The following is a 72,089-nucleotide window of genomic DNA, read 5'->3' as shown; positions in this document are numbered from 1 at the left end:
TATCTTCCCGTGAAGTGGGTTGTTGCTGCAGGCTCTTTTGAGCTTACATCCTTTTAGTGTTGTGACGGGTGCTGATAGGATTGGTTTAGCTCTTTCAATACTGTTTAAAGAATATCAAGGAAAGAATCTACATAACCCAGCTTGGGTCCTGCTATGGTTTAGACATAGTTTGTTTGGCCCCAACAAGTCTTATGTTGAAATCTGATCCTCCAGCATTGGAGTGGAGGACCAGGTGGGAGGTGTTTGGGTTGTGAGAAGGGATCCCTCATGAATGGGTTTTGTTGTCCTCCTAGGAGTGAGTGAGTTCTCACTCAATTCCCGGAAGAACTGGTTATTGAAAAGAGCCTGACCTCCTCCCCTCTCTCTTCTCCTTCCTCTCTCATCACTCTGACATCACTTCCCTTCCCTTTCTGCCATAAGTGGAAGCAGTCTTAGGCCTTCATCAAAAACAGATGCTGGTGCCATGCTTCTTGTATAGTCTGCAGAACTGTGAGCCAGGTAAATCTCTTTTCTTTATTAATTACTCAACATTAGGCATTCCTTTATAGCAACATAAATGGACTAAAACAGGTCCTGTGTCCATTCTTTAGGTCAAACACACTGAGGAGGGGGTGGTATGAGGTTCTGAGATTACCCAATATGGGTTATGTTATTTGTCCAAAACACAGAGGATTTTGCTATGTTACCATAATCACAGACATGGCCGCTTAACAATCTGTAATCTAGGTGGTCATACTAATTTGTGCCTACCACAATAACAGGGTAAATTCTACCAGTAATTGGTTGCTACTGAGTACCTTGCTACATACATTCTGGTAACTGTTAAAAAATAAACCTTCTGGTTTTTCTGATAACTTTTATTTTTTCACCAAATTCATCTTTATTCTGCCTCAAATACTGCTATATATTTCTCATTTAATTTACTAAATGCTTAAGTACTATTAAGTAATACTTCCTGTGACATTAGTAAGAATGCTTTATGAGCAATTTCTAATGTGCTTTAAAGCTTAGGACTCTCTTCTCTGCCATATTCCAAATTCGCATCCTTAAAGGGGAAGCGTTCTTGAATACACAAGAAGAATCAATTTCTAAATATTATAGTGAACATTTTTATCGGTCCGGCATTGATTCCACTTTCTTTTGATAATAGTTTTCCATCCTCAGTCAGATAAAAACCTACTTTCAATGATGTCAATCCAGAGGAAGGAGAACCAAGAGACAGAAGAAATCCAAGACCCAGAGATACTTTTGAGATCTTAAAAAGCCATACTTGGTCTTCAGAGCTTCTTGGACTGTGCATTCCCATTTGCTAAATATAATTTTGTCTGTGTTTTCTGTCACTTTCAACTAAAATAATTCTAACTGAAATACAGAATTACTCAGTAGTATTAATATATTTAGGGAGCATCATTTTCAAAATAAGTCATGAATTGAGTTCACTGAAATCTCAAAGCATGTCAGTTTTAAAACAGTGAACCCAGTATGAAGTACTGAAATTTACAGGCTATACTAAAAGTGGTTTTAACTAAGTTCATAAACAGCCTATCTTAATATAGGACGAAAATCTTCAGAATGAAAATACCATCCTAAGAGAAAACAAAATTCTGTATACAATGTTAGAAACTGACAAACTAGAGAAGCATCCTGAAATATATCAAAGCAACTTTCACATATATAAAGATTCTATATCAAACAGTGCTTGCTTCTAAGCAAAGATATTTACTGTAAAATGATCTGTCAATATTATTAGGATGGAAATGTTCTATGAGCGCTCCAGTTTGTACAGATCAGCTTATCTAAAGGTAGTCAAGGGACTGAGGTAATGCCAAGCACAGGGCCTGGGCTATTTGGGTAATCGTTTTTAAACATTCCTTTGGCTATACTAATTAATTATTCAGTGACATTCGCATCATTTTCCCTGGCTTGCCATCAGTTAAAATACAACATTTGCCAAGCATACCACTCAAGAAGATGAAGAACACTACGTTTTCCTACACCTTCCCAACATAATGTTGGAACAATTTCATTAGGTCTTAGACTTTCATTTTAAGAAACTCCACCTTCAAGGTTTCACAGCCATTGCCTCTTTGTAGCTTCACAGAGAGAGGCGAGTATTGCAATGCATTACAATAGGAAAGCCTAAGAAGGATAAATGGATTGAGTTCTACTGCCAGTTAATCACTTTGAGAAAATGGCCTTCACCTATAGCAGGAATAAACGAGGTTGGCAAAAAGTTATTTCTGACTAATGCAGTCTGAAGACTTGTGGCCAAGACAACTACAGGGCAACCTTTATATTTGATAAATAAAATCCCTCAATTTCAGATAAAGTGTAATTCACAGTTATTTGCTCAAAATCTCTCACATTGCCTTTTCGCGTGTCAAATTTGAATTTCCAGTTGGAGTGATAAGAAAAAAAAATGTCTGCATATTATTTGAATTAGTTACAAAGCTAGCAACTGCTGCTATACTATTTTAGATTGAAGAAAGATGAAATTTCTCCTTAGGACATCTTCACTTAAATGCACAGTTGAGGCCTATCAGAGTCCCCACAAGCCCTGAAGAAGTTTTGGGTAACTTTATCATCCCACCCCTGCCACACACATACACACACACAAATACACACTCACACACAGTAATATGCACACACTACTCCTAAAGCAAGCTGGCTAGGAAGTATTTTTAAATATTTATGTTAAATTTATATTATTATACTTTATTTTCTGAAAACTTCTAATGAATCCAAATATCAACCTGAATTTTAGATAAAATTTGAGGACCAGGCACAGTGGCTAATGCCTATAATCCCAGCACTTTGGGAGGCTGAGGCGGGCAGATCACTTGAGGTCAGGAGTTCAAGACCAGCCTGGCCAACATGGCAAAACCCCATCTCTACTAAAAATACAAAAATTAGCCGGCATGGTGGTGGGTGCCTGTAGTCCCAGCTACTCAGGAGGCTGAGGCACGAGAATCGCTTCAACCCGGGAGGCGGAGGTTATAGTGAGCCGAGATAGTGCCACTGCACTCCAATCTGGGTGACAGAATGAGACTCCATCTCAAAAAAAAAAAGATTTGGGGTTAGGTATAATATTAGTAAGGATAATAATAATTTGTAACCTCTACTGAATCTTTCTATGTGTAGAAAACTTTCTGAGCTAACTTATATATACATATATATGTATATGTGCACATATATGTATACATGCACATATATATCCATATATAATATACATATATATGTGTATATATGTGGTTGTGTGTATGTATGTAGAGGTGTGTGTATTATATATAAATAGTATACATACATATATACATATAAATATATATGTATATATACACATACATACATATACACAACCACATATACTACATGTATATGTCAAGCACTTTTCTGAGTACTTTACATGTATTAATTCATTTATTTTTCATGACAACCCTTCATAAAATACAATAGTGTATGTGTATCAGTGTTTTATGGATAAGGTAGCTAAGGCACAGAGTTTAAGTATATTGTCCAAGTTTGCACAGCTAGAAAGTAGAAGATTTGAAATACCAGACCAGGCAGCTTGCCCCGGGGCGTTTAGTCACTTTCATTTCTTTACTTTTTATTTTATGGGAATATAGTACATGTATGTATTCATGGGGTTAATCACCCTTTAATCACCCACCATAGCCCACACATTTCCAAACTTTTACAAATATGGATGATTATCAGAATCAAATTAATTATTGGTTTAGTGAATTGGAATAGCATAGTAGTTAAAAGCATGGGTATTTATGTCAGACATACTTTCCCACTTATTATGTTAAGTGACATTTGGCAAGCTAACTTTCTTATGCCTCAGTTTAACAGTTTAATTTTCTGTAAAACTAGAATACAGACCTGTCATTATTAAGAGATTAAAGGAAGTGTGAAAGTGTATATGAGTGTAACTTGTTACATTTCAAAAATAAATACTGATAGACGGTATTTATTTTACTTATTGTACCCCCTCTGCCTATTTGTAGTAAAAATAAAATTCATATTGGTCAATAATATTAATTTTGTGGGCTTTTTCTGCCTAGACAAAATTAGAAAATCAAAATACTAGAAAACTAGGGCCTAAAGGTTGAATAGAAGCTGGAGAAATAGACTGCATCACCTCTGCCAATGAGAGATAGAGAGCCCAGCAGTAGTTAGTACCTCTGAAAAATCTATAAAGAAGTGCACACTGACTTTCTCATGTTCATGTTCAGAGAGCATGAAGCCATTGTACAATAATGTCAGTCAGGAGAGAACTTTCCTATTTCCCTCACTGTTCGTCTCTCCCAATGCTTTGACATTGGCAGGGATTCAGGAATCCGAAGGTGGAGTAGAAATGTTAGGCAGGGAGAGAAAATGATGCCACCCATATTCCCCTTTTTCAATTACAGGTTTCCACTTGCAGCAGGCCGCGGTTGTAGAAAGGTCAAAGAAGATTTATCTACAATTGAGATGAAAGGATTGAACAGTATTTTGGATCGGGTAGTCTCAATTCAGAATTGAGGCTTTATTTGTGACTTAGTGTGAACATAGGACTTTCGGCTTTTTAAGAGTAAGCTGAGAAATCAAGGGACCTGCCCTTTTTAACATCCAATGGAAAGTGAACTACACTCACTTATAGTTACTGAAGAGAACAGAAATGGAATTGCTTTTATGAATATTCCATGTGATTCTTCCTTGTTCCAAGTAATTTTTTTATCATTTAAAGTCAAACTCTAAAAATGTGAAATTTGGAATCCAGACCTGAAAAAGAGTAATATTTTAGTAAATGTAATAGTTAGGTTTAGAAGACACAGAAGAATTGGAATATCCAAAACACTCTCTAAAATTCCATTATATCACCTTTGCCTCCATAAACTGTCTCCCATCTCTTAGTTGAGGAAGATAACATGTCCCTTTTTGTCACAATGGTTGCTTGACTGGGAATCAACATCCAAATTCAACATGACCTGGTGGGGAGAGATACTGAAGTATAGAGCAAAAATAGTTAAAAGAAGCATTCAAGCAAAACTATTTGAAGGAGTTTACTAAAAACATTGTAAAAATTTTGGCAAATAATCATGAAAACAGATTGTGAAAATGTCAGACAAGGGAAGGTGTAATGTATTTCTAAACCAGACTGATTATTTTACATGTATTAATTTAGTAGAAGGTATGTATCCAATGTGCTAGTTGGTTAGCTGGCTGAAACTTTTAATGGTTTTCTAGTTGACTAGTGCAAACTTGGATGTCATTATGTTAAGCAATTTGAATCATATTGACATAGTATAGAAGGTAGTTAAATTCTTCAAGAGTAAGAATGCTGTGTGACTCACATAGCCACTCTCAAACCTAAAGAGTCTTGCTTCACCAAGGCCTTGAGAAAGACATAGGTGATGACAACACATAAAGATTTAAAGAGTGCTTTATTGGCTTTAGGCCAGGGATGCTGGTAGGATGAAATGCAATTTGACTGTCTTCTGAGCTTCGTGGGATCATAAGGTTGTAGAGCACAGTAAACCACTAGAAACAAAGTGGACATAGTTATCACAGCAGGTAGCACAGAAAGCAGAGTAATCCGCTGCCACGGGAGGCTGTGACTTGCAAAGATCTCTGGCGATGCTTAATTAATCATAAAGTACCTTAAGTTCTGGTTTAATTTGCATAATTAAATGTAGAGCAAAAGAAAACAAAACTTTAGTCCTGCCTTAAGCCAACATGAAAGAGAGTCACAGTTTATCACCCCATTTCTAATCTTGAGTCAGTTGCCAAGCCCAGAGCAATCAGTTCTCAATTCCACTAAAGTCTCCCCTGTAACACCACAATTGAGTACTCTGTATCTCTTTGTAGGCTTCTCATAGTAACTTATACTTACTCACCTGAGTCACTAGGTGCTGAGGCAGGGAAATCCAAATATTTCAGGTACAATCGTAAAAGGCATTGATTAATACTAATTTTTGAAGACACATATGTCACTATAGTCTTGAATAGCAATTTAAAGTGCTGAAATTTCAAAGGAAGTTTCAACATGAATTTACATGGTCTGATATGGAATTTATGTAAGTATTTGTGTATGTATATATGTATGTATGAATAAGCGCATGTCTACTTATACAATATTAGAATCTTAACAATGGAACTGTGTTACCTTACGAAATTTCGAATAAAAGCCTTTAACCTCATGTTTTCTGCCAAAATAGTGAATAAGACATCCCTGGAGGAAGGGCAGAGATTAGAACCACCTAGAAAGAGTCCAAATAAGTAGGAGTGGTCATTGTCAGCACAGTTTGGTCAGCACAGAATGTTTATGGGACTTGAAGAAAGGCAGTAGATTACCATAACATTAATGAGGCAATGACTGTAACTGTTGCTGCTGTTGCAGATGTGTTTTCTTAACTGGAGAAAATTATTGTAGCTCTTGGCATTCAGTATTCATCTATCGATTTTGTGCATGCATTTTTCTCTATTTCAACAAATTGAGACAACTAGAAGTAGTTTGCATCCCCCCGGGACAAGTTTGCCTAGACTGGCTCTCTTTACCAGCTCTCTCCAAACTTTTCTTTGCTTATCTTAATTTGCTTAAACAAATGCTGTCTTCTTCCTCCAGGAAAAAGGAGAGCCAACTACTCTACAAAGGAAAAGGGATGTAGTTTGTAGGATTTTCCTTGTTATGAGAGGAGCAGAAACCTCACTGTTGACAAGGGTATGCTCATGGCTAATTCGAAAGACCTTGTTGAAACTGAAATTATGGTGTTCTGTTCAGCGCTAAATATGCCAGATGCTGGAGATGCCAAGGTGAATAAGTCAATGGCTAGCTCTTCTCTGATAAAGGCAGTTGAATTCTGGTGAGGAACACAGAGACATAAACAGATTCATTCCTTCATCCCACAAACACTGAATATTCATTCACTCTGCGCCAGGAACGATTCTACCTGTTAGACATATAAAAGTTTGAAAAAGTATACATGGTTGATGCACTCCTGATGATTATTTTCTAATAGGAAAAATATATTTTAATCAAAACCCCAAACAATAAAATGTAGAAATGTCTCTATGTTAAGCTAAGAAAAAGAGAAATGTGGCCGGGCGCGGTGGCTCAAGCCTGTAATCCCAGCACTTTGGGAGGCCGAGACGGGCGGATCACGAGGTCAGGAGATCAAGACCATCCTGGCTAACACAGTGAAACCCCGTCTCTACTAAAAATACAAAAACTAGCTGGGCGAGGTGGCGGGCGCCTGTAGTCCCAGCTACTCGGGAGGCTGAGGCAGGAGAATGGCGTAAACCCGGGAGGCGGAGCTTGCAGTGAGCTGAGATCTGGCCACTGCACTCCAGAGCGAGACTCCACCTCAAAAAAAAAAAAGAAAAAGAGAAATGTATTGAGAGCCTGTGAGAGGAGTTTCACCTGATCTTAGAAGTAAAGGATAGCGTCCATGTGGTGATGAGGAATGGAGGATAGTTTCCCAGTTGGAAAGAATATTGTTCACTGTGGTCCTGTTTGAAGTAGGAAATAATTAATTGAAAACCCAAGGAAGCTTAGTATGATGGGAGATCAGAAAATGAGGCAGGGGTTCGTGAGAAATAAAGCTTAGGAAAAGAAGGAAAAGCGGAAAAAGTGGAGGCCATATCATGCAGGACCTTGCAGGCCAGATTAAGAATCGTGCTCTTTATCCTAACATTATTAAACTATTGAACATTTTCAGCAGGTGGGTAACAGAATATTTACTGGACTTGAAGAACAGTAGATTACCATAACCTTAATGAGACACTGACTCTAACTGTTGCTGCTGTTGCAGATGTGTTTTCTTAACTGAAGAAAATCATATCACATGTGAACTTTCTGACCATACTGTGGAGTGGTGCTAATAAGGAGGTAAGAGTGGATGTAGACAAATCTGTTAGGAGGTTGTTAAAATAATCAGATGAACCATAATGAGGTTTATTTCTAGACAAATGATGATAGAGATAGAAATAAATAAATTCAAAAATATTTCAGAGTTAAAACTGGCAAGATGATGATATGAAAGGTGAGAAAGAGGGTTATATCAAAAGTGACTTCTTATTTTCTGGTTTGCTTATCTGCCTGCTTGGCAGTGCCATTCTCCAAGAGAACACTAATGAAAGACTATGTTTTAGAGGAAAGACAAAACATTTTATTTTATTTTATTTTATTTTATTTAAGTGTCTATGTCACTTTCAAATATAAGGGGCATGTAAATATATCAAAAGTATATGATATGGAAGTTCCTTAAAAAATTAAACATAGAATTACCATATGATCCAGAAATTTCACTTCTGAATATATAACCAAAGGAATTGAAAGCAGGGACGCAAGGACTCAAACATATAATTGTATACTAATGCTCACAGCAGCATTATTCGCAGTAGCCAAAAAGGTGGAAACAACAAAAATGTCTATCAACAGATAAATGGATAAACAAAATGTGGTATATATAGAATTGAATATTATCCATCCTTAAAAAGGAATGATTCTGATTCTTGCTACAACATGGAAGAACCTTAAAAACATTGTGCTTTGTGAAATAAGCTAGATACTAAAGAGAAATATTGTATGATTCCACTTATCTGAAGAACCTAGAACAGGCAAATTTGTAGAGGCAGAAAGTAGGATGGTGGTTGTTAGGGGCTGGAAGGGCGTTATTTCATGGGTATGGAGTTTCAGTTTGGGAAGATTTTTTAAAGTGCTGGAGATGGATGTTGCTGATGGTTGCACAACAATGTAAATGTGCTTAATGCCACTGAACTATATGCTTCAAAGTGGTGAAAATGGTAAATTTTATGTTATATGTATTTTTCCATAATGAAAAATGTATGTAGATCTGGAGCTCAGAGTCCTAGGCTAAAGATATAAATGAAAGTGTCATCATTGTGTTTATGACAAGTGAAGTCATGTAAAATTGTCTAGTTTGAATGTATGTGGATGGAAATGTATGATGGAAGGAAAAGAGAATTTAGAACTAAAGCTGATGAACTCAATAATGGCTATGGGGAGGAGGACTGGTCTTCAGAAAGGACAGGGATGGGATGGCTAGAAATGTGAGAGGAAGACAAAAAGAGAAAGGAGAAAAGTGTCAGATAAGTTAAAGGGAGTAAATATTTCTAGGAGCCAAAGATCAGTAGTGTTCCTTGCTACTTGAATCCCTCTTGGTGGAAGGATTCTATTTCTCATTTATCTTGAAGAGTCCTCCTTGGGACTGTAATGCTATAGTAGTTCATTTTTGCTGTAAGGCAAAGCTCTCTGTAATTCCAGTTTGAGCTTTTTTTCTTTTCCCCCTATTTAATTTGTCATAGGAAATTACCCATCAAGCCACAGATGTGGTTTGAAGAAGGGGAAGTAATTTGGCAGGAGTAAGGCACTCTGGATGTATGAGCTATCTGCCTATGCAAATTACTAATGCCTTTAGAACCTGCTTGGGCTCAGTGCTGTTTTCACTTGATATTTAAGAGCTTCTGAGTATACCACATTTTACGGCTAGGAGAAATAGATTGTATCCAGTTCATGACAAGCAGCTGGGGTCAGATATCCCAGGACATTGTTCCCCGGGCCTGAGATTCAGCCTCTGTGAGCTGATCCAGAGCTCCTTCTCAAGAAGAAAATAAACTTGGTAAAGCAGGCGTGACTTTGCTACAGAAGTCTTGGGTCCTCATCCGCTATTCTTCTTTCACGGTTTACAGTAGGCTTGATTGCACATTGCCACCTGCCTCTGACACTTCAAGCAACACAGCATATGCTGTTTTATAAGGATCAGTTGGCAAAGATATTTGTCCTGTACCTTAGACCAGCTAGAGAGGCATTCTGTGCTCTGAGCCCCACTAAAATGAACAGGCTTTTGCTTTATCCAGCAAATAGATCTAGCTAGAACAACATTAAATGGCACATTTCTCAAATACCTCAAGGGGTCCCCCAAGAATGTTAAGTGGGTAAGGAAATCAAGATGTGTAAATATATCCTTTATTTTGTATCAGATCAACAAGACTCCAGAAAAAAATTTCTGGGGTAGTAAAAAACTATCTATCCATCCCTGGCACCACAGTCAAACATTTAGGGTACCACTTCTTTCTTTCTTCCTAGATCCTATAGCAAAAATTCATCACTTTAAAGGTTCATCAGAATGACCTATAAGAATGTGACTTTGTTAGGGTCCCTATGGACTAAACAGTGGCACAGAGCCTAAGAGTTGTCATATCTCTGTGGCAGGATTGTGAAAGTTTGCTCCTGCCCTGCAAGTCCCAAGGTAATAAAACCATTCTACAATGCATTTGAGTTAGAAAAAAAAGACTTCATAAAGCATGTCAACCACTGTTGGCAGTCATGCAGGATCATAATAGCATTGTTAAAGTAAGCATGAGTATGAATGTGTATGAGAAAAAACAATAAAAACACTCTGTAAATCACTTCTCTCCTTTTGCACAAAGTTAGAAGTAAAGAATAATAATTTTTAAAAATATCTTAAGTACTGAAAATTGTATTCACTGAGTCTTGGCCTTCCCTTTCTACATTTTTTTTCTATACTTCACAGGTTATCTGTCCCTATCTCTATTTTTTTGTTTGCCCATCCAATGCCAGTGTCCAGTTTTTCTCTGAAACTGGAAAGTATCAAAACTCAAGCCTTTAGAATAGTTGAACGACTGACTAATTGACCTCCTTGCATTACCTCAGCCAAGATTTGGCACTTTAATACTTTCAATTGTTATTTGAAAAGCTGTGTCCTGTAATATAGGAATTTCAGGCATTGCCAAGCAAGTGGAGATACATTTGAGATCCTGATATGTTTGAAAACTCTTTGTCTATGAAAAGAAACTTGATTTAGTCAGTTTCAGGTGATTGGATAGCTGGATCCAGAAGGTTAAATCTGCATTCTTGTTCAGTCAGAAGCATACTCTGGGGAGATGAAGTCATTCAGGAATAACTTTGCTGAGGGTTGGACTGAAGATAATGCTAGAGAAAAATCAAGAGGTTCTCTGGCCAATGATTACTGAACAAAGGTGGAGTACTGTTTTAGAGGTAGATATCTATAGGTTGGCTCATGCCTTTGAGCTGGGCTAATGGAGAAGCCTTTTACTCAGCAGTGAATAAAAGAAGCAATCAAGTCTTCTGTGTAAGTTTGGGCTTGACACAGCAGTTTATAGCAAAGGCAAAGGCAGAAATTAAATACACACAAACACACCACATGTTAAGTAAGCAGACACCCTGAGTCATTATAGACTGTACAATAAAGTTAAGTGTAGAAAGAGGGTAAAGTAGTGGCAAAAGTAGAAACAATAAGTAGAAGTAGAGACAGGGAATAGGTCTGACGTAATATTGTATCTCTAGATTGTGAGATATTAGGCCTCTTCTCTCGAATGGGTGACAAAGTAACCAGGTCATTAGAGCTGCACTGCCCTAAATGTAATTCATGTTCTTTGGGAAATCCACTCTAAAGTGATATCTCACTAATTAAAACAAACTAAAGCAACAAAAACATACAGTACATCTATTTCAGTCAGGTCAATCATTTATTGTATATTTCATTACATAAAATATATCAGTCAGTAGTAATACATTTTATTAAGAGCTCTATATTTACCTTATGTGATTGGATTAAAATTATATTGTAGCTGAAGTAATATATCAATTCTATGAACAATTGCTATTAAAATAATTTTCAGAAATAGTCAACATTTTAAGCATTTACTCTCTGAATCTTTCTGGACCCCAGATTTCTTATTATAAGTGATCTAAACTATGTGATTGCTCAGATACTACATATTTTCTAACCCAAAATTCCCAGAGCCTATTTTTACGCTACAAAAATTAATTTTATTATATGATTAACATGTAGAAATTCAGAGAATTATTTGTAGTCACAGAATATCAAAATAAAATGGAGTCGTGTTTCTTGGTTTTTTGTTGTTGGTGGTGTTGTTTTTTGAGACAAGGTCTCACTCTGTCACCCAGTCTGGAGTGCAGTAGTGTGATCATAGCTCAATGCAGCCTTATACCCCTGGGCTTGAACAATCCTCCCACCTCAGCCTCCCAAGAAGCTGGGACTACAGGCACGCACCTCCAGGCCAAACTAATTTATTTCATTTTTTGTAGAGACAGGGGCTTACTATATTGCTCAGGTTGGCCTCAAATTTCTGACATCCAGTGATCCTCCTGCCTCATCCTCCCAAAGTGTTGGGATTACAGTCATGAACTACTGTGCCCAGCTGGTTTTAATTTTAAAATGAGACTCTCCAGACACGTAAAATCGGTTTTTAAGGTCAAATTGATGATGTATTTAGTAAATGAATTTTAAGAATGGTCTCTGAATGTAGGAATTGCTTATGAAATTAAGGAAGGAAACACAAATATTGTAAAGGATATACGATAAAACAAAATACAATAATTTGTTTTAAACAGTATCCAATAATGACAGATTATTCCCTTTTACTTTAGAGTAATTTATTTTATCTGGTTTAGACCTTCTTGATAAAACTCTTCTGTCTATTTAATGAGTAAACACCTCACATTTGTCAATAAATTTCATTTATGTAATGGAATTATATTGTTTGTAGTTGTAGATTAATAGAGATTAAATTTCCATATGACAAAAGATTATGGGTCATTGTGATTCAAGTCAATGCAAGTTCACGATGTTGGCAAAATGAGTATTTTTATATGTTGTTTAAGCTGCCAAGAGTCTTCCCAGAGTCCTTTATTTAAAGGAAGAAGACTGTATTTCTCAAGAAAAAAAAATTCTGTAAAATTTTATGTGCTTTATATTGACTCTTTGTCTTCCTGACACATTTGATAGTTCCTGTTAGAGCTACAAGATATTGAATTGGAGGTTCTGAGTTGGGTCACTGCTCCATTTGAATAATCCTTTAAAACTTTAGTCCTCACAAACAAGCAGTAGCTGGCAACTGTTACAATGATACCCAGCCACACTTCACATAAACATGTAACAGTTTGTCCAGAGATCATTATAAACACATACTAGGCTTCTTTGAAACTAGTATCTTCAGAAAGGACTAATTAGTAGCTGAACATTGAGTACTTCTATAAAGTTTTGTCCTCCTAGCTTTGAGCATTCCTAATCTAAATTTCAGTTTCTTACTGGCAAATCTTTCTTTTTATGACATGAAACAAAAGGAAAAATAATTGGCTTTATCTGTGCTGATTTACCAGTGGTCACTGTTGACAGCTTCAAACGCCCTTCCCACTGTCAGTCTCTGCCCTTCACCCTTCTGCTTCATATTATTCATTCAAGTGGCATGAAGAGGGGTATGGTGGCTCTGGGATTTGAACCATCATTGAACAAGATATGGGAAGTGAATAGTATTTGCTCACCATGACTTTAGTTTTAGTTTCACCTTCCAAATTAGACTTCTATACACTTCTTAAAGCTTTATTTAAGTTGTACTTTCATCAGCATACACAGTAGTAACAAAGCCCTTTCTAATAGTCATTGTATTAGCTACCTTGTGGCTGTTAATGTTCATGCTCCTGCAAGATCCTTTCAAATCCCTTTTTGTACCATCTACTTCCCTTTCCCTTCCAAGCATCAGTACTAATGTACAGCTCTTTAGTCCTCAAGCTGCTGAAGGGGCTTTTGCCCACAGGTGAAGAGATTGTAAAGCATCTGGGACATCTGGGAGTTGATATGCTCATCCCTCCCAGTGTGGCCTTTAACCAATGACTGAACAGTGTAGGAGTATGAAAGTTCACTCCCTTGCCTGGTGTAAGGATAACTCAGACGTAACTTACTCTCCAGAGTTCCCCAGGAGGATCGCGCTGAAGCTATCCTCTGAAGGGTGTTCACCTGAGATTGCACTGTTCCTTGGCTTCCACTACCTCCCTTTGGATCATTTTCTTAAATTAATCAAACATACATCCTCATCTCAGAGCCTATGTTTAACTTAGGATACACCTATAGTAGAGACCTCATTGTCATGTCAAAATATCGCCGCCTAGTGGCAAGACTAAGAATATCATAGTTCTTTGCATTAACTGCATGACCTTTCACTGAGTACCTTTTTTCATTGAATACCTTGCATTGAATACCAACTGAAAGTAGTGAGAGGTACCCAAAGAAGACAGTGCCATTATCTCTACCCTCAAAGAGCTAACGATGTCTGGAACCAAAAGAGAAGAAGTGACAGCAAACATGACCACAGGTAGGATTTGCACAGCTGTGTCATTAGGAAACAAAGAAGAAGCAGTATGGGAAGGAGGGCCATTTTCTGAGCATCAGAGACACAGGATCTCATCATCTGAGATACATTAGACACTTATACATCCTATCCCAGGATATCCTATCCTATCTATTTTCATCAGAAAAGACTAAAGCAGAATTTTACATGTATTAAAACTCATTAAGTTGTTGCAGGTTTAAATTGCAAAGACTAGCTTATGCCCAGTGAAAGTAGGCCTCATAGTGGCACAAATAGGTAAAATATACAGGTGGATGATAAAAAAGAGGTTGAGACTAGTCCAGAGACTAATAGCAAATACAACTTCTCTAGTGAATGTCAGAACCATAAATATGCTGCATTTAGGGCATTCAGAATGTACGGTGAATCCTATTACAGTAGATGGAACCATGTATCATGAATGTATGTCAAAAATGACTCCACTTAATATGTTCTACATGGTAGGACATCTTTGATGTGAACTAAATATATACAACTGCATAGGCCATCAAGTCCAAGCTATCCATCTACATAGATATGAGCTCTTACATATGATTCTGCAGACTTGTTTTTAGCATTTTAGTAACCCAATGCTCACTCACTCATATTACTGATCTTTTGTAGGCCAGCTCAATTACAAACATTGTGACTTTCCTCCATTAATCTCATATCTATCTTTACCTTTTTATCTTCTTAGAATGTCAACTCATGTTTACTTTCACATTCTGTTTATGATGAGACCCTTTTGGCTAATATTCTTGGGAATCACTGCAGCCAATCGGTTTAAGAACAGGATGCAGTGTCCTCTCATCAGCATTGTGCACTAAGCTGAGACTCCACGGCATATCCCCTCCAATTTAGAGTATTATAAAGAAACTTCTTGCTTTGAAATGGATACCTCATGAATAAATCAAGAAGAGTTTTTGTTTTCCAATTCTATCTGAAAGAGATATGTAAAAAAAAATCGAGGCGGGAAAAATTTAAGTGACAAGATAAAGAAGTTTGTTATTGCCTCTATCATTCTTAAGAAAGGAGAAAACACTAGGGGCAGGCCCTTAGATAACATCTGTCAATAGTTTAATAATAATTTGGGGTAAAGAAATAATTTGTGGGTGACAAGACTTTGTACCATAAGGCAATTTCATTCAATTACTGTATCAATAACTGTATAAATTCATGCATTTACAACCAACTTATTTTTGATAAAGATGCCAAGAGCCTACATTGGGGAAAGATAGCCTCTGTCATAGATGGTTCTGGGAAAACTAGATATTCGTAGTCAGAGGAATAAAACTAGATCCCTATCGCTCACTACACACCAAAAATGAACTCTAAATTGATTAAAAACTTAAATGTAAGACCTGAAACTTTGAAAGTGTTAGAAGAAAACATTGGTGTAACACTTCAGGACATTAGTCTGGGCAAATATATTTTTGTGTAAAACCTCAAAAGCATAGGCAACAAAAGCAAAAATAGACAAATCAGATTACAGCAAGCTAAAAACCTGCAGAGCAAAGGAAACAATCAGCAGAGTGAAAAGACAACCTACAGGATGAGAGAAAATATTTGCAAACTATCCATCTGACAATGGATTAATACCAAGAATATATAAGGAACTCAAATAACTCAATAGCAAAAAAAAAAAAAAAAAAAAATCAAATAATCTGATTTCAAAATGGGCAGAAGAACTGAATAGACATTTTTCAAAAGAAGACATATAAATGTCCAACAAACATATAAAAATGCTCAACACTAGTAATCATCGGGGAAATGCAAATCAAAACCACAATGAGATATCATCTCACATCAGTTAGAATGGCTAGTATTAAAAAGACAGAAACAAGACAAAAGCAAAATAGATGCAGGTGAGGATGCAGACAAAGGGAAACTTTAGTACACTGCGAGTGGGAATGCAGTGTAGTAAAGCCATCATGAAAAACAGCATGATGGTTCCTCAAAAAATTAAAATAGATGTATCGTATGATCCAGAAATTCCACTACTAGTTATATATCCAAAAGAAAGACAATAAGTACATCGAAGAGATATTTGCATACCCATGTTTATTGCAGCACTATTCACAATAGATAAGATATGAAATCAACCTGTGTCCATAAATAGATGAATGGATGAAGAAAATGTGATATATATGTATAGACAACAGAATCCTATTTGACTATAAAAAATAAAATCCTTTCATTTGCAGCAACATGGAACTGGGGGTCATTATATTAAGTAAAATAATCCAGGCAAAAAGAACAAATATTACACATTTTCACTCATATATATGAGGAGCTGGAAAAAAAAGTGTATCTCATGAAGATGGAGAATGGAATGGTGGTTACCAGAGGCTGGGAAGGGGTAGGGGATGAAGATAGGTTAGTTAATGGCCATAAATGTACACTTAAATAAAAGGAATATGTTCTAGTGTTCAAAAGCAGATTAGGGGTCCTATTGTTAATGACAATGTATTGTATTTTTCCACATATCTAGAAGAAAAGTCTTCAAATGTTCCCAACAGATAGAAATGATAAATGCTCTGGGTCAGTGGTCCCCAACATTTTTGGCACCAGAGACCGGTTTTGTGGAAAACAATTTTCCTACGGACTGGGTTGAGGGGTGGTTTCAGGATGAAACTGTTCCATCTCTGATCATCAGGCATTAAATTCTCATAAGGAGCACACAACCTACATCCTTTGCATGCGCGGTTCACGATAGGGTTCGCGCTCCTATGAGAATCTAATGCTGCCGCTGATCTGACAGAAGGCGGAGCTCAGGCATTAATGCTCGCTGGTCACTCACTTTCTGCTGTATGGCCTGGTTCCTAATAGGCCACGGACAGGTACCAGTATGTGACCCAGAGATTGAGGACTCCTGCTGTAGGTGATGGACACCCCCAAATACCCTGACTTGATCATTACACAGTCTCTGCATATAACAAAATATCTTGTGTAACCTATAAATATGTATCAATTATTATGTGCCCATGAAAATAAAATAAAATCTTTGCACAGAGGGAAAATGACTGTATAAATGAAGTAAAATATATTTATCAAAGTTCTTGATCACGTTGTTATTTTTAGAATAAAATGTACTTGAGCAACAGGGGGGAAAACCTGTTCAGTGAATAAAGTTGAATGAAGAAAAATACAAACAGATATTCAAAACTTCAAAATAAGGTAGCAAGAGAAACTAATATCAATAACTAGTTGCAAGTACTGAAATTCTTTTTAAATAGCAAAAGGCAACTAAAAGTCATCCTTAAACTATATCAGCAATATAATAATAAAATCCACATGAATCTGGGAAGTGTTAAAAACACAATGATACTAAGGCATTAAGAAATCAGGGCTGGGAAGAGTGGCTCACGCCTGTAAACTCGACACTTTGGGAGGCTGAGGTGGGAGGATTGCTTGAAGCCAGGAGTTCAAGACCAGCCTGGAAAACATAACAAGATCCCCTCTACAAACAATTTTTAAAAATAGTTGGTCCTGGTCATGCATGTGTGTAGTCGCAGCTACTTGGGAGGCTGAGGCAGGAGGATAGCCTGATCCCAGAAGATGCTACACTCTGGCCTGGGTGACAGACTGAGACTCTGTCTCTGAAAGGAATAAGAGATCCTTCTGTCTTTATAAAGGTACTCATCTTTATAAAGGTATCTGTCTTTAGTTCCCTAGCTGAAACTGTTATTAGAGTTTTAGATTTAATTTGAGCCTATATTTTCATTAAAATATGAAGAATTTAATTGTATGCCCAAGAATTTTTTTAAATACTGAAAGGAGAAATCTGGTTGTATTAAATGACTAAATAAAGTTTTTGCCTCTTCAAAAAATAGAATAAAAAGAGTGAATTAATTATTGTTTTTGAGTGGAAAACTGTTCTGTACGTAGAGTATCAGATAAAAAGAAATGGGCTTAGATAAAATAGAGAAAGATTTCAGTCACATATGAAAAACTGGTTAATTATCTAATTAATAAAAAATAGAATGGGCCCATCATGATGAAGTTTAGCATCTTTTTTTACAGCGATAACATTTATAAATATTAGAATTGCAAGAAAACATATATGACCATCCAATCTCTCCTCTTCATTTTTGAGACCATAAAATATGAACACAGAAATTAAATTGCTTAATTCACCTAAGCAAGTCAAGGCAAATGTAGGACTTGAGCTCACAGTTCTTAACTTCAAGGCTAGGTCTGTGGCCTTGGATAGCTATTTAAAGCTTTTGTGCATTGCTTTGTTTTATTTTATATTCATACAATGGAAATAATAATGTACAACCCAAAAGGACAACTATGAGTATCAAATAAATATTTGCAAAACATTTAATATGATGACCATCTATGATAATTATTCAAAAATAGTAGCTTTTTTGTTGTTTTATTATTATTGCCTAGTGCTTTTTCTTCTAAAACATGTTGTCTAACAATAACAAAAAAAGGATATTCTAGAAGTATCTCTTGTGAGCCATATTTGGTGTAAAAGTCCAGTTAGAAAACTTTAAAATGTTAAAAGTATATTTTCCCCATGAGAGAAAATGTACAGTCTCTAATGATGACAATGAGAAAATTATGACTAAATTATTAATATATAAGTATATTTGATGAGTAACTACATGGAGGTCTTTTTTTTTTTTTTTTTTTTTTTTTTTTTGGTTTTCATTTGCTATTTTTTTAACCCAAAAATAAGTTCCTCTTTTTGAAATCACACTCAGGGTAGGTTTTATTATCACCCCACTTTCTAGATAAGAAACTCAAATCTCCAAAAGACGAAATATCTTGTTAACGTTTTCCCTGATGTGTTCAGTCTATTCCTGGCATCAGAGCCCCAGACTGATGATTCAAAAGTATATGGGAAAAGTATTTTGCTATGATTCTAAATCATTCCCTCTTTTTATCAGTACAATTTGACCATATCTACAAAATTTGAAAGCACACATACCTTGATTTATCAATTTTCCATTAGCATTTTATTGAATGAATGTATGCAAAATGCATATATAACAATGCACTCACATATACACCACAAGGTAGGTAGGTAGGTAGGTAGGTAGATAGATAGATAGATAGATAGATAGACTTTTTGAGATGGAGTCTCACTCAGTCGCTCAGGCTAGAGTGCAATGGTGCCATCTTGGCTCACTGCCAACCTCTGCTTCCCAGGTTCAAGTGATTCTCCTGCTTCAGCCTCCCAAGTAGCTGGGACTACAGGTGCACACCACCACACCCAGATAATTTTTTGTGTTTTCAGTAGAGATGGGTTTCATCATGTTGGTCAGGCTGGTCTCAAACTCCTGACCTCAGGTGATTCATCTGCTTCGGCCTTCCAATGTACTGGGATTACAGGTGTGAGCCACCGTGCCCAGACCACCATAAGATATACATACAAGAATACATTGCCACATTATAGCCTTTATAACTAGCAATTGAAAGATGGTTGTATGAATTACTGTTACTTGTCGAATGGAAGGCCATGTAGCCATTAGGAAGAATAGGATACAGGCTGACAGCAGACAATATAAATGATTCATTCATTCATACATTCAGCAAATATATGAGTTCATACTACATTCCAAGCATTATTGATGCAGCCATGAACAAGACAATGTTCTGCCTTTATGGATTTCAAAATGTAGTGAGACAAGCAGACATTAACCAGAAAAACAAAACACATAATGAATGTCATATAATGCAATGTAGTGATTAAGCACCATAAAGAAAAATAAGAAAATAGGAACAAAAGTATATATTGCTCAGTAAAAATAAAGAAATAGAGTTAGGCTATTATAGTCCTATTCATGTTAAAAGTAAAGAAAATGTATATATTCCATATAATTATATATGCATATATTCAAGAGACTTTTTTGGAGGATACATAAGACCCTGTCTGTCAGTAGGGGATACTTCTGAAGAGAGATTGAGGGACTAAATCATGACAGAAAATAATCTTAAGATACTAATATTGTTAATTATGACTTTCTGTGATGTAAATTTTGTACATTTTTACTTTTTTTTACCCCACACATTATTTTTTAAATAATAAAAGAAGATAAACTAGAGGAGGTCAAGAGCTTGGATGCATGCAATTTATGAGCAGTAGCATAGTCTTTGCTAGTTTGAATGTTTATTTGGGTTGCAACCTCAAATGCCATCCATAGCCATTTCAATAACAAAAATGTGTAAATCAGGCTGGCTAAAAAAAGTACGGGGAATTAAAGAGCATGTGATGATCTACAGAATGCATGTCTTGACTATGGCTCTTAATTTTTTCTCAGACAAATACATTTCAAAGTGTAGAAAGAGATAAAATTTTTCATTTCTCTGGCCTTATCTTACCAGAGTTAGGCACTCTTGCCCACCAAGGGCTGACCACCAGATCTTTTTAAGGTGATCTTGCTGACATATGAATTACATGAAATTGTTCACCACTAAAAGGAGAAAAAGAAATAGCCTTTTACTATAAGCACAATAAAATGCCAGATTGTTATAATGGCTTACAAATCCTCTAATCTGGCCTTTCCCTCCTCTTTTCTCATTGTTTCTACCGTGCCCTTCACTGGCTATGGCATGCCAGACTGAGTTTTGCTCTTTTTCTCTTTTGTACCTACACATTTAGTAGTCACTCTGGTATAAACTATTTACAACTCAATTGAATTGACACAAAAAGTCATTTTTTTAGAACAACTAATATCCCTAAATTAGAAATAATTTGAAGCTTCTCTTGACTGAGATGAGAACTACAAATTGAGAGCATAAAGGCTCATGTCTATTAATATTCCCGTGTGTCATCAAATACCACTGAAATAAGCATTTTTTAAAATGAAGGACGAAAATGCATTTCCCTGTGCCAAGCAATTTTTCTGTATTTCTCTGCACATTTACCTGAAACTTCTTTAGATATATGCACATTTATCATTCTATCAGAATGACATTTAATATATTGAGGAAAAAAGCTGACAAAATATCACACTTAAGATCTAAATCAAATTGCAGCAATTCATTAACATATGAATCTAACAAGGTTATAACTCTTCATAAAATAGCTGATTTTATACTATAAATCATTTTTTATGTTAAATAGATGTGGGTTTTTGTCTCACTTATTTCTGAAAAGTTGTTTTAGGAGAAATATAGATGAGAGATAATGTTGTTTCCTAAGCATTTATACAGCAAATTTAAATCTATGTCAAGATGATAAAAAATAGATATAATTGCAATTCATTAAGAAATAAAACACAGTTTTAAAATTCTACCTAAATCATTTATATGTGCCACTGGTAAACTATTGGCTATTTGCTGGAAAGACATGGTTGTATGTAAGAGAAGTACCAAAAAATTAATGATGATAGCTAATTTTCATTGAAACATCTATTTCTGTTTTTCTGTCCTCTTTTCATTAAAAGTGTGGATGTTATTATGAAGATATTGAGCGACGGAATATCCAAAGATTTGCATGTAATGAAAATCATCAGAATTAGCTTATGATATATGTACTATTATTTCCGTTTTATAAACAAGGGATGTCTCAGAATGCTGTGTCCATAATTGGCCAAAAATTGCATACCAGCAAGTGGCAGAGATTGAATTCATACTAAGATTGTCAAAATTTAAAACTCATCTTATTATGTGGACAGCCTGAATGAGGATAGGTGGTGCCTAGTGAGAAACAGGGAGCGGAATTCTCTTTTCAGATTTGAAGCCTAGGAGACTGAAAATATGAAGATGTCATTCGTAGAAATAAGAAGAAGGATTTAGATTTGAGTTTCGAAAAATGCTAGTTCTATTTTGAAGAGATTGATCATAACGTGCTTCTGTTGAACATACAGTCATATATTTGATATGGTTGAATATATTGTTAAGCAGCTAGGAACATAAGAGTAGTGATGTAGAATATTATTCTGGGGGAAAGAGGTGTAGTTTATTCAAACAGTGACTGGCATCTTCCAAATATCTTCCAAATAACATAGCTCTCCTTTTCACTTTATGTGTATGGACATACCTACATTTACTACAAAATTGCTTGTCATTGAAGGTGTTACATTCAGATTTCTGGCTTCTTGGAGATATGTACTTAAAGTTAAACATTAACTTAATATGAATGTCAAGGGAAAAATAATAGCCTGACATGGACTTTTCATAGTATCGTGAGAAAAACAGAATTTACTCACTTACAGACATACAGGATATGATAAGATTGGCAGTTGAAATGAATTCTTGGTGTCCCAATGGGTTTTGTAAAAGAATTTAATGTATTAAGTGCCTAAACAATGTGTTTTCTCTAATCTTCACAATTTATTCTTTATTTTCATTCAAATCTATTGTTCATAAATATTATCTAGAGAAGACTTTTAAACAAAAGAGCATGGATGGGTTTAAAAGGTCCTTATCACCAAGATTAATAAGCACAATGTTGCTTCTCTGTGGAATTTTTCTGAAAGAGTTTGATTCTCAAAGGTTTCATGACTCTAAACAGTGAAGAATTAGAGACTTAGAGAAAATTGTTTATCTATTTTGGTGAGATATTTTATATCCTTAACCTAGTAGTTTTCAACTGTGGTGACTATGTCACCCAGGGGACAGCTGGAAAGTTTCTGGAGACATTCTTGATTATCATAACAAAGGGAGAAGAAGTTCTACTACCATTTAGTGGGTAGAGAATAGGAAGTCTGCTAAACATCCTACAGTGCACTGGATAGTCCCCCACCAGCAGAGTTATACGGCCCCAAATGTCAATAGTGCTGAAACCGAGAAAGCTTGCCTTCATCCCTGCAGAGTTCCAGGATAGTATAAAAGAAAAAGACTTCGATATCTTGTTATGCAACATACGTGCCAGTGTATAAAACAATTATTTTAACCAGGTCACTGATTGATATAATTTGCATGTGAATTATATTATAAGCCAAGAAAAGTCTGTATCATTTTAATAGAATATTCTAACAGTAAGTGACTCTGTCTCTTAAAAATACAAAAAATAAGCACACATGGATATTTGAAAGGATATTTTTGAAGCTGCTTAAAATTAATGGACATTAAACTCCCATGTGCTTTGTTTCATCAGTAAAACTGTGGAGCTCATTAACAAAAAACCAGAAACTTAGCTATATAAATCAGAAATTTATAAAGTGTAGCCACTAGTGCATGTCTATCAGTTTCTGAGTTAACTAAAAATTAAATATTATTGAAAAAAATAAAGGCAAGTTCTTCATAAATTATTAATTTATACTTTTACTAGTCTTCATATTAGAATCATTCAGTTTTCTCACCTTATATATAACTTCTATTCCCTCCTATTTTACCCTAAATGGTTTAATTTTAAAATAAGTATTTTCCTTTGTTTATTATGTTCCTGTACATATAGAAACCTGTTCTATAATTTTATCATATTTTTAATAATTTCCTTTTTCAGATGTGTTTATGTCCTTTGCTCATTTTTTTAATGAGGTCATTAATAATCTGAGAAATGCAAATCAAAACCACAATGACATATTATCTCACATCTGTCAGAATAGCTATTATTCAAAAGTCAAAAAATAACAGATACTGGCAAGACTGTAGAGAAAAAGGAACGTTCATACACTGATGATGAGAATGTAAATTAGTTCAACAGCTTTGGAAAGCAGTTTGGATATTTCTCAAATAACTCAAAACAGAACTACCATTCAATCCAGAAATCCCATTACTGGGTATGTAGCCAAAGGAGGATAAATCAAACTACCAAAAATATATACACTCATATGTTCATCACAGCACTATTCACAATAGCAAAGACATGGAATCAACCTAGATGCCTATCAATGGTGGACTGGATTAAGAAAATGTGGTACATATACACCATGGAATACTATGCAGCCACAAAAAAGAATGAAATCATGTCCTTTGCAGCAAAGTGGGTGCAGCTGGAGGCCATTATTCCAAACTAATTAATGTAGGAACAGAAAATCAAATACTACATGTTCTCAACTATAAGTGGGAGCTAAACATTGAGTACACATGGACATAAAGATGGGAGCAATAGACACTGGAGACCACTAGATGAGGGAGGGAGGGAGGAGGAAAGGACTGAAAAACCACTTACTGAGTATTATGCTCACTACCTGGGTGATAGTATCATCCATACCTCAAACCTCAGCATCACGCAATATTCACTTGTAACAAACCTGCATATGTACTCTTTTAATCTAACATTAAAATGGAAATTATTTTTAAAATAATAATTTCCTCTATTTTCATCTTTATCTCCATTTAACCATGATTTTATTTATTTGAAAACTTAAAAAATAGTAACATTTCTATCAAACTGATCTTTTTGGTAGGTAATTAAATCTTAGATTAGCAATGTTTCTTATCAAGTATGCACTTCAGTATTAATGCATATGTGAAAGATGATGTTACTGTTGCTTCTTTAAGACATATCAAGTAATAGCTACTGCCAAGTTAACAGTGAAAGTTCAATTATTTGAAAAGATTCTTTTTTTGTCTACCTAAAGACTTAAGATCATATTTTTATTTTTTGTGCATTGGTAATTCTATTAATAAGGGAAAACAAACTTAAATTTTAAAATAATATTCATAGAAAACTTTCAGGTATCCAAGGATATCAATTACTCATATACATTATTCTTGTCACATATCTATGAGGTTATAAGCATCGCATGCCAGTCTTGTCTCTCATTATAATGACAATAGAAACATGACTGCACTTGAAATGTAAACATGCCTTGTATAATAACACTCCAGCTACACTGTAGGATATTTTTATTCAAGAAGGACCACCTCATAGAGCTGAATTCTGCTTACATAATGGGTTTTAAATTGCTCTTTTCTTCCTTCTTTTCTACCTCAACCACATCAGTTTGTGCAGCACACAGAGCAGACAGAACAGTCTGGAGATTTGGTTTTCAGATCTGGCCCTCTGTGTGAGTTCGCACCCTCCTAAAACTTAATTGGCTTCATGGCCCTTCACAGTAATAGGCCTCAGTTTCCACTTATGAAAATTACTGGATGTTTACTTCATAAATTATAAGATTCTTCCTTGGTATACCATTCTGTGTTCTGTTAAGAGAATGCTAAGGGGTGACCTTTTATGAAGGTTACTATTATTTTTGCAAGTTGTGTTTATAGTAATATATAAGAATTTATGCAGAGCAACTTTACTTGCCAATAGAAAACAAAAGTATATGAACAAGTTTTAAACTAAACCAGAAATGAAATAAGTTCTTATTCACTATTGGAATGGGCTGCAGAATGGCATTTTGGAGTTATCAAAATGAGTAAGAGCTTGGAATTTGAAATCAGGCAGATTTGAAATGGAATCACTCCTCTGTCACTCATTACATAGGTATCTTTGACAAGTCCTTTACCTTTTTGATTCTCAATGTCCTCATCTAAAATATATGTATAACAATACCTACTTCTCAACATAAAATGTTTACAGGCTAGCATAGTGCCTGGCATAAAATAGTATCATAGTGAATAACCATTATAAATATAATAACCTTCTCTATAATTAAGAAATTAACCAACATGTGTGTCCTGATTAATATAGATATTTTAATGCCTATAGATACGAATTTATAATAGAATCTCTCCAGTTTACCTTCAGCAGTGTACCAGGAAGTATTTTTCAAATTTCAAATATTACATTTTAACATTTACATTTGAATTCACATGTAAATGTAAATTTTTATAATTCAACATAAGTAGGTTAATATTACTGTCAAAAATTTAAATGGGGCTAGGCGTGGTGGCTCACATCTGTAATCCCAGCACTTTTGGGAGGCCGAGGTGGACAGATCACTTGAAATCAGGAGTTTGAGACAAGCCTGGCCAACATAGCGAAATCCCATCGGTACTAAAAGAAAATACAAAAATTAGCCAGGTTTGTGGCACGCACCTGTAATCCCAGCTACTCGGGAGGCTGAGGTAGGATAATCGCTTGAACCTGGGAGGCAGAGGTTGTGCTGAGCCGAGATCGTGCCACTGCACTCCCGCCTGAGGGATAGAGTGAGACCCCGTCTAAAAAAGAAAAAAAAAGAAAAGAAAGAAAATTGAAATGGAAGGCATTGGATGGCATGCTAGAAAGAATACAGCCAAGCCTGACTCTAACTAACTGTGGTTTCTTGAACAATATGATACACTTTGTTCAGCTGTGTTTTCGATAAAATGAGAGAAATGAGCGTTTAGATTGGATACCTACACAATTCACTTTGTTTTAATTCCATAATTTTATGATACCTAGTCCTCATATTTGCTATTTAATAAATAGTCATAGTTTTCCAAAATCTGTATACAGATATTCCTTTAGCATAAGGAATAATTTAAGGCATATAAACACGAACAAGTTGTGAGTAAATGACCCTCAAGATTTGCTTTACTTTTCCTCCAAAATATTAGTTTTTCAAGCAAAAGGTCTTCAGATGATTGACAAGTCACTTCCTGTCAAGTGCAATAACAAATCCTTCTGAAAGACTGTCGTGGGTTTGATTCTTGAATCCCTCTTTAAATAGATTCCATAGGGCAGCTTAGACAAAAAAACACAATGGCAGTGAAGACACTTAGAGGGAAGTTGGAAACCCTCGTGTCCTTTAAAGCAGCAGATATTTTTTATTGTAGAATAATATCCCCAAAAGGTTATTTATACAACTAAATGGGGAAGCTCAGTCTGGCATTATCATTTTATCAGGTCAGAAGGGGCTGAAGAGGGCACTACTGCATGTGCCATGAAGAGTTTTGACACATTTTCTTTAAAAAATGTATACAATATTCTTTTAACCTGACCTAACCCCTGGTACTTGGGTAAAAGCAGAAGGGCACTTCTTTTCAGGTAAAAATTTTCCGCAAAGTAAACAGAGGTCATGGTTTTTCACTAGTATGATTGACAGGGAAAGGCTTAGAAAGAACTTTATAGAGGTGATAAAAATGTGCTACAGTTAGTTATTAAATCTTAAAGCAAATCTACTTATGTCAATTCAATATTTCTATTTTATAGTATTTTTCAACATTCATATAATCCTCTCCCTCAAACCAGATGCCTTGATATGTATAGTCTTTACATAAAGTTGTTTATGTTTCCTAATAGCTTTGGGGATTGGGGAAATGAGAATGATGTCCAATAATGTGTGATAAAATTAGAAACACACATATTCTGTACACCTTTCAGTAAGTGTTCTTTGTGTTCTGTTAAATTTATATATTAAAATGTGCAGAATTGGAGGACTGTAATATTTTTCAGGAACTCTACAAAGCAATTCAATAGAAACCCAACAAAATAGATAAATTTTACCTAGTTTGTCAATTATTCTACTCTTTGTATTTATTTTTTTACTAACGCAATTCAATATTACCTATTTCCCTTAATGTTTAATGTCTAGCAAAGAGACTCTTAAAACTTTGAAAATAGACTGTGTGTAGACTAGAATGAATCATTGTCTAATTAGTCAATGAATACCTCTTTATAATCAGGCTATCCACTAGGCAATGAGGGAGAATATTATTTTTAATACAATTAAGGAAACAAAGTAAATGAAGGAAAGGGAAGAAGAAAAAGAGAAAGAAAAAGAATGAAAGAACAATGATATTAGCATAAATGTGTAAGAATCATACAATCGTCATAAGTATATGTATATATAAGAACTCTTGGCATTCAGGAGCAAAAGAGTTCAAAAACCTTATAGTTGAATCTTTATGAATTTAAAATTATTTTTTGTTAACTATTTGATTTTATCCTTATAGTTTCCTTGTCATTTATGCAGGATACATTTTTCCCAGTGTGTATGGTAGGAAAAAAGGAATTCTATTCACATAATGATTTAAATTCAAGAAAATGTTTGTATGATGTTTATCTTGATTTTTTTTCCTTATTTGATAATTTTTTTTTAATATTGGGGCAGGAAATGCAAACAAAGGTTTTGTTTTATTTATATGTGTTATTAATTTGGCAGGCACTATTGTTTGTTGATGCAACAACTGTTGCATCCCTTTTCTGTCTTGATTTGTCTCCCAGCATAGAGGCCAAAAAGATAGTCACTTCCTGAGCCTACTGGGCCAAGACACCAATGTCTCTTGCCTTTGGCATATGGGGGTTTGACTACCAGGGAGCTTGCAGGACTGAATCTCCTCCATACAAATGGAGAGAACACATGAGAGGACCTTCATTTTTTGACAACTGCTTTCTTTCCAGTTAGAGACATTTCAGTGTGAAGATGTATATTTGCTACGGTCATGTTGCTACCATTTCATCAAGAGATTTACAGAGATAATGACTTGGGCCCCTGAGCCTTGGACTAATCATCTACTTTAAACTTTTTCTTAAAAACATATGCTTGTAGTAGTTAAGCCACTATTATTTGAGTATTTGGTCACTTGCTGTTGAATGAATCTTAACTGTACACCATCTGACCTTTTCTTTTAAAAAATGACTTCTTTCTGCTTTATGTGTAGGAAATCTCAAACTCTCAAATGTATGAAACAATTGAATGATGCAGAGAAAGTTGCAACTAACACTTTCTGAGAACCTGCTACTACTGTGGGGCAGACACTATGCAAAATAGTCTACATTTATTCTTTTGACTATTTTAAATGTCTCTTTTCTAATTAAAACCTTTTTCTCAGCACAGTATCTATCAAAAGGGTTTTCATTGCCCAAATATTCGTTGAGAAGTTATGGAATCTCAGGCTGTGGTCTAGGGACTAGGCCAAAAGTACCAAACAAAAAAGCCATGATGATTATATTGTAACAAAAATTGGCAGAAAACTAATAAATAAATAGCTAATAAGCAAAGCAAGAAATGTTTTGAAAAAATGTGATTCAGTGTAAAGACAGTGCTGGGGATGGAAAAAGATGTTATACTTTATAGTGTCTTTATAAAAGCCTTCCATGTTAAGGGGATAATTTAGAAAAGAATTCATGGATGTAAGGGACCACGTGGATATTTGCAGAACAATAATGTTCCAGGAAGACAGCACAGAAAGGTCAAATGCCCTTAGGTAGAAATATTGTTGTCTCATTCAAAGTATAACAATGATATTAAAGTGAGCATAATATAGTCAGCAAGGGAGGGAAAAGCAAGAGATGACTTAGGAGAGAGGAAAGGCCTTATAGGCATTTTTAAGGAATATGACTATCACTCTAAGAAAGATAAATCTCTGTAAAGTTTTGAGCATTGACAGATTGACATGACTTGGTTATATGGCAAAAAGTGGGTCTATAGAGGAGCAAATATGGATAGAGAACAACTGATTGTGAAGTTATTGCAATTACACAGGCCAGAGACGATGATGTCTAAAGCCAAGTGGTAGCATCAAAGTAGTGGGTTTCTGAAGTGTTAAGGTAATCCATTAAATAGCACCTGCTTCCATGCTCAGGTTCTGAGACCACTGGGAAATAAATGAAAAGGTAAAGCAGATAAGGGCCAAAATATAGGCAGGGTGTATGGCTCACACCTGTAATCCCACTGTTTGAGAGGCCAAGGCAGAAGGATTGCTTGAGGCCAGAAGATGGAGACCAGCCTGGGCAACATAGAGAGATTCCATCTCTACAAAAATAAAAATAAAACAAAAGCAATAGCTTGGCATGGTGGTGTGCACCTGTAGTCATAGCTACTTGGGAGGCTGAGGGAGAAGGATGGCTTAAGCCTAGGAGTTCGACATCAAGATGAGCTATGATTGCATCACTGCACTCCAGCCTGGGTGACAGATTGTCCAAAAAAAAAAAAGAAAGAGAGAGAGAGAAGGAAAGGAAAGGAAAAGAGGGAAGGGAAGGGAATGGAAGGGAAGGGGAGGGGAGGAGAGGGGAGGGGAGGGGGGAGGAGGGAGGGAAGGGAAAGGAAGGGAAGGGAAGGAGGGAGGAGGGAGGGAAGGGAAAGGAAGGGAAGGGAAGGAGAGAGGAGGGAGGAGGGAGGGAAGGGAAGGGAAGGAAGGGAAGGGAAGGGAGGGAAGGGAAGGGAAGGGAGAAAACACAGGGCCAAAATATTACCTATATTTATTTTATACTGATAAAATCTAGGCTGGAGCATGTAGCCTATCATAAGAGCCAAAATGGACTGATAGTTTCCTGGCCCCTAGTCTAAACCTTGGATCAACCCATCCAATGAAAGATTGTGTCTTCAGACCAATGTATCTAGATCTTTGCCTTTCACTCCTAAATTGGAAAAGGGACCAGTTCTTCTGAGTTCTGTAACTTTGACAGGATACATGAAACTAACTGAAAAAGGAGGAACGATAATTAAAGCATTTTATGTGTTGAGGAGTATTAACACATCTGGAGATGGGTCATAAGTGCTAAGGAAAAAAAATCCATCCTTATAGGAGGGGAAAGGATATATAAGGAGTGGGAAGAACCTTTCCCCTTAATATTTTTTTCTCTTTGCATTATTTACCATTGATGAAAACCATTGACCAAGCAACAGTTTTGCATTCTCCTATTAGAGTTGATTGATTATCTCTTAGGACCTTTCTTTTCTCACCTTTATGAGACTCTTTCTTGGATAGTACTCACTGCTTCTTTGGTTATCCTTCCAGGATAATTACTGGGAAATATGAATTTTGCCACCTGAAACCCCTGAAGTGGAACTGAATATTACATTTATTATGTTCTAAGTCTACTTTGTAGCCAAGACCAACATTCACTCACTATTTTCTTTTTTCACTATACATTATTTCTAGCCATATTGCCAAACGTTCTGCAACAGAATAAAATGACACAATTAAAATACTCTAATAATAAAATGCCAGTATAAAGCCACTCTAACTTAAATAAAAATCATATCACTCCCATATGAAATTCTTGGGAAGAAATTAGAGTTCACAGATTAAACTTCCTTGTAAGTTAAAGTCCTGAATAAACCCCACGAATAAAATCACCTTCCTCTCATGAGTTAAAGATCCAAAGAAATTAAAATCCATAATTTATATTTCCAATCTCTCATCCTGCAAAAATCTCATTCAGGAGGCTACTTCATGATAGTTCCAAACTAAAATTCATTTAGAAGCTTCATTATGGGATGTTTCTTACTGAGATGAGTATAATTCAGGGCAGTGTTTTTATTAATTCAACACCAAGATCCTAACGTGCTTTAATTTTTAAAGAGTCAAAGAAACAATGGATTAAAGTAAAGGAACAGGGAACATTATCATGGCATTGTATCCAGTGCTACAAATTTTAGAGAGAAAGGTAATCCAAACAATTTGATAATGGATAGAACAAGTTAGAAGAACAGGAATATATAAGACTTTAGAATACTATAAAGTGACTAAACCTAACAGACATGGAGAACACTCCACCCAACAAAAGCAGAATACATTCTTCTCAACCACACGCTGAAGGATAAAACATATGCCAGTCTATAAAACAAGCCTCAATAAACGTGAAAGGACTGAAATCAATAAAATATGTGATCTCTTACTAAAAAGAAATTAGAGATAAATTATAGAATGAAATATGAGAAAAAAATAAATATGTGGAAATTAAGCAATATACTTCTAAATAACCAATGAGTTAAAGGACAAATTACAAGGGAAATTAGAAAACACTTTTAGGTAAAAAAAAAAAAAAAAAAAAAAAGGAAAAACATACCAAAACTTGTGTCCAAAGAACAGCTATAAGTAGTGCTTAATTTATAGCTGCAATGCCTTTATTAAATAAGAAGAAACTCTCAAATCAGTAACATAAACTTCTACATTGAGAAACTAGAAAAATAAGAGCAAACTAAATCCAAATAAAGCAAAAGGCTCAGAATAATAAAGGTTAGAGTGAACATAAATGAAGCAGAGATTAGAGAGGAAAGAAAGCAAAGAAAATGAAACCAAAAGTTGGTGCTTTGACATGATAAAAAGAAACGGACAAACTTTTAGCTACATTTATCAAGAAAAGAGAAGACTTTTCTTCTATTAATATCTGGAATGAATGAGAATATACCACTACTGTCCTTAGATACGAGAAAATAATTTTAAGAAAATAATGTGAATAAGGGTGCATGCCACAAATTAGATGACTTTCATGAAATAGACAGCTTTCAATAAATGACTGAAACTGACTCAAGTAGAAATAGAAAATCTGAGTAGACATAAAAAGTAAAGAGATTGAATTAGTATGTAACTCTTCTGCCACTAATACACAAAACATTCCCAGGTCCAGTGATTCCACTATAAATTCTCCCAAACAAGGAAAGAAGATTAATACCAATTCCCTCACAAATTCTTTGAAAAAAAATAGAAGATGGAGCAGATCCCAAATCATTCTTTGAGTCTAGTGTTACCCTGATAGAAATACCAGACAAGATACCAACAACAACAACAACAAAAAACCCTACAAGCCATATTCCTTATGAATATAGATCCAAAATCCTCAAAAAATACTAGACAACTGAATATAGAGCCTACAAAAATAATTTCACATCATCACTGAATAAGTTTTGTCCCAAGAATGCAAGTTTGGTTTATCATCTAAGAAGCAATTGATTTCATATATCATATTAATAGGTAAAAATGGCAAAAAGCACATAATCATTTTAATAGATACAGAAGAAACATTTCACAAAATTCAACATTTCATGATAAAGCATCTTAACAAGCTAGTAATGAAAGATAACTGCCTCAAATTAATAAAAGGTATCTAATAAAAATCCATAACTAACATCACATTTAATAGTCAAAAACTAAATGCTTTCTCCCTAAGATAAGGAACAAGACAAGAATGTCTGCTCTTGACACTTAAACACTGTATTGGAAGTTCTAGCCAGGGAAATTAAGCAAGAAAAATAAATAAAAATAATTCATATTAAAAAGGAAGTAAAACTCTATTTTCAGATGACCTGACCTTGTTTACAGGAAACCTAAGGAATCCACTCGAAAACTATAGGAACTAATAGACAAGTTTAGCAAGGTTGAAGGATACAAAACCGATACACAAATATCAATTGTATTCTTATATAATAACAATGAACAATCTGAAAATGTAATTAAGAAAACACATTTACAATACATCAAAATCACATAATACTTAGGAATCAATTTAACAAAAGAAGTATAAGAATTGTACACAGAATATTGCAAAACAGTTTGACAGAAATGAAAGAAGATTTAATAAATGAAAGCACATCCCATGTTGACAGACTGAAAGATTTAATATTCTTAAGATAGAAATATTTACCAATTAATCTACAACCTCTATCAAAATCGCAGCTGGGGTTTTTGCAGATATTGGCAAGCCGATCCTAAATTTATATGGAAATGTAAGGGACTCAGAATACCCCAAACAATCTTGATAAAGAAGAACAAAGACAAAGGACACTATTTCCCCATTTCAAAACTTACTACAATGCTAAAGTACCCAAGATAGTAAATTTCTGGCATAAGGTTAGACATGATGATTAATTGAATAGAATTGAGAGCTCAGAAATAAACCCTTACTTTATGGTCAATTTATTTTTGAATTGGTCAATTGATTTTTGAAAATCAATCATGGTCAACTGATTTTTGAAAAGAGCACCATGACAATTCAATAGAGAAATAATGATTTTCAACAGATGGTGCTGGGACAACTGGATATTCATATGCAAAAGAATGAAGTTAGACCCTGAACTCACACCATGCATGCACACAAAAATAACTCAAAATGCATCATACACATAAATGTAACAGTTAAAACAATAAGAGCCTTAAAAGAAAACATAGGAATAAATATTTGTATTTATCTGTATTGTATTTAGAAAAATAGGCAATGTTTTCTTAGATATGACACCAAAAGTATATATCTAAGCAATAAATGAAAAATAAATTAAACTTCATCAAAATTAAAAACATTTGCACTCAAAGATTACCATAAAGGAAGTGAAAAGAAAATTTGCACAATGAGAGAAAATATTAGCAATCATATAGTGATAAGGGACTTGGATCAGCATACATAAAGAACTCTTATGACTCCATAATGTAAAGATAACATTATGTGTGTGTATATATATATGTATAAATCAAGATACACATCATCAATTGATGGACACTTAGGCTGTTACCATATCTTGGTTATTGTGACTAGTGCTGCAGTACATATATATATATATATATACACAAAAAATGGAATATTATTCAGCCTTATAAAGGAGATACTACCATTTGTGACAACATGAGTGAGGCTGGAGAATATTATGCTAAATAAAATATGCCATACACAGAAAGAAACATACTGTATTATCTCACTTAGATGTGGAATTTTGTTAAAAAGTCAAATAAATAGAATTAGAGAATTGTGGTTGCCAGGTATGAAGAGGGGGAGGAAATGGGAAGAAGCATGTCTAAGGGTACAATCCTTTATGTAGGACAAATAAGTCTAGAGATTTAATGTACAGCATAAGGATTATAGTTAAGAGTATTTTATTGTATACTGAAAAATTTCTAAGAAAGTAGATTTTAGGTGCTCTTACCTAAAAAAAGTGACTATGGAAGATGATGAATGTGTTAATTTGTTAGTTTGTAGTAATGATTTCATTATGTATGCGTATAGCAACACATCATGTTAAACACCTGAATGATATGCAATAAAATAAATTTTAAAAATTAAGACATGAAATTTTTAAAAATTTTTATTTCAGATTCAGGGGTAGATATGCATGTTTGTTATATAGGGAAACAGCATGTCACAAAAATTTGGTGTACAGATTGTCACCCAGGTAATAAGCATGGTACCCAATAAGAATTTTTTCTGATCCTCTCCCTCCTCTTCCCCTCCATCCTCAAATAGGCCCTATTGTCTGTTCTTCCCTACCTAGTGTTCATGTGTTCTCATCATTTTAGCTCCCATTTATAAATGATAGCATACAATATTTGTTTTTATGTGCCTGTGTTAGTTTTCAAAAGAAAATGGCCTCCAGCTTCCTCCATGTTCCTGCAAAGGACATTATCTCATTCTTTTTTATGGCTGCATACTATTCCATGGTGTATATATACCACATTTTCTTTATCCAGTCTACCATTTATGGACATTTAGGTTGATACCATGTCTTTGCTATTGTGAATAGTGCTGCAATGAACATTTCTATACAAGTTTTTGTGTAGAAATATGTTTCATTTCTTAGGTATATAACTAGGAGTAAAATTATAGGATCATATGGTAACTCCATGACTAGCTTTTTGAAGAACTGTTTTTCCAAAGTGACTGGACCATTTTACATTTCCACAAGCAAAATATGAAGGTTTCAGTTTTTGCACATCCCTGTAAACACTTATTATTGTCATCCTTTTTCACTATAGCCATCCTACTGAATGCAAACTTGTGTCTTATTGTGGTTTTGATTTGCATTTCTTTAATGATCAGTGATGCTGAGCTTTTTTTCATATGCTTGTTGGCTGCATAAGTGTCTTCTTTTGAAAAGTGTGTCCATGTCCTTTGCCCACTTTTTAATGGAGTTGATTGTTTTTTCTTGTAAATTTGCTTAAGCCCCTTATAGATGTTGGATAGTTGACTTTTATCAAATGCATAGTTTGCAAATATTTTCTCCCATTCTGTAGGTTGCCTGTTTACTCTGTTGATAGTTTATTTTGCTGTGCAGAAGTCCTTTACTTTAATTAGATCCTATTTGTCAATTTTTGTTTTTGTAGGAATTGTTTTTGGCATCTTTGTCATGAAATATTTGCTAGTTTCTATGTCCAGAAAGGTATTGCCTAGGTTATTTTCCAGAGTTTTCATAATTTTAGGTTTTACATTTAAGTCTCTAATCCATCTTGAGTTGATTTTTTGTATGTGGTATAAGGAAGGAGTTCAGATTCAATCTTCTGTATATGGCTAGCCAGTTATCCCAGCCCCATTTATTGAATAGGTGGCCCTCCTTTCCTACTGCTTGTTTTTGTCAGCTTTGTCGAAGACCATGTGCTTGTAGGTGTGCAGCCTTATTTCTTGGCTCTCTATCCTGTTCCATTGGTCAATGTGCCTGTTTTTTGTACCAGTGCCACACTGTTTTGGTTACTGTATCCCAGTAGTATAGTTTGAAGTTGGATAACGTGATGCCTCCAGTTTCTTTATTATTATTATTATTATTATTGGCATAGTATTGCCTGGGCTATTTGGCCTCCTTTTTTGATTCCATAGGAATTTTAAAATAGTTTTTTTCTAATTTTGTGAAGAATTTCATTGTTAGTTTGATAGGAATAGCATTGAATCTGTAAATTGTTTGGGGCGATGTGACTATTTTAACATTATTGATTCTTCCTCTAAAGACGGACAAACTAAAAACTGGGAAAGGGAATTAAATAGACTTTTATCCATAGAAGATACATAAATAGGCAATAGACACATGAAAAGATGCTCAACATCATTAGTCATTAAGGAAATGCAAATCAAACTACAATGAGATGCTACTTCACACCCACTAGGATGGCTATAAATTTAAAAAGGCACAATAAAAAGTGTTGGCAAGGACGTGGAGAAATTGGAACCCTCATACATTGCTGATGGGATTGTGAAGTGGTACAGCTGCTTTGGAAAACAGTTTGGCAGTTCCTCAAAAAGTTAAACATAGAGTTCCATATGACCCAGCAATTCCACTCTTATTTATGTATCCAAGAAAAATGGAAACGTATGCCAACACAAAAACCTGTACATGAATGTTTATAGCAACATTACTTATAATATCCAAAATGTGGAAACAACCCAAGTATCCATCAACTGATGAATGGATAAATAAGATGTGGTATATCATAAAATGGAATGCTATTCAGCAAAAATAGGGAATGAAGTGCTGATACATGCTACGATATGAATGGACCTTGAAAACATTATGCAAATGAAATAAGCCAGTCACGGAAGACCACATATTGTATTATTCCATTTACATAAAATGTTTAGAATAGGCAAGTGAGTAGAGCCAGAAAGTGGTTGCCTAAGGCTAGGTGAATGGGGGAAAATGGGAAGTGACTACCAATGAACATGGGGTTTCTTTCTGGGGTGGGGAAAATGTCCTAAAATTAGGTTGTGGTGATGGCCGCACAGCTCTGTGAATATACTAAAACCTATTGATTTGTATACTTTCAGTGGATGATTTTTATGAATGTTAATAACTCAATCAGCCTGTTTAAAAATAAACAATGTGCATATTGTAGTTTTTAGGGATGCAGTTTCCTGATATCTGAAACTGACTTTGAAATTGATCAAAGATGTTATGGATTGATAATTGGATAAATGGGTAGATGGCTAGAGGCACAGATATGTGATGAATCAAACAGCAAAATGTTAACAATCATAAAATTTAGGTGGCGATTATATGGATAAGGCATTTCTATATGTTTGAAAAATTTCAAATATAATGATGAAAAAATACCAAAAAAGTAATTTGAAGCCAAATTATAGTTCTGTAAACCAGAACCGAGTGTTGCAATCCAGAATGAAGACTCGGTAATATCTAGGGAAAGGAGCATATATGGAAATCATCTTGGCTTTCATTTCACTAGGATGTTAATCAGCCTATTACTGTTGCTTGGAATCCATGGTCTATGAGTTTAGGATTAAACTGGGCTTTTTGTTCCCATAATATGTTAATATTTGCACTAGGGGGTTATAATATCTGGAGGGAAAATAAAACTGTAGATACATTAGTTACTGAGAGTGTTATTTGAAATACCGTTGCTTGTTTGACAAAGTAGAATTTTGTGATTATGGAAGTTATGGTAAATAAAAATGGCGTCTTATTTGAGGTGCTTTTCTTTCCTATCCACCAATTTCAAAATCTTTTAGTATGTGTTTTCTCTGTGAGTTTCACATTTCTTATTTTATTTTACTTTATTTAAAATGTTCAACTTTTATTTTAGTTTTGTAGTGTACATGTGAAGGTTTGTTACCTGGACACATTGAGTGATGCTGAGGTGTGGGGTACAATTGATTCCCATCACTCATGCACTGAGCATAGTACCCAACAGTTAGTTTTTCAACCTTTGCCTCCCTTCCCCCTCTAATAGCTACCAGTGTCTATTGTTCCCATCTTTATGTCCATATGTGCTCACTGCTTAGCTCTCACTTATAAGTGAGAACATGTGGTATTGTTTCCTGCATTAATTTGCTTAGGATAATGGCCTCCAGCTGCATCTATGTTTCTGCAAAGGACATGATTTCATTCTTCTTAATGGCTGCATAGTATTCTATGGTGTATATATACCACATTCTCTTCATCCAGTCCATCATTGACATCTATACCCATACCACCCTGAATGTGTCTGATATTAGAAGCTAAGCAGAGTCATGCCTGGTTAGTTCTTGGATGGGAGTTTCGCCTTTCTGTCACATAGTGCTACACTCAACTCTCATAAGGTGGCATTTTCAATCTTGTATTATCTTAGCTATATCTGCTGTCTCTGGTTTTATAATTGCTTACATTTATACAATCTTCTTTCAAGAATATTTTAAGGAATATTTGTACTATTGTCTACCCATTTGTTTCAGCCTACATAGATTGGTTTTAGTAGATGCCAAAGGCATTGCTACAGAAGACTTTTCAGGTTAAACCCCCACCGATCTATTGAGGATGAGTATCTTCCCCTTCTCCTCAAAACACTGCTATCCTCTGCTATTTAATATTCCCAATCTCAAGTAGCATTTCTTTCTACTACCCATTTACTCTTCCATTACTGGAAAATGCCTCTACTGTTTCGTTTCATTTTCTTTTCTTCACTAGCTCAGTTGAGTTTCTCATAGTTCTGGTTCCACCTGCTGCTGCTGCTGCTGCTTCTTTTGTTCGTTTTTTTACGGAGTTTTGCTCTTGTTGTCCAGGCTGGAGTAGTGCAATGGTGCGATCTCCCCTCACCACGACCCCAGCCTCCCAGGTTCAAGCAATTCTCCTGCCTCAGCCTCCCGAGTAGCTGGGATTACAGGCCTGCGCCACCATGCCCGGCTAATTTGGTATTTTTTTAGTAGAGATGGGGTTTCTCCATGTTGGTCAGGCTGGTCTTGAACTCCCGACCTCAGGTGATCCACCCACCTCGGCCTCCCAAAGTGCTGGGATTACAGGCATGAGCCACCGTGCCCGGCCAGTTCCACCTGCTTCTTAAGTTGGTACCTTTCCACTCTATTACATTCTGGGTTAGTTCTCTTCACTGGACCTTAAGGACTTTCATTTGTGTCTGTATTTTCCTTGCATTTTGTTGTAACACTTTTTGTACAACATTATATTAATTTATTTTGTTGATTAGTGCATAGAGAGAGATAAAAAACTGAACTTCTTTACAGTTGATTGATTCAAGGTCTACATGAAAAATAAGGCAATGAACCAGCTGATTTTAAACCACGCCACAAACAATAAAATATTAGCAGCCGTAATGGGGTTCTTCTCACACTGTATCTCTCTGACTGACTTTTCTTCCTTCCCTTTCCACTCTTAAATGCTTGTGTGATTACATTAGGCCTACTTGGATAATCTAGAATAACCACTCTATTCTGTTGTCAGCTGATTAGCAATCTTAATTCCATCTACAAAGTCTCTTTTGCCATGTAACATAAAAATCGCAGAAGTAACACCACGGGCTAAAGGGGTTAAAGATCATGGGGGCCAAAATCTTGTCTCCTCACTAGTCCTTGTCTGTGGACTGTTTCTGCGGCTGGCATGTTCATAGACTGTTTCTGTGGCTGGCATGTTCATTTTTTTTAAACAATGTCTTTCAAAAAGCAAAAGATTAAATGTGGGAAATGTTCAATTTTGTTTTCGTTTTATGATTATGCTTTTTGTGTGTCCTATCTAATAAATCTTTGCAAATAATTTGCCCTACTTTTTCTAGGATTTTTTTATTTTTAGCTTTCACATTTCTATGAAATGTATTTTAAATTAATTTTTGTATATGGTTTGCATTAAGGGCCTATGCTCAATTTTTTTCCACGTAGATGTTCAGTTGTTCAAGTGTAGTTGAAGATTCTTTTCCCATCAATTCTCTATCCATTTTCTGCACATTGTACTGTTTCATTGACTATGTGCCTATCCTGTAGCCCAATGTCATAATGCACCATTAGAGTAACTCTTCAAATCAAGTAGTGTAAGTCCTTTGACTTTGTTCCTCAGTTTAAAAGTACTTTGGGCAGGCATTCTTGGTCTTTTCAATTCCCATATACATCCTAGAATCAACTTTCCAATTTCTATAAATTTTTAGAACTTCTGAAATTTTGGTTGGTTTTGTGTTGAATATATAAATTTGGGGGTAACTTTGTCTATTATCTATTTTAGTCATCCAATCCAGAATTAGAGTATTTTTCTTAATTTATTTAAATATTCTCTAGTCTGTTTGTCAGTGTTCTCTAGTCTCAATTGTTCTGTCTTTCGTGTCTTTTGTTAAATTTAATCATAAGTACTTGGTGATTTTAGGTACTATTGTAAACACAAACTAATATTTTATTCATTTTTGTATATTAATCTAGTCTCTGACCATGATAGTCACCTATTTTTTCTAGAATTTATATGCAGATTCTTCAGCATTCTTCTATTTTAACAATTATTTCCTCTGCATGTGTATATAGTTTTACTTGTTCCTTTAACGTTTTTATGAGTTTCATTTTTTTCCTTCCTTCATTGCTGTGGCTATGGTCTCCAACACCAAGTGTAAGAGAAGTGTTGAAAGGGGACATTGTCTTGTTTCTGACCTTAGAAGAAAAGATTTACCCTTTCACCATTAAGTATGATGTTAGCTGTAGGATTTTCCTTGTTTGTAGATGCCCATTATCAAATTGAGCAAGTTGTCTTCTATTACTAGTTTGGTGAATATTTTTATCATGAATGGCTATCTGATTTTGTAAAATGATTTTTCTGCATCTCGTAAAATGACAAAATATACACCTACTATGTACCCACAAAAATTAAAAATATAAAAATTGAAAATAATAAAAAAGACAATTATTTTTCCATTTATTCTCTTAATATGGTTTGCTAATTACATTAACTGATTACTTCAGTATTAAACAAAACTGGAATTCTGTAGATAAACCCTCTTTAGTCAGAGTGTATTACTATTTTATATATGGTGGACTTAGATTCAGTAATATTTGGACCATGCAACATATAAGTGAGACCACGCAATATTTTTCTTTCTGTGTCTGGCTCATTTCACTTAATATAATGTCCTTCAGGTCTTTCTATTGGGGCAAATAGCAGAATTTTCTTCCTTTTTATGGGTGAATAATTTTCCACTACATCTATACGTATGTGTGTGTGTGTGTGTGTATGTGTATGTGTGTGTATATATATGTGTGTGTGTGTGTATATTTGACTTTGTTTTTCAGTTTAAAAGTGCTTATGTGTGTATATATATATATGCCTCTTGTCACACAAAAGTAACTATGTGAGATGATGGATATGCTAACTCGCTTCACTATAGTAACCACTTTACTATTTGTATCCCACAACATGTTCTAAGCCTCAAATATACACAATAAAATTGATTTAAATGAATAAAGAATAAGGAAAATAATTAAAAAGGAATACTGATCTGCAGCTTTTTATATAATATCATTTTGTGATTTTAGTATTAGAGTAATGCTGGCCTCATAAAATGAGTTGAAAAGTGTTCCCTCCGTTGAATTTTCTGAAAGAGTTTGAGGTTGGTATAATTTCCCAAATGTTCACTAGATTTCAACAAAGAAGCCACCAGAAACATGGAGGGTTTTGGAGGGAAGATAGCTAACTATGAATTCAATTGCTTTAATATATCTAGCACTACTCAGGTTATTTATTTCTTCTTGAGGGAGTTTTGGTAGCTTGTATCTTTCAAGGGATTTGTCTGTTCATCTAGGTTTTAGAATTTGTTTGCATAAAGTTGTTCATGATGTTCCTTTATTATCCTTTTAATAGATATAGGATCTGCAGTAATATTCATTATTTCCTTCAAGATATTGGGATTTTCTATCGTTTTTTATTATTAGCATAGCTAGGGGTCGTGAATTTTGTTGATATTTTCCAAGAACCAGATTTTGGCGTTATTTTATTTTGGAGTATTTAACCCAATTAACATATTGTTGTCATTTGAGTCATCTCAGAATTGGCATCTGCTGACTGTCTTTTCCTTTGAAGTGGGGTCTAAGTTTCCTGGTTCTTTGTATGTCAGATAATTTCAAATTGTATCATGGCCACTAGGAATTTCATGTTGTAGACACTCTGAATTCTGTTATATTGCTCTGAACAGTAGTAATTTGTTTCTCTTCCAGTAAGTCCTTAAAATAGTTAGACCCAAACTGCAAAATATCCTAACTGAAGGGGTCAGTGGCTCAAATTTCAGTTGTTCAAAGCTGTTTCCAGTTTTCCCTACATATGCATGTTTCACAGGTTGAAGTGAGGTTTTTTTCTGTTGTTTGTTTGTTTGTTTGTTTGAGACTGAGTCTCACTCTTGTCGCCCAGGCTGGAGTGCAGTGCCGCAATCTCATCTCACTGCAAGCTCTGCTTCCTAGGTTCATGCCATTCTGCCTCAGGCTCCCAAGCAGCTGGGACTACAGGCGCACACCACCACGCCCAGCTAATTTTTTTTTTTTTTGTATTTTTAGTAGAGACGGGGTTTTACCATGTTAGCCAGGATGGTCTCGGTCTCCTGACCTCGTGATCCACCCACTTCGGCCTCCCAAAGTGCTGGTATTATAGGCGTGAGCCACCGTGCCCAGCCTGAAGTGAGTTTAAACACAAAATTTAGGGTTTCTCTTCTTTGATTATTTTCTTTCCAGGGTTCTGTGTTCACTTGACTACCAGAAACATTTCTAGTTTACCATTTGCGTTTTAGCTGCTTCCATGCCTCTATGACTGCAGCTACTCTCAGGTAAAACTGTAAAAGTACAGGATATTCACACGGTGCTGGTCACTTGGTCCCTTCTAAAAACGTTTTTATTTGTACAGTTTCTAGAGCCCCAGGTATTTGAGTTTGTTTATTTTTGTCTAATGTTTATAGCTCATATTTGTGGGAGGATCAATATGGTAGGCGCTTACTCCTCCAAAATGGAAGCAGAAACTGCAAGTGGAAGCTTTAAAATAGATAATTGCCTGTTTCTGTAGAGATAGACTGTATTCACTTGGGATTGAGCAAAGGCATGAACCTCAGTAAAGTGGACCCATCAGAAAATATGTGTAAGGAGTCTGTGTTGAATTTATTAACAGTGAAATCCGTATTTATGATCCAAGTAGGTATGCTGAGGCAGACTGGTGTATAGAATTTGAGGAAGAGGTCCGAGTTGGAAAGAGAATTTTGGTAATCACCAGTGTATAGAATGTATGGCATCTAAGTGAATTATACTGGATTAAACTATGAAGGGAATAATTTTATGTAAAGAAGAACAAAGTCTGAGGACTGAAATGAGACATTTCACAGCTTTAGGAGCCAGGAAAATAAGAAGAAACAAGGAAAGAAGACTGAGAATAATATAATGGACTTGGAAGGTATGAGGAGAATCAAATAAATGCTTCAAGAAAATTGGATTAGAATACTGCCAAATGTTGTTAATGAATGAAAGAAGATGGGGACTGAAAATTGGCTGGTAAAATTGGATTAATGTACATTATTGATTACCTTAAAAGAGCAGTGTGTATGAAGTAGTTGAAAGAAACTCTTCAGGAGATTCAAGAAAAAAATAGGTAATAAGAGGCAGAAATACCTAGGACATACACAAACCTTTTGAGGAGATATTCTGTAAAGGGGAACAGAGTAATGGGGCAGTAATTGAAGGAGAAAACTGGAGTAAAAAAGGTATTAATGTTAAAAGTAACAATACACAATGTTTATTTGCTGGCAGAAATTATCTAACCAAGGGAAAAGAAAATGGAAGATATAGGACATCAGTTGGCAAACACGTTCTCTAAAGGGACAGATATTAAATATTATAAACTTTGTCAGCCGTATGATCTCTATCATAAGTGCAACCATATGTAACATGTAAATTAATGGGCATGGCTGTGTTCAGATGAAACTTGATTTACTAACAGACGAAAGGCAGGGTTGGGTTGTGCACCTTAGTTTGCTGGCCCCTGATATTAAGAGAAAAGAGGGTAATATCAGAAATTAAATTCTTGAGTAGGCAAGCCTTGAGAGGATCCAATATACAAGTAGAGAGATTATCATTTGACCAAAAAAGAAAAATTCATCCATTTTAATAGAATTTAGGGTGAAATATGACCCTTATACAGGTAGAATGGTAGATGGTGGTTGTAGAAGCATGTACAACTCTCCTTTAGATTTCTTCTGTTTTTCCATGTTAGGAAATGTTAAATCATCCACTTGATCTTAATTATCCTGTCTATCCCCGATAAACATCTTCAGCTTTGCCAACCCCTATTCCAGGCTCTGCTAACAGTTACAGAATCATTTTATAATAGAAAAAAAGAGAGGAAAATGAAAAATGATTTTTAATGGTTTCTCAAATAACACTAATTCTGCTTCTCATTCATTAAACACCTAAAACGATAGAACAGTCTAAGAAATCAAGCGATTAGAATTACTGTTAACCCTTAATTTTACCAAACCAGATTCTAAATGTATGGTAATTCATTGTGTGTGTGTGTTTTTTTTTACTTGAGACTATTCTAAAAATGCCCCTAAAACATCTTTTTGCTGTTTGTGTATCATAATAAGGCAAAGAAAATATTCTTAGCAATTTCTTTCCCAACCATTATTTAACTTCAAAAACTTTTCTCTAAATATGCTTAGTTTAATAGAGAAATGTTTATTCCCATTGTATAAAATGACTACATTTTAACACCACTAAGATTTAGGAGGCATTCTATTTTGGTGGAGTACTTCTATGGCAGCCAACATTACATTACAGAAGGTGCTGTAAACTACAGTGATTGCAAAAGTTATAGCAACGAGAATACAGACAGTTGAGAAAATCATGTTTTCTGAGATTGACTATATTGATAGGTCTTTCTAGCCTCCCCATTTTCCCTACTCTTCCAAAATTTGAAGTAATTGCAAATGTCAGTGCCCTGGATTCTATCAGGTTTGAGGCCATATTACCTCAGTCTTTTGAGTAAGAACCCTGTAGCCACCTTATAAAACATGTTTAAAGTAGAAACCACATGGATTTATTATTATTATTATTATTATTTTTAGTTAAAGGCAAGTTTAGTTAAAGGCAAGTAGTTCAGACATAATTTTCAGAAAATAGCTTCTCATCCGTGTGTTAGGGACTTAAAATGGTTTTACTATGACACTAATATTTTTCTCTTCACAAGATATAGTGTACAATAATTTGTAGGGAAAATAATATTTGAGTGGAAATGGAAGTCAAAGGTAACTGAGAGTAGGCCAGGCACGGTGGCTCATGCCTGTAATCCCAGCACTTTGGGAGGCCGAGGCGGGTGGATCACGAGGTCAGGAGATCGAGACCATCCTGGCTAACACGGTAAAACCCCGTCTCTACTAAAAATACAAAAAATTAGCTGGGCCGGTGGCAGGAGGCTGAGGCAGGAGAATGGCATGAACCCAGGAGGCAGAGCTTGCAGTGAGCCGAGATTGCGCCACTGCACGCCAGCCTGGGTGACAGAGCGAGACTCCATCTCAAAAAAAAAAGGAACTGAGAGTAGATCTATTCTTGAAATCTGTGGTGGAATTTGGAAAAACTAATAAACCGTCATGGCACTTTAACTCAATGGTTAAGAGCACAGATTCAGGATCCAGACTTACAAGTTTGAGAAAGTTACTTATGCCTCAGGATCTCTGCTTTCTCATCTGTAAAACAGAAATCAGTAATACCCACTTCATAGGGTTATTATAAGGAGTAATGTTTTAATACTTGTCAAAAACGTAGAACAGTACATAGTACAATAAGTGTCAGTTAAATAAAAACTAAATAAATAATGCATGAGGGGAAGTTATTGATGCAAAAGAAAGTGGCCAGGAAAAGAGCTTGGGGGTATCACCGCGTCAAGCTATGTCATAATAAAAACTAAGTATTCATGCTCCTAGGTCATTTCCGCTTCAATAACTTTAGCTACAAGTACATCAGACTTTCAGAGATGACTAATGCTAAATTAATGATAGTCCTTTCTTCAGAATGGATATAAATATTTTTGCTTTTCTATCTCAGAGCTTTTAACATTATTATTGTCACATATGTTTGAACTACACATTGCATAACCTTAAACTTAAATTTGTTATGTTCTCCCTTCATCAGTATTGGACAAACTAAAATCCAATGACTTGGTTCGTTTATTACCTTTATTAAGAAATCTGATTAGACTTGCACTGAAACAATTTATTTTATCCTGTTAGGAAGTTGCACTGTTGCAGAGGTCCATTAACTCTTTCAGGACGGTGTGGAATCAGTGGGGAAATCTCTAATTGCTACTGACACAGGTGAGTGGCATGGGTAGCAAATTATGCATGGCGGCAGCAATTTCCTAAAAGACCTGTGATTACTTAGTGGTTAAAACGCTTTAATGTACCTCTAGTGCCTAAGTCATTAACAGAGAATGATTTAGGCGCAGGAAGAATCTAACTAAAATGTAAAACTGTGAAGGCATTACAAATAATAGTTTGCCTAATAAAAATACTTGAATATTAGTTTGTGTCAGATACATTTTCCCATTAACTATGATAACTCATGAAAAATACAAAGCAATTGAAAAGCACAAAGATAAATCTTGTCACAAAATGAAACAACAATAATCAGAAATAACACAAACAACCTTTTCTTTATATGTTTACAACTTGCTCATATTTATAAAATCTTCACTTTTATAAGAGTTTCATGTGCCGCTGTGTCTATATCACTGGCTTTCCAAGCCTTACCATCAACTCCCATAGGAAATGTGTCATTCAATTTTAAAAACGGGAAACTGAGACTATATGTATTTCTGAGCTGTAAAACTTGTGATACCCAAGTATTTTATTTTGCTTTAGGATTACATTTACCCTTTTTTTATTTTTAGTTCTAGGGGACATGTGCAGGATGTGCATGTTTGTTACATAGGTAAAGGTATGTCATAGTGGTTTACTATACCTATCAACCCATCACCTAGGTATTAAGCCCAGCATGCATTAGCCATCCTTTCTAATACTCTCTCTCCTCCCACCCCACTCCCCGACAGGCTGCAGTGTGTGTTGTTCTCCTCCCTATGTCCGCATGTTCTCATTGTTCAGCTCCCACTTATAAGTGAGAACATGTGGAGCTTCGTTTTCTGTTCCTGCATTAGTTTACAGAGGATAATGGCTTCCAGCTTCATCCGTGTCCCTGCAAAGGACATGATCTCCTTCCTTTTTATGGCTGCATAATATTCCATAGTGTATATGTGCCACATTTTCTTTATCCAGCCTTTCATCGATGGGCATTTGGATTGATTCCATGTCCTTGCTATTGTGAATAGTGTTGTAGTTAACATATGTGTGCATGTATCTCTGTAATAGAATGACTTATATTCCTTTGGCTATAAACCCAGTAATGGGATAGCTGGGTCAAATTGTATTTCTGGTTTTAGCTCCTTGAGGAATCACCACACTGTCTTCCACAATGGTAGAACAAATTTACATTCCCACCAACAGTGTCAAAGTGTTCCTGTTGCTCCACAACCTCACCAGCATCTGTTGTTTCTTGACTTTTAATAACGGCCATTCCGACTGACTTGAGATGGTCTCATTGTGGTTTTGATTTACATTTCTCTAATGATCAGTGATGATGAGCTTTTTTTCATATGTTTGTTGGCTGCATGAATGTCTTCTTTTGAGAAGTGTCTGTTCCTGTCCTTTGCCCACTTTTTAATGGGGTTGTTTGTTTTTTCCCTGTAAATGTGTTTGAATTCCTTGCAGATTCTGGATATTAGTCCTTTGTCAGATGGATAGATTGCAAAGATTTTCTCCCACTCTGTAGGTTGCCTGTTCATTCTGATGATAGTTTCTTTTGCTGTGCAGAAGCTCTTTAATTAGATACCATTTGTCAATTTTTGCTTTTGTTAAGATACATGTTTTATTTCCTTAAAACAATATTTAAAAATAGCCATGTTCTCTTTTCAGTCTCTAGAGAAATGTGAAATTTTTAAAATACATACAAGCATAGTCTACCAACCATGTACAGTTCTGATTGCATTTTCAATCCTATAATTTTCATGAGGGCATCATTTTTTATTCAGTTGAATTGCCATAACTTTAGTCATTTCTCTATTATAAAATATTCTATTTTACTCTTGTTAACAATGTTATAATTAACATCATTTTTCCTAACTTTTGAGAAATAATTTACACAAAATAAAACCAACACATATTAAATATATAGTTTGATGAGTTTTGGTGATTGTATGTATTTGTGTAGCCATTCCCACAAACATGATATAGATCTTTTAAATAAACCCCAAAAATTCCATAGTGACTCTTTGAATCAGATTTCCTCCTCTCATCCTCCACCCCAGGTAAACACTGATCAGTTTTTTGTCACTATAGTTTTGCCTTTTCTAGAATTTCATATAAATGGAATCATGTACTATGCAGTCTTTCATGTTTCACTTTCTAACATAGCATCATGTTTTTGAGATTCATTCATGTTTTTGTGTATATCATTATTTTGGTCGTTTTGTTCCATGGTATAAATATACCACAATTTGTTTATTCGATCACCACTTTTAGGACAATTCCCCCCCTTCTAGTTTGTGTATAAGCCTATTAAGGTTAATTTTATGTGTCAACTTGACTTGGCCACGGGATGCCCAGTTACTTGGTCAAACATTATTCTGGGTGTGTCTGAGAGTGTTTCTGGATGAAATTAACATTTGAATGGTAGACTCAGTAAAGCAGACTGCCCTCCCTAATGTAGGGGGAGTCCTCATCCCATCAACTGACGGCCTAAATAGAAAAAAAAAAAAAAAAAAGCCAACCTTTCTGAGAAAAAGAGGGAACACTGCCTGCTTAACTGCTTGAGCTGCAACATTACACTTTTCTGGCTTTCAAACCATGGCCGAAACATTGGTTATCCTGGGTCTCAAGCCTGCTGGCTTTCCAAATGGAATTTAAAATCTAGGCGCTCCTGGTTCTCGGTACTTCAGACTCAATCTAATACAACACCATTGGCTCTTCTGGGTCTCTGTCTTGCTAACTGCAGGTCTTGGTGCTTCTCAGCCAATTTCTTATTACATATGCATGTGTGTGTATGTATGTATATATGTATACATAAAACAGGCACATACACACACACACACACACACATATCCTATTGCTTCTGTTTTTCTGAAGAATTTTGACTAGTACAAAGTCTTTCTGTAGACCTATTTTTTAATTTATCTTGGGCAAACATCTAGGAGTGGGACTTCTGATGAAAAGTGCATATAACGCTGATATTTAATTGTCAATTTTTTTTCAAAATGGCTGCAGCATTTTGCATCCCCACCAGCAATGTATGAGAAATGCAGTTGCTTCATCTTTGTCCAAACCTAGTATTTTCCATTTCTTAGATTTTAGCAATTCTAGTGAATATATCATTGTGGTTTTAATTTTAATTTCCTCATGGTTAATGACATAGAACACTTTTTCATATGATAATTGGCAATAGACCTATTTTGTTTTGTTAAGGAAAATGTGTTAAAATATAAAACATATATAATAAAGTGTATTTTAAGAGCTACAGTACCTCTTAAAATCATTTACCCATTATTATTATTATTATTATTATTATTATTATTATTTTAGATGGAGTCTTGCTGTCACCCAGGCTGGAGTGCAGTGGCATGATCTTGGTTCACTGAAACCTCTGCCTCCTGGGTTCAAGCGATTCTCCTGCCTCAGCCTCCTGAGTAGCTGGGACTACAGGTGCTTGCCACCACGCCTGGCTAATTTTTGTATTTTTAGTAGAGGTGGAGTTTTGACATGTTTCCCAGGCTGATCTCGAACTTCTGACCTCAAGCGATCTGCCCACCTCAGCCTCCCAAAGTGCTAGGATTACAGGCGTGAGCCACTGTGCCAGGTCAAAAATGTTATTTTCTTGATAGTGAATTAAATTTGTTCTTTATATTTTTTGGATACATGACCTTTGTTAAATTTATGATTTACAAATATTTTCTTCTATTCAGTGTATGGCAATCAATTTTGTTTCCTAAACCATGCCTGTAAAAGAACAAAAGTCTATTTGTCTTTTTTTTCTTTTCTTTTACGGATTATGCTTTTTTTATGTCCTGCTTAAGAAACTTTGTCAAAGTCAATATGACAAAAATTTTTTTCCATGTTTTCTTCAAGTGATTTTGTACCTTCATCTTACATATAGGTCTATAATTCATTTAAGCTAAATTTTATATATGATTTTGAGTCCAAGGTTTTTTTTAACCATACAGATATCCAATTGTTCCAGTAATATTTATTTAAAAATGTATCTTTCCCCTACTGGAATACCTTAATACCTGTGTCAAAAACCACTTCACCATATATATGTGGGTCTATTTCTGGAATCTTGACTTTGTTTCATTTAGATATTGTCTATTACACTAGTACTACACTGCATTAATTATTTTATCATTATAGCAAGTCTTGAATCAGATAGTGAAAGTTCCCCAAAGTTATTCTTTTTCAAAGCTATTTCAGCTATTGTAGATTATTTTTATTTTCATATATTTATTATAATCAGCCTATCAATTTGACTAGGACTCCATTAAATCTATAGATCAATTTGAGAAGAACTGACATTTCAAAAATATTTAGTCTTCTAATTTATGAAAACTATATGTATTATGTGTGTCTTCTTTAATTTAATGTCACCAATGTTTTGTAATTCGGTGTTCAGATCTTACATATCTTTTATTAAATGCATTTATAAATAGTTTATTTTTTACATTATTAAAATTTGAATTTTAAAATTTATTTCTTATATATTAATTTTTATTTTCTAGAAGGACAATTAATTTATATTGTATTGGTCTTTGTATTTGTATTGGTCTTATAATTGTAAGCTTGAAAAATGTGATTGTTAATTGCAATAACTATCTTGTAGATTTTAAAGGATTTTCCACATACATAATTAGATTATCTGCAAATCAAGATGGCTTTGCTTTTTTATTTTTCAATCAAATTGTAGGCCTTTTATTTATCCATTCATTCAATTTATCTTTTTGCACTACCTGATACTTCCAGTATAATGTTGAATATAATGGCAACAAATACTTTAAAGCTAATCCGATTTAAGAAAATGGGTGCGTGAGGAGAGCAAAAAGGAAAAGTTAAAAGCTAATTAATTTCACTGTTGCTCATAATAAGGTTCTGATACATAATTTTTAAACAAAGAAAAGACTAAGGATGTCATATAAATATATATAGAACAAGGATTTTTTAAAGTCCTAAATATCGAAGAACTACAAAATACTAAACATATTTAAATAAATACAAATGGACATAATTCACCTAATAATTTTTTAGTTTAGGATTGAAACACAAAGCAAACCTAATTCTAATCTATGGAATAAAACAAAGATTGAAAATGAATTGATGGACAAGAGAAATTAGTTAGAAAACAAAATCTGCAAAATAAGAAAACATAAGATAGTTTAAAATAATAAAGTAGTTTAGCTCACATAGGAGACAAAAAGAGAGCATTAAAACACAAAATAAGAAATAATAGGAGTCAATCAAGTAACTCATAATTTTAAGAAATCACTCACAAACTATTTTATGCAGCCCTATGTAAAAAAAATCTAAATTAAATGGATAATTTTCTAGAAAAATGCAATAGAAGAATAATTACCAGAAGAGAAATTTGAAGCAGATAATTTCCCTAGATAACTGGAGAAATTTGTAAATAAAATAATGCCCTCCTCCCTGTGAATAACACCAAGCTCAGATGGTTTCACATGAAATCCTACCAAATCCATAAAGAACAGATCATTCTGATGGTAATCCACCTATTCATGAGTACATAAAAAGCTGAAATATATTAAAATTATTTTTATCAAGCACGAATGACATTTTATCCATAACCTGAAAAATGCACAAAAAGGAAAACCACAGAACATTTTCATTTATCTCTCATTGAGGCATCTCATTTATGCAATTTAATGCAAATTAATATGATTGATCTCTAACAATGTTGAAAAGACATTTTTACTGGATTCAAAACTGTCCTTTTTTAAAAGAAAACAAAATAAAAACACCTTGGTAAAAGAAAACAATTCAACAGATACTTCATTAAAATGATTTATGTGCAGATAAATCTCAACTTAACGATGCGGTTACGTTCTGATAAGCCCATCATAAGCTGAAAATATTGTAGGTTGAAAATGCATTTAATAAACCCAACCTATTGAAGATCATAGGTTAGCCTAGTCTATATTAAACGTGCTCGAAACTCTTACATTAGTCTAAAATTGGACAAACCCTCTAATGCAAATATTATTTTATAATGAAGAATGTTTAATTCACATTCAGTAGAAAGCATACTTCAAATTTTGAATTTTTAATTGGTCAAAATTCAAAATTGGAAGTGTGGTTTCTACTGAATGTGTATCACTTTCACGACATCATGAAGTCAAAAATTCACAAGTTGAACCATTATAAGTTGAGGATTGTCTCTGTGTGTATGTATGTGTGCATGTGTATAATCTTAAAGCACATGTTTATTATAATATACTGCTTGTGTTCCAGACGAAAACAGGAAGATAACAAAATGCTCACTACCACAACTGCTACTTAACATTTTATAAGGTGCATTAGCTAGTGAGATTAATATGGGAAAGAAATTAAGAGGTATAACAATGTAAAACAAGGAGGTAAAAGTATTTCATATAACAAATAATAAGAAAGTGTAACTGTAACCCCAGGAGAATGATCTGAAAAGCTACTAGAAAAAAATAAGTTATTGGGTTATAAAATTAGTATTCAGAAATCAATAGACATCTGCACAAACAAAATCCATTAAAAATCATTAAAAGAATTTTATTCGTTTACAATGGCAACAGAACAGGAGAATATATAGAGAAACAAACCTGAAATAAAACTGTAGGTTTTCTGAAGGATGCAAGAATTATATTTGTATGGAAAACTATACCATGTTTTATCTAGGAAGATTGAGCAATATAAAGATGTCTATTCCCCCAAAGTTAATTTATAAATTATAAAATTTATAAATAACAAAAAATCAAAATCCAGAAGGCCTAAATGAAAAGAGTAATAAATGTTTCTAAACTATTTTTAAAATCAAAAGCAAAGTCAAAAGACAAATGAAAAGCTGTGAAACATCTTTACGATTTGTACCACAGAAAAAAGACTAACCTGCTTAATGAATAAAAAAAAAAAAACCCCTAGAAATCAAGACTAGCAAGACCAACAACAAAACAGAAAAAATGGGCAAAGAAATGAACCGATGATTCCTAGCAAAACAAATACAAACTGAATTTTAACATAGAAAATGATTCTGAGTTTTTTATAAATTAAAAAATGCAAACACACTCTACAGAGAAGCTTTTCCTTACCTATCATATTCCAAATTTTTAACAAAATATGGCTGTTGAGACTACGGGAAAACACCATTCTCATACATTAGTGCTAAGAGTGGAAAATGATGCAACTCCTATCCAGGACAATCTGCCATTATTTACCAAAATACAAATGCAATTGCCCTTTGACCACAGATTTCCTCTTCCAGGTATTTGTCCTACAAAAATGATCATGCATTCTGAATGATATATGAACAGGATTAGTCATTGAGACACTGTAATAGTAAACAACTGTAAGTAAACCATGTGTATATCAATGAGAAATTTATGAAATAACTGGAGCTATATCTACATAATAGAATATTATGCATCTGTAAGAAGAATGAGTATAGCTTTTATGTACCAAGAAAGAGTGATCTCCAATAACATTTTAGAGTAAAAAAAATAAGGTAAAATATTGTCTTGTTTGGTGTGCTACCTTTTTTTCCTAAGAAATGAAGCTAGTGACTATATTTTCTTATTTGCATATATTTGCATTAAACACTAGGAGGATAAGAAAAATGCAATAAAAATATTTATCAGTACACAGTGCAGTAGAGTGGGTTAAGAGGGTGGATAGCAACAAGACTTCCAAACATGCATCTCATATGATTTTAAATAAATATTATCTACTCAAAAAATTAACTATTAAAAACAATCATAGGAATATGGCCCTGCTGTCTATTTTGAAGTATCATTTTAAATGGTAGCTTAAATTTATGTTTCTACTTCATTTTAGATATGTTTACATAGGAAGAAAAATAAGATTTACTGGATACATTTGATGTAAGAGGCTTTATATATTTCTCAACTATAAGACAACGAACAGTAATTAACAAACGTTAATTATTGTCTCCACCTCTTTGTTGGGAACAGTATCACTTGTTTATTTCATACATCATTGAAGACTGGGATAAACTACTGGAAAACTGAGTTTGTAACTGTTTGGAATATAAAAATTCTTTAATTTTCTGCTAGGAAGAACAAGGGGGAAAAAACTGTTCCTACCCCAGAAGTCATTAATGTACTGGGTTACCTGTATACTAACTTTAGTGGAATATATTAAATTTATCAGGCAACAGAAAAGCATGTTATAAAAATCTATTTGTTAATTCTTTTTTTAAAAATACAAAAGATGTAAGCACATTCAATTCTTCATAGCTACAGAATCAATTCTCCAAGTAACAGACTTATATTCACATTTATTAACAATTTGATAGATTTTTGCCAGGTTTTTAACTAAATACTGTCTGTTTTTATATTCTAGGTATATTGTTATTTCAAATTCAGCCATCTCACATATACTTTAAAGTGGGAGGGGAAAAAGCCATATTTTAGCCAAAAAGAACTACCTATATGACATTACTATAAGTAAGTGTATATATTCCATTTCTGAGAAAATGGACTAACAGCTTGAATATTTAAACTTACTTGACTCTAAATAATTATTAAGGAACATAAATAAAATATAATATTGTTATGAGACTCATATCAAATATTGTATCCAGATTTCATGTTGGCAATTCCATATTTATAAATTCGTTTTTAAAAATAAGAGACATGATAGTAAGTTGTGGCACATTCTAATTGCAAGACAGAAAGACCATCCACAAGAGAAAACTGTATAAGCCAAGTCAGAATTTTTAGCTGAATCTTTCAGCAAGCAGCTCTGTAAGATTCATCCCCAGCGACGGTTACATTGGTCATATTTAGGAAAACAAAAATCAAATACTAATCTCATTTCCAAGGACATGCAAAATGCCCAAGGAAAGGATTTCCCTTCAAAGATACTGCAAATACTATTTAAGTATTAGATAGACTCTTAGCTCAGCAATCCCCAAATGGAGGCTGCATTGAGAGTTAATAGTAGCTAGAATTGGAGAATTTTGTTTTTATCCACCCCAAAAAGATTTATTTGTGATAACGACAGATAATAAATTTGACCTGCTGAATATAGATGATGGCATTTTGACAACATAATGTATTTATATTTTAAGTCTTTGTTTTCAGAGTTAAAATATAAATATGTTTTATAAAGATCTAGATGGGTCCAATAATATACATGATTAAAAATTGTAAAGACAAATATTATAATTGCATTTTAAATGTAATTGAACACATATACAGAGGACAGTGTTACAAGTAGAATAATATAACTTGCAAATTAAAATCATTATAAATTAATAATATTTGAAGCTAAATATAGTTTATCAGAATAATTCAAAGTATGTTATGAAAATGCTCAGAACAAGAAATCGTTGCTCATCTTTTAAGTGTAATATATAAAATAAATATACGAACTAAATATATCTATAAATATAAATTAGAACCTCTGTTAAAAACAAAACACTGCAAATACAAATGTTCTTTCCATTTATTTTCTGACAATAATGTAGCTATCTTTGAAAAGAAAAAGAGAAATGAGTTAGCAACCTATCTTAATGTTTTGGTATTATCTAAATCTATATAGCTATACTGTCTTGCTTGAGTACCTTACTTGGTCTAACACAAGCTTGATAACTTATATCACAACATAGACCAAAAACTGCCACTTATTATTCATGTTTCAGTGCCCTTCAGGGCATTTCTCTCTAGTCCTTTCCCTCATAATAAATATTCTCAGTGGCAGCTTAGTGATTATTTTTCCCCCCTCTCAGTTCTCATAACCTCGTAATCTGAATGGGATTTGGGAAATCCGTTCTTAACAACTCTTTCTTTCTCTAAACTAATTTACAGTTCTACTTAAAACCAAAGATTATGTAGTTCCTTTCTTTATTCCACTAGCTAACATCATTATGCACCTACTATGTGCCAGTCATGAGACATGTATTGTCTCATTTAATTTTAGGAACATATTAAGGTAGGTACAACAATTTTACAAGCTTTTAAATATTATGTATTATACATACAAAGCTAAGCAAATCATATGTGTAGAACATTAGTTATCACAGAGTAAACCCACCCACATAAAGCACTCACACTAAGAAATCATATATTACCATTGCTCCAGAGGCCCTATCATACTCCCTCCCCTCTCTGAAAAGGTAATGACTGTCCTGCCTTCCAACAACAGATTATTTGCCTGTTTTGGAACATTTTACAAATGCAATCACATAATTGAGTTCTTTTTAATTTGGCTTCTTTTGCTCTATGTGTTTGTGAGATTTATCCATAATGTTTTGTGCAGTAGCAGTCCTTGTTTCATTGCTGTAGAGCGTGAACTCACTTATCCATTTCATTCTTGCATGACATTTTGGTTGTTTCCAAGTTGAGGATATCATGAATAATGATTGTATGAACATTCTTTCCTATGTTTTTTCATGCGCATATGTGTGCTTTTGTGTTGGGTATATACTGAATAGTGGTATTGTTGGATCAGGGGATCTGCATATCTGCAAATTTAATAGATACTGCCAAGTAATTTTCCAAAATAGTTCTTTTCACCATACACCCTAATAAGAAGTAAATGAAAGCTCTTTACTAACAATATTGGATGTTTTCAGTCTTTTAAATTGTACTATTCTAGTGGACATCTCATTGTGGTTTTAGTTTGGATTTCCCTGGTTAAGAAAGAGGTTGAGCATCTTTCCATAGGATCATAAGCTACTTTTATATTTTTATAGAGGATATTAAAAATGTATTGTCCCTTTTCTCACTTGGGTCTTCCAACTTTTTTCATTAATCTGTATGTCTCATTTATGTATATGGGTTGCAAATATACTGGTTTTAAAAATCTTAAATGGTATCACTTCATGAACAGAAGTTCCTCCTTTTAAAATAGTCCAACATATCAGTCTTTCCCTTTATCTTTTGGGAAATTTTTCCTCTTCCCAAAGCTAAATATTCTTCTACGACTCATTTATGCCCATTTTTTAATCATTTGAATGCCCTTATGTGTGTGGGTATGCTTCTGGACTCTGTTTTATTTCATTGATCTATTTGTCGCTGTATCAACAGCACACTATCTTAATCATAATCTTGATATCTACAAATATAAATTCTCCAACTTTTTTTCTTCAAATATATATATATATATTTTTTATTATACTTCAAGTTCTAGGGTACATGTGCATAACGTGCAGGTTTGTTACATATGTATACTTGTGCCATGTTGGTGTGCTGCACCCATCAACTCATCAGCACCCATCAATTCATTATTTATATCATGTATAACTCCCAATGCAATCCCTCCTCCCTCCCCCCTCCCCATGATAGGCCCCAGTGTGTGATGTTCCCCTTCCTGAGGCCAAGTGATCTCATTTTTCAATTCCCACCTATGAGTGAGAACATGTGGTGTTTGGTTTTCAGTTCTTGTGACAGTTTGCTAAGAATGATGGTTTCCAGCTGCATCCATGTCAAATATATTTTATGTGTACTTGTATTCTTTAAAAATTTTAGAATCACTTATAATTTTTCAGATTTTCCTTTCCTAGCCCCAAAACACACATATAAACACTGTGCTAAAAATTTTATTTAGATTGTATTGAATTTACCAATCAATTTTGGGAAATTGGCATCTTTTCAATAATGAGTCTTCCAATCTATGAACATGAATATAACTTCATTTGCTTCTGTATTTTTAATCTCTTTTTGCACTGTTTCCTTCAGTTATAGTTTTCTCTGATGAGATTTTGGATATGTTTAATTATATTTATTCCTAGGCATTTGGCATCTTTTGATGCTATTGTAAATGGCACCATTATTATAAATTTCACATTCCAATTGTATCTTGTCTATAGAAATACAATTGCAATGACTAGTTCTGCCTGGGTTCCGACCAGCTTCATGGGGTAATGTCCTGAGAACATTACATTTCCACCTTACTCTGCATGTCACACCTCCTGCTTTGGGCTTACCTACTAAATTTGGGCATGGGGTGCTACAGTAAATATGCAACACAGAACTTCAGATGAGTTAATGCACCTTAGGGAGGTTTAACAAAATTATGGAATCTCAAGGATAAAAACTCCTCCCTTTTACCCCCTGCGTGAATGTTCCTGGGGCACATTTAATACAATTTTTTTACATGATCCCATGGATAGAACCACTAGTCACTTGTAGCAATGGCCAATTCAATGTCTTTTTTTTCCTTTCCTCTTTTCCTTGCTTGGAATCTCCTTTGGTCCTCACTGCTGCTTTCTGAGCACATCCCCCTCAATAAATGACTCACACACAAACCTTTGTTCCAAAATCAGTTTTCTTGTCAAGACATCTCACCATCCTATTTAAGGGAAAGCCTTAACCCTTTCAAGTGAGTCATATGGCTATAAATAATCTGGCCTCCTGCTACCTGTCAGGACTCATGTCTTCTACACTTCCCTTTTTGGAGTCTGCTCCAGCCATTCTGGCCCCTGTGCTATTCTTCAGTCACTCCAGATATCCTCTCTTCTCAAAAAAGTCATGTTTGCTACTTTCTCTGCTTGGACTATTAGATACAGATATAGATACTTAGGTATATCTCCATGTGTCTTCCTTTTTCTTCTTAAAGTCTGTTCAGTCAGTACATTCTCTGTGATGTCTTTTTGTCCAGACTTTAACAAATTGCAACAAACATAACCCCATCCCATCATTCCTATCCTTATCTTCTGCTTTACTTTTCCACTTACATATCATCTAATATTAATTTATCAGGACATATCTTCCTCACTCTTGTATCCATAGTGCCTATAAAACTGCCTGACTTTTAGTAAGGATTCATTAAATATCTTGTCAAGTGAATTTTTTAAAGAGGAAAGGACATCCCTCCACATATGTAAAAAGAAAGCAAAACAAGAAAATGTTTGAAATAACCATTGAAAGAATAATTTATTAAATTTAACTTAAAACATAAAATTAAATAATAGGTGGAATATAAAGCTCCCTGGAGAGAGAGAGAGAGTACTATAAGACACTTCATGTTTAGCAAGATGAAAGTGAGGAGTCTTCGGTTCTTTTAGGGTGTGAGAATGAAGAAGACGGGGGGAAGTAGCTCTAGTGAGGTATAATTTGTATTCAACACAATCCACTCATTTTAATTGTATGATTTGATGAGTTTTAAGAAATGTATTCACTCATATACCTATCAAGGCAATTATGATATAGATAGAATATTTCCATCATCTACACAAAAGTTCCTTCATGCTCCTTTGCACTCAGTCCTCTCTGCTGACCCCAGCTGTACGGCAGTAAATAACTGATTTTTAAATTGTCTTTTTCCTATTGCCATCCCATCTTAGTCCATTTGGGCTGCTGTAACAAAATACTGTAGTTTATAAACAACAGAAATTTGTTTCTCACTGTTTGGAGGCTGGGAAGCCCAAGGTCAAGGTGCAGGTAGATTCAGTGTGTGGTAAGGCCTGCTTTTGGTTGATAGATGGTGCTTTCTACCTCGGTTCTCACATTGTGGAAGGGACAAGTTAGCTCTCTGGAGTTTCTTTTAAAAGGTCACTAGTCCCATTCATGAGGGCTCTACTCTTATGATCTAATCACCACCTAAAGGGGCTACCTCCTAATACCATCACCTTGGAGATTAGAATTTCAACATATTAATTTACGGAAAGACAAGCATTCAGTCCACTGCAGTCCTAAACCAATTTTGATGCTGTACTCCTACCTGAATACGAGGTGAAAAATACTGAGTCCTAAGAAGTATATCTACGGGTACCCAAAGTAAGAGGCTTCATGGTTGAGATAAGCACTGCAGGAATGGATCAGTCTCCCTCAAAGGTTCTTACTGGTGGAATTCATAATATTATAAGACTGGTTGTCAAAAATGTCTTTATGTAGCAATGATAAGACAAAACATTAAGGAACTTATTACATAATCCTCGTGTGGGTTTAGAAGTTGGAATGATCCACCCTTCCCATGACACCTGAAGATATTTAGGTCTCTGTAAGTCCTAAGTTTTCAACAAATCGGAGGTAAAGGTGGTGAGAGGAGAAAAGATACTGGATTGTCTACTAATTTCGTCCTATGACATTTGAAATCACATATATTATTTATTTGTTTGTTTGTTTGCTTATTTGTATATTGTGGTAAAAACATTTAACATGACATCTACCCTTAACAAATTTTAAGTACACAATACAGTATTGTTAACCACAGATAATGTTGTACAGCAGACCTCTAGAATGTATTCATCTTATATAACTGAATCACATATTTTATTTATTTATTTTGTTTTTTGAGACAGAATTTCACTCTTTTGCCCAGGCTGGAGTGCTATGGCACGATCTCGGCTCACTGCAACCTTGGCCTCCCTGGTTAAAGTGATTCTCCTGCCTCAGCCTCCCAAGTAGCTGGGATTACAGGTGCCCACCACCACGCCTGGCTAATTTTTCTGTTTTTAGTACAGACGGAGTTTTGCCATGTTGGCCCGGCTGGTCTCCAACTCCTGACATCAGGTGATCCACCCGCCTCGGCCTCTCAAAGTGCTAGGATTACAGGCGTGAGCCTCTGCACACAGCCACATATTTCATTTTTGAAAAAAAAATAAAAACTTACCAAAGTTTGTTTAGCTGTATTTGCAATTCAAGCTGTGAAACAGATCACAACATGGCACTTATATATTTAAAATAAATATATCACAATGCTGGCAAATATTTGGCATGTAAACCTTTGTTTTGGGGGACCTAAACATATTTCATGTCATTGACTTTAGCCTAGCATCAGAGATACAGCTCCCAATTTTGTATCACAGGCCTTTAATATCATTGTTCAAACTTTTGACACAAATGTTGAAATATTTAGAATCAAGTACAGTATCTTGAACTTTGTGACCACCGAACTTGCTCTGGCTGTGTCTTAGTCAGTTTGCACTGCTGTAATAAAAATACTGTGGGCTGGGTGACTTAAACAACAGACATTTGGGCTGGGCATGGTACACCTGTAGTCCCAGCACATTGGGAGGCTGAGGCGGGTGGATCACTTGAGGTCAGGACTCCTGAGGTGGAACTCCTGAGTTCGAGAACAGCCTGGCCAACATGGTGAAACCCTGTCTCTACTTACAAAGAAAAAAAAAATATAAAAATTAGCTGGGCGTGGTGGCACATGCCAGCAATCCCAGCTATTCGGGTGGCTGAGGCACGAACCTGGAGACACGGAGGTTGCAGTGAGCCGAGATTGCACCACTGTATTTCAACCTGGGTGACAGAGAAAGACTCTGTCTCAAAAACAAAACAAAAAACAAACACAAAACCCAGACTTTTACTTCTCACAGGTCTAGAGGTTAGGAAGTCTGAAATCAAGGTGCCAGCCGATTAGATTCCTGGTGAAAGCCCTCTTCCTGATTCTATCCTCATATGGCAGAAAGAGAGAGAGAAATATCCTTGGTCTCCTCCTTTTTTAATAAATGCATTACCAAATAAGGACTCCATCCTCATGACCTCATCTAACTCGAATCACTCCCAAAAGCTCCAGCATCCCATTAGGGCATAGGGATTCAACATATGAATTTTAGGAAGACACAAATACACAGTACATAACAGACTGACACTAATAATGGCAGCTAACCTTTACATCGTGCTTTACATGTTAATTAAATAATTAATTAAATAATTAAATAATTTATTCCATTTATATTAATTTATTTATCCCACAATTCTCTCTGAAGTAATTGGTATAATCGGTATCACTTTACATACAGTGAGACAGAAACATAGAAATGTTATATAGTTTGCCCAAGATGATACAACTGGAAAAGGGTAAGACCATGATTCAAACCCTGGTCCTGGGTCCCGTGTTGTTGTTGTTGTTTTTATTGTATATATTTAAGCTGTACAACAGGATGTTTTGATCTACATACACATAGTGAAATTGCTACTACAGTTAAGCAAATTAACATATACGTCTCCTTACATAGTTAACCTTATTTGTGATAAGAGCACCAGAAATCTGCTGACTTAGCAAATTTCCAGTAAACAATGCAATATTACCAACTATAGTCTTCATGCTGTACATAAGATCTCTAGAATTATTTTAACTGTAACTTTGTACCCTTTGACCTGCATTTCCCCATTTCCCTCTCCCACCAACCCTGGTAGCTACCATCCTACTCTGTTTCTATGTATTCCACTTTTTTTAGATTCTGCATATCCACAGGATCATGCAGTATTCTTCTTTCTGTCCTTGGCTTATTTCACTTAGCATAATGGCCTCCAGGTTCATCCATGTTGCTGCAAATGGCAGGATCTCCTTTTCTAAGGCTTAATAATTTGTGTGTGTGTGTGTGTGTCAAGGTGCCAGCTGATTAGATTTCTCTTTATAATTATGTCCTCACATAGCAGAAATTATGTATGTATATATATACACACATATATACACTCTATCAAAATTTCTGTAAGCATTCATCCATCAACAGACACAGGTTGTTTCCATATCTTGGATACTATGAAAAATGCTGCAGTAATATCTCCATAAGTTGCTGATTTCACTTCCTTTAGGTATATAACCAGAAAAGGGATTGCTGGGTCATATGATAATTTTAGTTTTAATCTTTTGAGGAATCTCCATAGTATTTGCCATAATGACTATACCAATTTACATTCCTACCAACAGTGTGCAAGGGTTCCCCCTTTTTTTTTTATTTTTTTGAGACGGAGCCTCGCTCTGTTGCCCAGGTTGGAGTGCAGCAGTGTAATCTCGGCTCACTGCAACCTCCACCTCCCGGGTTCAAGCGATTCTCCTGTCTCAGCCTCCTGAGTAGCTGGGACTACAGGTGCGTGCCACCATGCTCAGCTAATTTTTTTGTATTTTTAGTAGAGACTGGGTTTCACCGTGTTAGCCAGGATGGTCTCGATCTCCTGATCTCGTAATCCACTCCCCTCGGCCTCCCAAAGTGCTGGGATTACAGGTGTGAGCCACCGCACCCGGCCATGGGTTCCCTTTTATCCATACCCTCAACAACACTTGTTATCTCTTGTCTTTTTGATAATATTCATCCTAACAGGTATGAGGTGATATCTCATTTTGGTTTGGATTTGCATTTCTGTGGTGATTAATGATATTAAGCACTTTTGATATATTTGTTGACCATATTTAGTTATGTCTGGAAAAAATGTATATTCATGTCCTTGGGCCATATTTTAATTGGATATTATTTTTATTATTGCTATTGATTAGAGTGAGTTCCTTATATATTTTGAATATTAACTCTTACCAAATATATGGTCTGCAAATATTTTCTCTTAATCCATAAGCTGTGTTTCCATTTTGTTGTTTCCTTTACTATACAGATGCTTTTTAGTTTGATGTAGTCCCACTTTTTATATTTGCTTTTGATGCTTGAGCTTGTGGTATGATATGCCACGAAAAGTCATTGCCAAGGCCAATGTCAAGGAATTTTTCCCCTATGTATTTTTTTCTAGAAATTTCAATTTATTCTTATATTTGGGCCTTTAATCCATTTCCATTTGACTTTTGTGTATAGTATAAGATAAGGGTTCAATTTCATTATTTTGCATGTGGATATCCAGCTTTCCCAACACCATGAACTGAAGAAACTATCCTTTCCCCATTGTGTGTTCTTGGTGCCCTTGTCAAAAATTAGTTGATCATGTGTGGTTGGATTTACTTCTAAGGTTTCTGTTCTGTTCCATTTTTCTGTGTCAGTCAATGTGATATATAACATTAACAGAATAAAAGATAAAAACCACCTGATCATCTCAATAGATGCAGATAAAGTATTTGACAAAGTTAAGCATCCTTTTTTGATAAATAAAAAACTCCCAACAAAATAGGTATAGAAGGAGATTTTCTCAACACAGTAAAACTCATTTATGAAGAGCCCACAGTTAACATAATAATCATAGTTTTTGGTGGCAAACTGAAAGCTTTCTCTCTAAGATCCCATATGAGGAAAAGATGACCACCCTTGGCATTTCTATTCAACATAGTACTAAAAGTATGAGCAAGGGCAATCAGACAAGAGAACAAAATTAAACCCATCTACATCAGAAAGAAAGAAGTAAAAATATCCCTGTTTGCAGATGCCTGGTCTAACTAACATAGAATCAGTGATGAAAGAGAGTACCTGTAAGAAGGAGGGCCAGCATTCCTACTAGATCCTGGGCACTATCCAAGCACATTAACAAAAACCCAAGAGTGCTCTTCGTGCCTGAGCATTGAGGCAAATGAGAGAGCAAGAGGGTCTGTAACACATGAACCATGACTCTGTGCAAGAGTAAAATGTGGCCCACCATATTTCAAAGTCTGAAGTATCACATTAGGAGTAAAGGCAGAATTTCCAAAAATAGAGAAGAGCAGAAATTCCTTTGAGCGTGTAAATGAGAGGAGAAAAAAATTGTGGCACCACTCTCAACAATAATAATAACGTGTTTCATAAAATATACCTTTGGTTACTTTTTAAACTTACCTGCCTAATTCTCTATTGGGGAGCATAAAAATTCTGTTAGGTGACCCCAGAAACTTTGTGTGTTTTAGTTTTATATCTGTATTTCACACATTACCATAAGTATCCTTGGACAGTCTTGGAAATAATGTCCTGTATTCCATTTAAAGTATATAAATGTCTCTAATGAAATTCGTGCATGTCCAGTTTTATGTGTTCAATATGTACTTTATGAAACACTCAATTAATAACTGGTGAAGAGCGAACAAAATATACTTTTCAAAGTATATCTTATTTTTCTTAAATGGTACAATTTCTGTAACTCACTAAATTATGCAACCAATAGAAATTATATCAAGGGCTCAAACTTTCATAAACACTATAGTTTTAATTTGAAGTGATGAAAGTGATTAGAGTTGGGGGCTGCCTTCCACATTGATGACAGGTGGTAGTCATTCATTCTTTGGAGATATTGATACATTTTCAGCATAATTAAGAGAAAAACAAATAGAGTAATTATAAAGAAATTACAATTATTTTCTATCTATGCAAATGCTTCTCTAACTTTAAAATGATTCACATCCTCCTGAGACAGGGCGACAATTAGGCTTGCAGAGTAGATTGGAATCAAAATATAAAGACAGGATGGTGTTAAATAGTGAAGTACTGGATAAAACAGCAACTCCAACCAGATGAAAAGATAAGCAGCAATAAAGGATATGAGAACTAAATTCTTTTAGTGTTTAAAGGCTTCCTTTCTGTCTATTGGGGCTACTCTCTTGGAAACATAAAGCCAGTTTGTTTTGCTACCTTCTGAACTCATTTTAAGTTGTTCAAAACATACTCTTTGCATAATGCTTCTTTATTTTCAATCACATGTTGTCTATCTAATGAATTGTGAACTACTAAAATCCATACTTGCAGATATTTGTACTTTTAAATGTCTCATCAACTTTAATTAGGACTTGCAAAGTGGGAGGATGGTGACAGGAGACTCGATCAGTTTCTGTAAATAAGTCCAATGCTGCGTCTTCTACCTTCTACCATACATGCATATTAAGAATGGGGTCTGCAGATTCCTTCACACAGTTGTAGGAAGAATTCAGCTTCCCAAACTCTGGATGGAATCTAGAAGTACATTACAGTGAATCAGAAAGCAAAATAGCGTCCCCTGTGTAGCAGCCAAATTAATCCCATGTGTTTGACAGTAAATGGGCACCCACTAATAGAATCGAAATTTAGGCCAGCAAAAATCCAAGAATTCTGATTAAATATTTAAAATATTAAGACATTAAAAATAAATACTAAAACATCAAAAGTACTAAAAACAAATACTAAAATATTAAAGCATTGAGAACAAATATTAGAATACACTACGATCTTGGCTTAATTAGATAAGACACTTATGTAACTTTAAAACAGCCTCAGGTGCTACGGGTGGCTCAAGTCCTATAAGCATCTGGAATTCATATCAAAATGAAACCAGAAGTCACCCGTTCATACTCCACTCCATTCTGTCCCTTCACTACTTCCTGAATCAGGGCCACATGAAGCAGATGGCCGACATGGTGGTGTACCTTCTCTTTCCTTCATAGCACTTATCTGTCAAGTAGGTCGGTGACATTTCCAGGCAGTCAACAATGAATTCAGTACATCTCTTGAATTTACTCCTCTGTTTTGCCACTGCCATTAAGGTCAGGACTATATCGTCTTTTATCTGCACTATTCTGATAGCCACTTAGTTGGTTCTTTCATTTATTTTCAACAAATCTTTACTTGGTGCCTACTCTGTACACGTTACCAAAAGCCGTAGTCATATGGATGAATCAAAAGCAGTATCTGCTTTCAAGTAACTTTCTCTTGAGCAAAGTAAACTAGACACATAAAAAGTATTACCGGCATTTTATAAAAGTTTGTAAAAATATTTATTTCAGATAGAATGTGAGAAATTGTTCAAATGTAATTAATTTCCAATCATCTTGCCTTGCCTGTCTCCAATTCATTTCCCACCCTGAGAGCAATAATTATAAAATGCAAATCCTATCAGGTAATCCTTTGCCTAAATTATCTGTGCATTAGTTAAAATTTAACTTCTTCTCAGCATGCCTTTATAAGAAAGCAGCAGTTCTCAAAGTGTGATTGGGGAGCTTGAGGGTGGTCTCTGAGACCTTTTTAGTGGGTCTGCAGGGTCAAAATTATTTTATGGTAAGCCTAAAATATTATTTTTTTCCAGTCTCATTCTCTCACAAATGTACAGTCGAATTTTCCAGACACTGCATAAAGTGTGATATTGCAACAGATTGCATGAAGAAGCAGATATGAGAATCCAGATGTCTTCTATTAAACCAGACAATAAAAATATGCAAAATTGTAAAACAATGCCAATCTCCTTATTAAATTTGGTTTGTTGGGAAAAAATCTTTCATAAAATGTATTATTTATGTTAACATGTATTGGGTTGGTTGTTTAAAATAAATTAATAAATATTTAAAAGTTTATCAGCTTTAACTTGTAATACGGCAAATATAAATGGATATAATTCATACACACGCAAGCCCTTTGGGATTCTCAATAACTTTTAAGAGCGTAAAGGCACTCTGAGACCAAAAAGTTTGAGAAATGCTGCATTAAAACACGCCAAGTTGTGAGCTGGCCTTGTCTCGTATTGCTGCTTACACTTACTCTGTGTTCCAACCATACTAAGATTTTCCATTTTCCAAAATATGTCATGCTCTTTCCTCCCTCCTGTCACAGACCATGTGTCAGCCTCCACCTGCTTCCCACCTTGTTGGATACCAGGCAGAAAAGGGACTGAAACAAAGTGAGTCTGAGCCAGAGGAACATGGGCATGCATACATAAGGGCCCAGAAGAAAATTCACGTTAGGTGGCTATGTGCTGCTCTGTTGCTCCTGCTTTCAATGTTATGCTCAAATATCTTTTCTGGAAGCCAATCTAAACACTATGTCTACCCCAAAACAGTATCTCCTTTCACTGTACTTTCACAGGACCCTCTGTTAATAATTCAATTAGCATATATTTGGCTATTTTAATTGTTTTTTTTTTTTTTTTTTTGCCTCTTTTGTTTCCAAATGACAGTCTGAAGTTAATGGACTTCCCAGAAATTTGAATAAGTGTTTCTAAAATCTAGGAAGCACATTTAAATGTAAGGTTTGCCAACACCTTATGAAATCGTCACACAAAAAATTCTACTAATCTTAGTATGCATTTCACTTTAAAATCATTACTGGTTTGCAAATGTATCTCTCCCACTGGGATGTTATTTCCATGAGGGCAGAAAACACGACAAGCCCACTACATAAGGAAGGTGATATAGCATTTTAGAAATGATTGTCTTTTAAATCCTTAAACCCACCAAAGCAATCAGATTAATAACCCATCTTTTTCTTTGATTGACATTTTCAGAATCAGGCTGCCATACTACTGGTCTCCAAGAGTAGTTATGGTAATGTCCTGGGATATTCAAGTGGCACTGGAAGGTTTTGTCTAAAAAACATCTTCCCCAGAGTAGGAAGTTCCCCTTAGATTAAGAAAATAGCTTCTAAGAAAATTGAGCCACATCTTAGAGTGAACTACTTTACTCTTTTAATCGAATTGTTTTGCCTTAATAGCTTGAGTCCACATGACAGTGCTCTGAATCATCCTGTCCTCCTAAGCTTCATATATACTTGCAGGCCTAGTTGAACACATTTGCTGATCAGAGCAAACTTTGACTTCCCTAGGACCTCCAACCTGCTGACCCTATCATATTTGCCATTTCCATCTTCTTCCTCAAGTCCTTAATTCCCTTTTTAATATAGTTAAATTTCATGGTTTGTTATTATAAAATTTCACTATGTAAAATCTAAGCTCCTTTGTCCCCTACCCCTAACTCTCTGTCATCCTCAACTAGCAAAAGAATTTGGAATTTACTTCAATCCAGGTATCTGCCTACTCCATTTCTGTCCTCAAGTATCTGAAATGGTTAGAGAAAAACAAGTAGCAATGCTGTCTCACTTTACATTTGTGTTATGAAACTACAAGTGGTCTGATCTGCTTCCAGGCAACAAATCTCCATTTCTCTATTGGACTAATTCTCTCATTCTCTGAGTTGGCAGTTCCAAACCTTCTTCTGTCTCAAAGCTCTAGCACAGAGGTATTCCACCTCATTCATAAGTGATTTCCTTGCTTCTTTATTCACTTCAGGAACGGAAGCAGTTAGAAGATAATATGCATGTAGTCTTTCACCACCAGATCTAACAACCTGCCTGCCTCCATGCCAAATATTTCACCTCCTCTCCTGCTACAACCCCTCCACCTGTGCGTTGAATCCTGTTTTCTCTCCCCTATTTAAGGCTTTCAGAAACTTCTGTGCCCCCTGCATTACAACTTCCGCCTCACTACTGAATCGTTATCATTAGTATATGACATCCTGTGATAAACCTGATTTTTAAAAAAAATCTATTGACCCCATTTCCCTTTGTTATCACTCTAGTTCTCTTCTCTTTGCAGCAAAACTCTATATAGAGTTGTCTCTCCTCATTCACCATCATCACTTCTTTCCTCTCCTTTCTCTCCCCAAACATTCCTGGCCAAGCTTTTTTCTCGTAAGTCTTATAAAAGAGTTACAATAAGTCACTGGTTACCTCCCTCTTACCAAATTCAGTGGTCACTTCCAAGGCTTTTTCTTAACCTCTTGGCAATATTTGGTACAGTCAATCACACCCAACTTTGTAAAATAAATTCTACACTTTCTTCATATTCTTATATTTTTCTCCTACATAACTGGCTGCTCCTTCTGCTCCATATGGTTGTTTTCTCCTTTCTTCCTAAAATAAATGTTGGAGTTTTCCAATGCCTAGTTCTCAGATCTTTGCTTTCTCACTATATTCATTCCCTAGGTGATCTCCTTTACTCCCAGTGGCTAATGACTTCTAAATTTATATCTATATTTATAATCTTTCCTGTAAACTCCAGACATGTGTATCCAATTGCCAACTCAGTGCTTCTGTTTTCTCAATGTTTTGTGGACATTTTTATACTTGATGTAAATAAAACAGAACTCTTGATTCCCCATCCTCATCCCTAATCCTCACTGTAGTAAATGTCACCACCATTAACCCATTATTCCTGTCAAATATTTAGGAGTTACCATTGATTCCTATCTGTCCACCAGAGGCTGGATAGCTTACATTTACACATCCAGATTCCTTCTCCTCCCTTCTTAATGTGATTGAGTGGAAAGCACCAGCAGGAGAGCACAGAAAGGAGAATAAATCTGGGGAATTTATTTCCCTGACTGCCTCTCTATGGGTTCACAGAGGGATGGCTATATCACGCCAGACTCTCCACACTCCCCTTTTCGTGTCAGGTTTTTGATAACTTCTCTCTGCCTTCTATACCTTTTGGCTTAGGAGTATAATGTCTTCCTGTTCGTAATAGCAATGATGTCCGCATGCTTCCCTTGTGATTTAGCCTGCTCTCACCTTTGTAAGGAGCCCACTGTTGAACTGCTTCCAATTACCCAACTGGTATGTGTTTCTTGCCAATAGGCTAATTCACCTCACAGCTCATCAGCAAATGCTGCCTTTTCCACTTTAAAATATATTCCAAACTTAACTAATTTTCTCCACCTACACCATTCCAACACTAGTTTAATCCAGTTTAATTTCTCACCTGGATTAGAGCAATAGTTTAGTACATCTGTTCTTCTTCTCCTCCCATGCTATTCTCCACACAATAGCTGGTGTCATCCTTTTAAAAAGTAAGTCACACAATGCATCCCCCTGCTGGCAAGCTCCCAAAGGTTTTCCAGCACACTTAGAATAAAATAAAGCACTCTAATTCCTTATAATGGTCAACAAGGTTCTGTTTAGTTGGCCATGGCTACTTCCAATCTCATTGCCTGTCACTCTCCCTAAAGCTTACTCGCACTGTTTGAATCACAGCCTCCTTGAAGTTCCATGAACACTCACATTGTGATCCTACTTCAGATAAGTTGCACTCAGTATCACTTTATAAGGAATGTTCTTACTCTAGGTACTTAAGGATCTATTTCTCTTTTCATTCGGCCCTCTACTTAAATGTCACCCCATTAAGGAGTCCTTCCTGAATGTACTATCTAAAATAACAACTCATATTCTATATGCACTTACACAACTTTAATTCTCTCCATAATATTCATTACTGCTTCATCTGGTCTATCTACATATTAATTTGTCTATTTTCTCTTTCATCCACTATATCACATACTCCATGAGTCAACGGAACGCCACTTTTATTCACCACCATATTATCAGTACCTAGAATAGTACATGGCACATAGAAGTCCTAAATAAACGCACGGTGGATTAATGAACGAGAATGGAAATATATAAAATGAATCGATGAGATGCAAAGCAAACTTAAACAAAAACTTAAATGAAAAGCCAATTTATAGTCAAAATTTGCCTAATAAGCAAATATGAAAAGCAGATTGATAAAATAGCATCAGGTTAAAGTAACCTGATTCACCCTCTAACACTGGAACTGTTCTTTGCAACGGGTCAAGACATATCCAAAGCCGATTAAGATTTCCTGATATAATTTGGATATTTGTCCCCTCAAATCTTGTGTTAAAATTTGATCCCGAAGAGAGTCAGAGCCACCACCACTCTCCCTCTCCTCCCCTCTCCAGAGCCACCAGAACTTCAGGGTCTCTGCAGCCTGCCTCCTCAGCCTAGCCCCCCCTGCCCCCATCCCCAGGCCCCAGCACCATGCCTCAGAAGACCTTCAAGCAGCCTGCACCTTAAGACAAAGAGTAGATGTCTCACTTACCGGAGAGCAGCATCCAACCAGAATCCCCGTGATAACAGGATATAAGAGTGAGAAGCAGCTGCCTGTTCTGGATGAAACAAAGTTCCTTGTGCTAATCAAGCCTTCTTCCTTTCGGTGACTGGGCACAGAAGGATGAGCATCACCTCGCTGATTTCAGAGGTGTATGAGGAGTGAGAAGGATGAAGATGGCTTCCTATATATGGTATATGCCTCCCAATAGATTTTGGAATGAAATTGTCACTGTAAAACTAGATAAAAATGCATTTATTCTAGAATTTTACACCATTACCAAAGAAAAAAAGAAGTGTTACCAACTGAGATGGATCAGTTTATCTAATCGCAGATCTCCAAAACAGTAGTGTTCCCACCTAGGAAGTTAGGAAGTTGTTCTTGTAATTAAACAGAAAA

This window comes from Trachypithecus francoisi, unplaced genomic scaffold (assembly GCF_009764315.1).
Source record: "Trachypithecus francoisi isolate TF-2019V2 unplaced genomic scaffold, Tfra_2.0 Lachesis_group6, whole genome shotgun sequence".
In the NCBI taxonomy this organism is placed as follows: domain Eukaryota; kingdom Metazoa; phylum Chordata; class Mammalia; order Primates; family Cercopithecidae; genus Trachypithecus; species Trachypithecus francoisi.
The sequence above is the reverse complement of the archived record's forward strand: the minus strand, read 5'-3'. Positions refer to the sequence as shown.